General features: G+C 40.6%; 4 protein-coding genes across 9 annotated transcripts in view; 1 reads left to right on the top strand and 3 right to left on the bottom strand.

Moving 5' to 3' along the window:
* Window positions 1-384: 384 nt before the first annotated feature.
* LOC140276650 (SWI/SNF-related matrix-associated actin-dependent regulator of chromatin subfamily B member 1-like) lies at window positions 385-24,306 on the bottom strand. Of its 2 annotated transcripts, none has more exons than XM_072371433.1 (9): window positions 23,826-24,306; window positions 22,905-23,016; window positions 19,752-19,860; window positions 17,797-17,934; window positions 16,959-17,086; window positions 16,719-16,885; window positions 4,985-5,175; window positions 4,675-4,806; window positions 385-1,415 (listed from the first exon to the last, which is right to left on the bottom strand). In XM_072371433.1, the coding sequence occupies exons 1-9, from the start codon at window positions 23,916-23,918 to the stop codon at window positions 1,376-1,378; spliced, it is 1,110 nt and encodes a 369-aa protein (XP_072227534.1). In that variant the 5' UTR covers window positions 23,919-24,306; the 3' UTR covers window positions 385-1,375. The 2 variants fall into 2 exon arrangements, with proteins under 2 accessions (XP_072227534.1, XP_072227535.1); XM_072371434.1 differs by lacking the exon at window positions 23,826-24,306 and adding an exon at window positions 23,596-23,767.
* Window positions 24,307-24,881: 575 nt separating this feature from the next.
* Window positions 24,882-32,141, bottom strand: derl2 (derlin 2). Its single transcript, XM_072371436.1, has 7 exons — window positions 32,014-32,141; window positions 31,208-31,273; window positions 30,370-30,443; window positions 28,548-28,641; window positions 25,920-26,115; window positions 25,696-25,786; window positions 24,882-25,401 (listed from the first exon to the last, which is right to left on the bottom strand). The coding sequence occupies exons 1-7, from the start codon at window positions 32,104-32,106 to the stop codon at window positions 25,296-25,298; spliced, it is 720 nt and encodes a 239-aa protein (XP_072227537.1). The 5' UTR covers window positions 32,107-32,141; the 3' UTR covers window positions 24,882-25,295.
* A 23,430-nt stretch (window positions 32,142-55,571) lies between these two features.
* Window positions 55,572-66,260, top strand: dync2i2 (dynein 2 intermediate chain 2). The gene is made up of 9 exons (XM_072371586.1): window positions 55,572-55,743; window positions 57,190-57,459; window positions 57,536-57,645; window positions 57,816-57,973; window positions 64,134-64,243; window positions 64,424-64,594; window positions 65,102-65,334; window positions 65,414-65,571; window positions 65,908-66,260. Exons 1-9 carry the CDS (start codon window positions 55,666-55,668, stop codon window positions 66,141-66,143), a joined length of 1,524 nt encoding a protein of 507 aa, XP_072227687.1. The 5' UTR covers window positions 55,572-55,665; the 3' UTR covers window positions 66,144-66,260.
* An 8-nt stretch (window positions 66,261-66,268) lies between these two features.
* The window catches only part of sptan1 (spectrin alpha, non-erythrocytic 1), a 56,521-nt gene continuing 50,700 nt past the window's right edge, over window positions 66,269-72,089 (bottom strand). For all 5 annotated transcript variants that reach the window (XM_072371591.1, XM_072371590.1, XM_072371589.1 and 2 more), the window contains 10 exons: window positions 72,030-72,089; window positions 71,554-71,850; window positions 71,338-71,450; window positions 71,134-71,151; window positions 70,590-70,644; window positions 68,092-68,288; window positions 67,919-67,972; window positions 67,690-67,836; window positions 66,722-66,869; window positions 66,269-66,637 (listed from right to left, as the gene is read on the bottom strand). The exon at window positions 72,030-72,089 is cut by the window's right edge and continues 150 nt beyond it. In XM_072371591.1, coding sequence (XP_072227692.1) covers window positions 66,512-66,637; window positions 66,722-66,869; window positions 67,690-67,836; window positions 67,919-67,972; window positions 68,092-68,288; window positions 70,590-70,644; window positions 71,134-71,151; window positions 71,338-71,450; window positions 71,554-71,850; window positions 72,030-72,089 — 1,215 coding nt within the window. In that variant the 3' untranslated portion in view covers window positions 66,269-66,511. The remainder of the gene's footprint in view (window positions 66,638-66,721; window positions 66,870-67,689; window positions 67,837-67,918; window positions 67,973-68,091; window positions 68,289-70,589; window positions 70,645-71,133; window positions 71,152-71,337; window positions 71,451-71,553; window positions 71,851-72,029) is intronic.

Below are 72,089 nucleotides of genomic sequence, written 5' to 3' on the forward strand. Positions count from 1 at the left end.
TGTAGGTGACGCTACAGAGCCATTTTGCAAATGTTGCCAAGCAACGTGTCATCTGGGCCGCAACTGGGCCATTTTGCACAATTGCAATATGGTCATGCCATTTCTTAGCATGCCCATAATAATAATAACGCCTTCAGGAACAATAGGGCCTTCGCCGTTCACTGCTACGGTCCTAATAATAACACCTTGAGGAACAATAGGGCCTTCACAGTTCACTGCTTGGGCCCTAATAATAACACCTGGAAGAACAATAAAAATACCAAACTTGTCTTTTAAACTTAACTAAAACATTTCTAAAAAAAAACTTTTGAATGAAGCAGAACATTAATGTCAAAAATTGTTTTTCAGTTCATGAATGGATAATCTGCACACCATTACCACCAGTTATGCAAGTTAAACAGTGCTTTATTTATAAAGATAGATAATCATAGACAAATGTATGATCTCTGCATCCCTTAACATTGAGTTCACCTTCTCTTTAAAATAACAAAAACAGCTTCAAGGTATTTGTTTAAAATTTTCATTACAAAACATTTTCCAGTAATGCAGTCTAAATAATATGAATGCATTGCCTTAAATATTGATGGACCAAGATTAAGTGAAAATCAACCTCTTTTAACAACTAGACCTCAATGTGGCGCATTAAAGTAGAGAAAGGCAATCTCCCTTCACAAGCAGTTGGATGCACCTGTCTTTGTAATACTGTTGTTGTGCTTTACAAGTGTTTTGTATTAAAGTCTGTGATAGAATCAGCAAACCTGTTGGGCCACATGAAAAGCACTGCATGAAAAACATGGTGTTAACTTTCTTTACCATAAATTTACCTTATATGCTGCATGACCATTTTTTGCAGGGAGGACAAAACAATGTTCCTTGTCCCACCTCATCAGGAATTTGGGACTGCAATGTCACATGAGGGTCTTGATGATCTTTTATTATGAAAACTTAATAGGTATATCTAAGGAGCCAGTGGGAATGACCACTGAGAGGCCAGCTTGTGGAATGTTATTACCATTACTGTGATAATGAGAGTCTCATGATGCACAAGAAGCACTAATGCAGTTAGTTTAAAATGTTGTTGTACTTTCTCAAAATTGCGTAAAAAAATTACGTAAATAAATGGTCACAGTCTGAAAGCCCTGGCAATGACTGCCAAAATACAGAAAGACATATGGTGAGTGCAGAGTGATGTCTGAATGTGCGTACTGTGTTCAGTTTGTGAGGTATCCATGGAGACTGTGTTCATGCTTGTCCAGGTTATTTGTGTATGATTTCAGGGTGTCCTTTGGTAGCTGTGACTAAGAGTATTTCCTTGACTGTTTCAAAGTAAAAAGAGTCTCCAGGGGACTTGTTGCCTGAAGCAGCTTGTCTCTTTCTACCAGGAAGGGGCGGTATTGGCCAGTCGTCTCATACGCCTACACAAACACACACCAATAAAAGGTTAAATTCATGTTAATTCAATAACTTTGTTCAATTTTCTATTATACTGCCAAAAAGAATACTGACATGACTATTTATCAGCTGACTGTTGGTAGTCGAGTGAAATTTGTGTTGCAATACCCCTATCACATACAGGCTCATTAAAGCCTGATCTTCCCTGTTAGTTGTGATTTGCCTACTTTTTCAGGAGCTTTCCACATCCAAAGATTTGCAGATATGTAATTTTTTTCCCATAACTGCAAAAGTACCTAATCAGAGGCAGAAGGTAAAATAATCAGAACAGACATAGTTTTACGAACTATGATTCAAGTTCCTGTGGCGTGAACACAAAAAATGCGATACTAAAACCTACTAAAACGGAGATAGGAGCAGAACTCATTTTCACCTAATCTCAAAGAACACAAACCTTGTAAAAAGGTCTGTGTGAACCAAGGAGTTTGAATTTTTCAGCACTTTGACTTCAGACTAGTATTAACAATAACACTATATCTTTTTGCTGAAAAATGTTCTTGTTGCACTGGTAAGTTTTAGCTACAGCACAGTAATCTTTGTCTGATAACTGCACATTACATGCGAGACACAGAGGTTCTGAGGCCATAGTGAAGGGATGGAAAATCATAGTGGAATATTCCCTGATTGTAGAGAGTGGCAGCATGCTGTCAAATGTCATAAGTTCTAATAGTTACATTAAACTAAAATTGATTTATAATTCACAATAATAAAACTGAATTTTTATAGCTTTCTTTGACCTAATTAATTTAATCTTATGATTTCATTCAGCACTGCCTCACAAAACCTTCTTGAAAAGAGGAAATATTACAAATAACACAAAAGGCTTTGGTACAAGTCAGACATACATCTTGAGTAAATACAGTGTGTTTAGCCATTTCATGCATGCAGCAGATACCTGAATGATCTAGAGGCTTCACTTCACTACATGTAGCTGTGAAGCTTAAAACACGTTAAAAAGCAGAAAACTTTGTTTTACCTAAGTGAAGATATGGACTGTTAAATAGTTTCATTTCAACTTTTTTCTTCAACATTTTCAAGGCTGGTCTAAAAATCCCATTTTCATGATGTAGGGGGATTGAGTATTTAAGACTGGATTGTGACAGTGACGTGTTACTTTAGCGCCACACTCAACAACAAAACAAAACCCGCGAAAAGTAAGGAGAGAAGAAAACAACAGCACCAAGAAGCTAATATGGAGATCGAGGAGGCCACCGTGTTCATGGTCTGCATGACGGTGATATTAATCATGGAAGGTCACATCAGGCAAGAGAAGATATTTCTTCGTTTCATGGAGGAAAGAAGGAGAGCAGAGCGCCGCAGACAAAGGAGACGACGTGTAAGTTTAACTTATTAAACAGGCGCTGGTTGTGTCCGTGTCGTATGAGTAAACATTTCAGACAAGGGGCGGAGCTACCAGCAACCAAACATCTACGTCATGTTCCTGTGGAACCCAGAAAAGACCCTGAAGGAGCTAAAATGATTATAGGAACTCAAGGCAGTGGTCCCTAGTTCCTGTATGTCCGAATGCACGAAAAAAACGACCCTATTCCTGAAAAGGTTATGGGAACTGCAAAAGGTTCCTAGAGTGGGAATGCACCTACTGTCATATCATGAATAGGCCTACCACATTACATAGCCTCAGACTAACATTTGCTAGCTTAATGTCCTGCATTTATCACGGAGATGCATCTTCCCTGGAGATGTCTACTCCACTGTCTACTTAATTTGCATAGAATTAATTAAAACAACAAAAGCTGGACAAAATTTATAAAGAGTGATACTCTGCAGACCTGGCATCACATAAGCTCACAGCACCAGATATGTGCTCTTAAGATTGTGAGGCCATCTTAATCTAGGATAGCACTGTTACAGGACTGTATGTTCACATATTTACTTTAGTTACTATACAGTGTGGATTAATTTTGTGAAGAGCCAGCATTGCTTCATGAGAATTTTAGGGCTACTTAGAGAACCAAAGCTTCAGGAACAATATGGTCAATTGAATCTTAGTGGGTTGAATTTGTGCAGTGTCAAGGTGGAAACTTAGTCCAAAGCTGAAAGGTGATGAAAATATTTAATATCTGCATTTTACGTTTGCAATTCCACATCTTGGCAGTTTTGCAGTAACACAGTAAGACACGCCCCACCATCTAACAACGGAGAACCCTGCACACCTTCTTGTGGCAATTACGCTATATTTGATCTATCCAGATTGTTTTAATCATTCATGTCTGACCGAGTGTTCAAAAACGCATTTGTCTTTTCATGTGACAAAGTCAGAATGTAGATTTGTGTCTGCTTTACTCAGACAATGTTATATCAATCAGTGGGTCTACATGATGAGATTAACTCGATTATAGCTATAGTTGCGTTATAGTCCTTATCTGAGTAAGGGTAATTATTCTTGGATATATGGCGGAGAATGAATCATAAGTGAGTCATAAAGGATGCAATACCGCAGTACGATAAGTAGCACTGTACCCATTTCAGCTATCGCTAATAGAGCCACTTCCGGTTGACGTCTTCACCACCAACAACAACAAACTCAGGCATTCAGAAAGATGAAGCTGCGTCCCTCTACATCTGTGATGAGCTGGTTATGGCACAAACGCAATGCACAACGACGCATTCTTCATCGCGTTGTTTCTTTCTTTCTGACGGTGGCGAAAACAACAGGAATATCGTCTCGAGCATGCGCAGAACTCTTGATCCGATCCACTGTCGTCTACATGCACGTTCAGTGGGCATTTGGATCGAGGGGGTCTTAATTCGATCACAAGTAACCCGATCCGTTTCTTGTCAGATTAAGGTGTCTACATGAGCTGAATAACTCAATCTTATTGTAATTTAGCCATTAATCCCATCCGATGGCACGCATGTAACTGCACTGAGTGAAATGATCCAGTTAGGATACATCCCCTCATCATTGTGTAATTTATATTGTAGCTACTCCCATTTCAAATGTTCTTACAAAGTTGAGAGATGAAAATCAGAAATTTGCTTGTTGCAACACTGTATATAATTAATGTGTAGGTTGTGATATGTAGACTGATATTCCTGCTTTAATTTTCATCCATCCATCCATTTTTGTCTGCTTATCCGCTTTACTTTTCAGCAATACTGATTTAAATTTGTGTTAACACAGCATTACCAGTGTCAGTGGAATCGATAAGTACATTTATCCAATTGTAAAACCATCTGTCTGTATGAGACTTATCTCACCTTGTGTTCCTGTCCTGGTCTCGTATCTTCTTTTCCATTTCAGCGTCTGTGAGTGTCTCCAGCAGGGGGCACCACTGGTCTGCATCGCCTGTGTTGCGGATGGCAATCTCAACTGTGGGCAATGGGTTCTCACTGGACAAATTAAAAGCATTGTGATCGTTAATCAGTCGACCATAATTAACTCTATACAACTAGCACATTAGAAATCTATATAAATTACAATGTTTAAAAACAAGTTTGACTTGTTTTAGACTTTATTGATACAGTTTACATAATTTCTATGTTTCTATATGGTAAGTAAAGAAGTTACCTGAAAGCGTATGTTCTCTGGTGCCAGCTGAGCTGACCACGAATGCTGTAAGCAACAGTGGTGACAAACTCTCCACCCAGACCCAGCTCAGAGCAAAGCTTCAGGGCAAATGACTCTGGAGAGTTCTCCCTCTCTGACATATCCCACTCAAACTGGTCCACCAGAGAGATGTTCCCCACATGAATGTTCAGCTGAGATTGAAATAAAATCATCAGATACGTGCCAATGTATTTTTACAACCTCATTCTAAGTTTTATGTTATGGAGGCCTGTAGGGGTCTATAATACTGTGCTAAAGTCCAGAGCCATCCCTCATATCTTTACATACTGCCAGGAACAGGAACTAGGTGCAGACATTTATTGAATCATGTCAGAACATAAATTGAAACAGAGTTTATACAATTTAAAGTTCAAATTTGAACATCAATATTTTGTATGCCCACGTTTATTTGTCAGCATAACCTGAACCCTCTGGGGGTCTTTTCATCCAAGGCGGTTCCAGTGCTGGTTCAGAGCCAAACTTTTTTTCATATTTCGACCACTGAAGTTCTGTCTCCAGCACCAAAAAAAACACAAAAAAACCCAAAACAAACTAGCACTAAGTCTTTGCTGTGCCAGAGCAATAAACCGCCTCCGTCGGTTGCTGGAGGCGGAGTTATGGAGCCCAATCAAGAAAAAATATCGTATATCTCCAGGACACCTCAGTGACTTTCTAGATCAGTGTTTCTCAATTCCGGTCCTCATGACCCACTGCCCTGCATGTTTTCGATGTTTCCCTCCTCCACCACACCTGATTCAAATGATCAGCTCGTCATCAAGCTCTGCAGCGGCCTGATAAGGAGCCATTCATTTGATTCACTAGAGCACGACTCCAGTCGTCATCTAGCGGTGTCTACACCACACTTAAGACAATCCAGACTCTTTTCATGTCTCGTTCCATGATGGTGGAATGACCTACCAAATGCCTCAAGAACTGGGGTGTCCCTGTCTATCTTTGAGAAACTCTTGAAGACCCAGCTCTTCAGAGAGCATCTCCTATCCTAGCACTTACCCTGTACTTCCCTACCCCTTCTACAGCACTTTCTCTTTCTGTACTTCCCACTATGCCGGCACTCCATTTCTACACTGTCACCCCTGTCACCTCTGACAGAGTCTGACTAGTGGTTTCTTTCTACGTAGCTTATTATTAGCTTTGATGTTAGTTGTAATGTTATATCTTCATTTGTAAGTCGCTTTGGATAAAGTGTCTGCTAAATCCATAAACATAAAGAAAGGTAAGAGAAAACAATGAAAAAAAAAGGGAAAAGAACATGAGCAGCAACATGGAAATTAAGTTGAATTGGTAGCGTAAGCACATGAGCTCAGTGTTTATCTTAATTTCCTGTTGTTTAATGTATTATATCTGAAGTCAATTGTGTCAACGCTTCCAAATGCGCTGCACTGAATTGCATGATCGCCATTTACAGCTGAATTTTTTAAATTGTAAACAGTGTAGCAACATTTACTAACATTGTTGGGTGCTTTAATAAAGTCAACTGGAGTTCACAGAACCTGCTTGTAACAGAGTGCATAAATCCCATTTGTAACGCTGTTCATAAATAACATTACAGACAGAAACAGCAAATGTTTAAAACAGCGTTTTAATAGTCTTGTGATGTAAAAAAAAAATAAAATAAAAATGCTCCATGCATTTGTTACTTCAAGATTGGACTACTGTAATTCCTTATTATTGGGCTGTCCCACATATTCTCTGAAAAGCCTCCAGCTGATCCAAAATGCTGCAGCCAGAGTTCTGATGAGATCTAACAGAAGAGATACATATTTTCCCAGTTTTAGCTTCTTTTCATTGGCTCCCTGTTAAATTCAGAATAGAATTTAAAATTCTTCTCTTCACATATAAAGCTCTTAATGACCGAGCTCCATCTTATCTTATAGTTGGATATTTTCAACTATGAGAGTTAGGGAGCAAAGTGGTATATATATATATATATATACACATATATATGTATATATATATACATATATATATACACATATATATGTATATATATACATATATATATACACATATATATGTATATATATACATATATATATACACATATATACACGCACACACACACACACACATACATACACAAGGTGTGATTTGTGAAAAAAAAACAAAGGGGGGATAATTTTGAGAAGCATTTTATTCAGAAAAATTACCAAACAGTGTGAAAACATGAAAACTGTTGATTCCTGTGTAGATATAAACCTTACACTTAGGCTACATAACGTAGCAGAAATATTTTCTCATAATATTGTTTTTAAATTTGCCAAATAAAAATAAAATTTTAATTCTTTCCCGATATCAGTTCAACAGAAAACATGAAATACCACAATGTGCTGTCAAGATGTTTCTTTTTGTTTTGTTTTTTTTCCAATGGTTAATCGGGTAGACTATACGTCAGGCTATAGCTGTATTATTATAGACTATTTATAGTTTTTTTTGCTGTCTTTGCTTTTACACCATTAATGAATGCAGGGTCGATGTGGAGCTTCTCTTTAGTATAGGAACCCAGATCTTTAATTTCAGAGCAGGCTGTGTACTGGACTGACCTGTCTGAGGTGACTGTAAGCCACTCTCGACCCTCTTGCCATTTAGCAAAGCAACCCGGACCATAGTTTCGGGGGTTGAGGGATTAGCAAGTGACCCCTCGGCCTTAGAGCTCTTCTCAGCCAGGGAGATGCTGTTGTCCACCATCCGATCAGCAATGTCAGATCTTGTTTCATCTTCCGTTATATTTTTTCTCTGAATTTTTTGTTGTGGTCCTGTAGAATAGACGATATGCTGCTCTGGATTCTTTAAATTTTTTCTCCATTTGATTTAAGCTTTTGTTTTGGCGCAGATGACACAGACAGGAAGACTTGTGAAATGCAAGAAAATCCGCTTGGTTTTCAAAATAAATTTGCTTTCAACTAGCACAACGCCTCTGACTCGCTCCTGGTAGATCAAAATCACAGCACAATAAAAAAGGAACACTGACCCTTTGTATTTTGGTTGTTAATAATTATGATGTAATGGTGAAAATACTTTGAGTGGGGAGGTAAATTTTGTCCCCACTGAGGATAAAAATAAGTCAGAGGGTAGGAGGGAGTTTCCCGCCGGCAAATCGCACCCTGTATATATCTATCTATATATGTATGTGCACATGCATCACAAAACCATTGACATGTCTGCATGGTGCGCACTTGGTTCTGAACACCACAAAAACAGAGGCGATCATCCTGGATTTCAGGAAGCACAGGGCAGATCTGTCTCCCCTCTCCATCATTGGCGACTCAGTGGAAAGAGTCCACACCTTCACCTTCCTGGGCACCACAATCTCTGCCGACTTGTCCTGGTCTGCTAACACCACGGCCTTCGTCAAGAAGGCACAGCAGCGTTTTCGCTTCCTGAGATTGCTCAGGAAGAATAACATCAACCAGAAGCTGCTGATAACCTTCTACTAATCCTCCATACAAACAGACAGGACAAACAGACTCAGGGACAGTTTCTTCCCACAAACCATCCTGACTGACAACATACAGTCTTATAACGCAATAACAATGCAACCAAACACAACACTTTACATACAATAATCTTACATGTGCAATAAATTTACCCACACTGGGTATTATCATGTTATGTCTTGGGTTTTTTTGTCATAAAAACACCTTGAAGATGTTAGTATTTTTATTTTGTATTGTTTTTTGTTTATATTACTTTTATTAAGGACCAAACAGCACCTTGATGTAGCCCTCGTAATTTTGTTGTACTTCCAGCATGGCTTGTTGTTGTACAATGACAATAAAACCTTTATATTCTACACAGGTCGTAAAGTACACTGAGGAGCTCAAAATAGCACATTCCCTGTATTCCAACTGTCTTCATCAGCACTCCAAGCTCTTCCATTTTATGTGCCAATGATTTCAAATTCCCCAAGACAATTGAGGGAATAAATGGTTTAAACTTTTGCCTTCTTTCTCTGTATTATACTCTGCTGTTTTAACAGAAGAAAAAAATAGCACAGTTCCATGGACATTAGCGTTTTCTATCCATTGCATCCCTAATTTTAGGGATATATAAAATATAACTGAAAATTTATATACCATGTCTTCACTAGTCCTCATCACTAATGAGGACGACAAGGAGTACATGGAACTAATGCAGGACTTTGTGGACCGGTCCCAGCAGAACTGCCTCCAGATCAATGAAGGGCAAACTAAAGAACTGGTGATGGATGATACCACAGTATCATCCATCACTGTGGTACTGATCTTTATAGAGTGGTAAGCTGGGGGAGCAGCAATCATGACGGCTGACAGGAAGAGACTTGATAAACTGATCAAGAAGGCCAGCTCTGTCCTGGGATGCCCTGTCGACTCAGTGAAGGTGGTAGGAAAGACAAGGATGATGGCTAAGTTGTCATCCAAGATGGAGAATGACTGCAACCATGCAGAAGACTGTAACAGTTCTGGAGAGCTCCTTCAGCGACAGACTACTTCATCCGAAGTGTGTGAAGGAGCGCTATCACAGGTCCTTCCTTCCTGCAGCTGTCAGACTTCACAACCAGCAGTGCTTCTAGTACACCACACAGTCACTAAGACTGAAACAGTTTAACTATGTTCTTTCTGCTCTCAACGAAGACGGACGCATCTCATCTCTCCCCTATCTTCCCTGCTTGTTTCTCACATCTTGTCCTGTCTTGTCTCAAACTTTTGGTGCCTCTCTCCGCATTGCTCTCAAAATTAAAATCATGGAATTGGTCAACTGGTCTCTCAACGCAATTGACAGAATATTCTTGACGAGAAGCTCAGGTTCGGGGGAACCTGTCTGCCCTGACGGAGCGTTCGCCGCTGTTTATATGAGGGACTCTTGGGAGAAGTGGAGGGTAGTGTGCCTGGCAATTCTTTCCGTTGAGGACATTGAGGATCTTTAAATATTCTGTACCATGATAACGGGCTATCTGCTGATTGGATTAGGCATTGCCCTGGTGAATCAAAAAATTCGGAAGACGGAGACAGCTGTCCAAAGCCCAGTTAAGCTGCCCGACATGATCGAAGCAGTGGGAAGAGCTGTTGGCACTCAGACTGTGGTCATTAACTGCAACATGGAAACCATCTTGGAGATGCTTTTGGCTTTGCAAAGGCGAGTGGATCATTTTTGTGATTGGAATGGAGTTGTTTCCACAGTGGCCTTGACCAAGGCAGCACACCCCCCTACCTCCATCCCACGCCTTCAAGTTTGTTTGAGTTCTTATGTGTAAAGCGAGCAAATGTTTGCTTATGTTTTGAGTTCTGAGTTGGATAGCGTGCAAATGTTTGCTGTTGCTGCTGAGGTTTTTTCCCAGCCCCCACATGGTACCCACTAAGGTAATAGAGCAGGGGTCGGGAACCTTTTTGACTAAGAGAGCCATGAAAGCAAAAAATTTGGCAATGAGAGCCATATAATATATTTTAGTAGCTCTTGGCACGCTTTCATTCTGCTGTCTCCTGCCGGGTATTTTGATGCAAAGGTAGCATGGCGCGTGTCGAAGTGCCGCTTTACATTCGACCGTTTCATCGATGTAATTTTGTCATTGCAAATTAGACACACCGCAGAATTTGCTCTCTCCACAAAGGCGAATTCTTCAGTCCATTCGGCCTGAAATGTACGATACTCGTCATCTTTTTTTCTTTTCGCCAACTTCTTCGTCGAAGGGTTAGCTTTGAGCTAATGACCGAGCAGACTGATTCAAAAGGGGGCGTTTACCTGTTTTACGCTGCAACGGCCAACGTAGTCCAGTATCATCCAATTAAAATAATGGACAATTGCTCCTGCAGCCCTGAACAGGACATGAGCAGTGAAAAATCGATGGATGGATTAAAACAAGTGAGAATATTTTGTTTTATCTGCGAGCCAGATGCAATCATCAAAAGAGCCACACCTGGCTCGCGAGCCATAGGTTCCCGACCCCTGTAATAGAGGGTACAATGTACCCCTGTGATGGTAAATTTTATGTCTCAGGACTGACAGACCCTCCAATCCACATTAACCATTTGTATCACCCAGACACGCTAAATGTTTTAAATCATTTACTTCTTAATTGACACTCAGACAAGATAATTGTTTTAACCTCCTGTTTCTTAAACATCAAGACTGCATCCTACCCCCCTGGAGGTGTGGTTACACACCTAAAGAACAAAGCCCCCCTCCTCAGGTATAAATCCTCTGTGTTCCTTTTGTTTGTATCTTTTCATACCATTGCCGCTGAATGGTGTGGACTGATCTTTTTCCTTGCAACGAAGAATAAAAACTTAGCCGGCCGGTAGAAAAAGTAAAGTTCTCTATTTCATTGCTCAGAGGTATTAGGAAGGAAGTGATTGAAAACTTCCATAACAATTTGGTGTTGTCGGGCAGGACCCCGTGAGCAGCCGTTCAGGACGAGACACGGAAAGTGACAGGCCATCCTGGAGAAATAGATCATTTCCAGCCTCCAAACCTCAATTAATTTGTGAGACGGGAGGGCTAACCGGTAACACGTCCTGAGTCGCTGCCACTGGGTTTCCAAGAACAGAGTTCAGCGAAGCTCGTCTGGTGAGTGTTGAAATATTGACTTAATGCATTTTCTTTCAAATTTGGATTTTAATTAGACAACAATTGCATTTCTCATAGTCTTCACAGTTGGCCAGCTTTTTAGCTGTTTGTAGCTTATCGAAACAGCTAGCTTTGTTCGTCATTTGGAGCTTAATTCGAAATGTCGCTTTTGCCATTTGTAGCTCAACGAAATGGTCCAGCTTTGTTCGTCATTTGGAGCTTAATTCGAAATGTCGCTTTTGCCATTTGTAGCTTAACTAAGTGGTTCTCGTCGTACGACCTCTTCATTCAGAATGGGGAGTAAACTTTCCATGGAAGCGGTTCAGTCTGCGGAGGGGCCAATTGTGGAAATCATGAAAAAGAAATTTGGGGATAAAAGTCTAAATTATTTAAATTTATGGACAAATGAGCTCAGATTCCCATTAGTGGGGGTCCCTTAGTTTAAAAGAAAAAAAAAAAAAAACAGAAAAAACTAGAAGAGAAACTGGAAAAAAAAAATGTTGCTCTCTAAAATCTGTCCCAGTAACCTGACAGGCAGGAACTGGATGTGCAAATTAAGCCTTTGTCTAATCCCAACCCCAGAAGGTCCCACAGCTCTGACAACCAGACCTGGCACCAAAGTCCTTTGTCTTCCACACCTCGAACATGATATATGCATATCAATGGCAACTGCAACCACTAATAAACCTTTCCTGAGTTTGTTTCAGACTTCATGGCCAACAAGGAACTGCAGTGTACCTCTCACCTGTTACCGGAATCTGACGAATCATACGAGGAAGGCTGGTTAAGGGAGAGGTTTGACAAATTCACATTAACACACACTTCTTGGACAAAACATAAATGCTCTGTGTCAGTCTCTCTTACACCAGCTCAATGGAACATCATGGACTATTCAGTCCCACACATCCCACTAGCAAAACACACATCGGATAGCTGGGAAGATTTGAGCCCAGTTATGAAATTGTGTAAGCCTGCGGCCGAAAGGCAACAAACATCTGATAGATATTATTTTTTCACCTTCACTGCAATGTTACTCAAAAAGGGTGACATCTTTTGTGCACACACAAAGAACAGTCAACAGAAAGTATGATGTTAACCTTGTCAAAGATTGTGAAAATGTCATCATTCCAAAATCAGACTTTAAACCTTGCAAGGCTCAATATTCACTTAAACAAAAAGCCATTGATAATATACCACCAGTCTTTGAGTCTCTTAAGGCAGCAGGAGTAATTGTTCCATGTAACGATTCTCCAATACGCACGCCTTTGTTTCCTGTCATAAAATCAGAGGCAAAGCTCAACCAACAGACTGCCGTTTTAGTCAGGATCTGCAAGCAGGTGATGCAACCAACTAATGCAAAATTCTTTTCAGTGGTCAACCTTTCAGACACCTTCAGTGTTCCAGGTCACCCAGGAAGCTAATTCTGGTTTGCTTTCAACTTCAATAGGAGGGACTACCCATTCACACGTCTGTGCCAAAGATACTGTGAAAGTCCCACCATTTGCATTGAAGCTCTCAGACAGTCTTGAACCCTTTGTTCTCTCCCCAGACACTGCTTTGTTACAGTATGTTGATGACCTCATGATCTGCAGTCCGACCAATGAGCAGCCAGCACAGTCAAACCCTTGAAACATCTGGCTAAAACTGGTCACAAAGCCAGCTTGTCTAAACTTCAGTTTGTCTTCTTAGGTCATGTCATCACTTCTGAAAGGAAGACTCTTTCATGCAATTCAGAACCTTCCAAAACCCATCACAATTTTCTTGGTATGTGCTCTTACTGTAGACAGTTCATTTCTCACTATGCCATTCTTGAAGCTCCACTCGCCTCCCTCATTCATGGCAAAGGTCCACACGCAAAACATAAGATCAAATGGACTCCTGAAGCGGAACAATCTTTCACTGAACTAAAACTTGCCTTACAAAGCACTCAAACTTTGGGCCCGTCTGACCCTTCCAGACCATTCACTCAAACAGTAGTTGAAAAAGATGGATGTATGACTTCTGTTTTGTTGCAGGACCATGGAAATAAGCTGCGCCATGTAGCTTATTTTTCTTCAAAACTGGACCCCGTGGCTGCAGGTCTCCCAAGATATATTCAGATATGTGGCGGCAGCTGGAAAGGCAGTTATGGCCTCCAGAGATATTGTGGCCTATTCTGATGTAACTCTCCTGGTCCCACAGGCTGTGTCCATGATTTTACTTGAACAAAAGACTTTTCACGATACGACACAATACTTTTAGAAATGTCTAACATCACTGTCAAGCACTCTGTGTTAAAACCTGCCACCCTCCTTCCCACACCAGATGACGGAACACAACATGTGTTGCTGTCCCCCAACCGGTTTGCTTGCCAAGAACCACCATTTACAAACCCAGATTTGGTTCTCTTTGCAGATGGATCAGCTTCACGTGACCTACAAACGGGTCACAACAGAGTTGGTTTTACTGTTGTCACTAATCATGAAACTCTTCTCTCCAGCTCACTCCCTCCTCACCATTCTGCACAGGTGGCAGAACTGATAGCAATGACAGAGGCATGCAGACTAGCTAACAACAAAGCAGTAACCATCTAATCTGATTCCAGATACGCTTTTGGGTTGTCCAGGATTTTGACACTCTGTGGAAACACAGACAATTCCTAAAATCTAACGGCAAACCCATTCTACATCATGACAAAGTCGCAGCTCTTCTTGATGCCATTTTACTCCAAAAAGTCACACTAACAACACAGGTCCTGTCTCTCAAGGAAATGCAAGAGCGGATGCCGGTGAAAAAGAAGCTACACTCCAACCCACTATAATTGATCCCTGTCACTATTTCCACCTCTCTCACAACGGTGCAATCTATTGCCACACCACAGGAAGATGTGTGGCGAGGAACCGATAATAAGCCTCGTCTACCTAAACATTGTTTCCCTCATTTTGCGAAATTGACACATGTATTGGACCATGTGTCTAAAGGGGGGATAATGGATGCCATAACCCAGCACTGGTTCACCAAAGGATTTTCAGTTCATGCAGCAGAAGATCAGTCAACCGCGTATGGTTTGTGCAACGCATAACAGGTAAAACCAAAGCAGTCACACACATCGCTCACCCATCACCAGACAGACCATTCGAACACTTAATGATGGATTTCATAGAACTGTCACCAGCAGAAGGAAAGAAATGCTGCTTAGTAATAGTTGACGTGGTAAAAATAGATTGAAGTATTTCCAGCAAAACACCAGAGTAGCCAAGTGGTAGCAAAGGCTCTGCTAACAGAGATTACTCCCCATCTGGGAACTACAACTTCACCAAAATTGAGCAGCGATAATGGCTTTCATTTTGTCAATTCTGCAATAACCCAAATTAGTGAATTTCTTACCATTAACCTCAGACAACATTGTGTATAACACCCTGCCAGTAGAGACGTTGTCGAACGAGAAAATGGTACTCTGAAATCAAAATTAATTTTGGCAGACCTCCATCTCTGGGAGTAAAACCTGTAACCAGGCCACTCCCCTCCACTGGCCTATGTGAGGATATATGCTACAATATTGCAAAAACGTATTCTCTCTCTCTCTGCAGACTTCCAACCTGGGCGGCGAGAAACGACTTCAGGAGGAAGCACTGGAATTCCAAACAGTGACGAGGTCCATTCTGACAACGCATACCATTGCGAAGATAGCCGAGTGGGCATCGTGGGTTCACGCCATCCACTGCAGGAAGATCCCCGAGGAAACGGAGGAGGACGGACGAGGACAGACGGTGACAGACGACACGAGGACGAGCAGAGGCCAAAGACGACGGACGGTGCAAGGACGCACAGACGCCAAAGAGGTCGACCCGTGGAATTGGCCCTGTGGATTCAACAAACACCAACTAGACGTGTTCCACCAAACTCCACCATGCATCACCTGCTTCTGATGCTGTCATGTTTGGCACAGCTGATGGAGGCTTACACCTACAAACCTGCCAGGACTGTCACTTTGACAGAAGGTCAAAGTGCAACATTCACCTGCATCGTTTACCCTGAAATTTGGCGATCAGGACGGGTTCAGGCATATTATGCCAAGTATGACAAATACCTATGCAGAGACCCCTGCGGCCCACACGATTGGCATTTGATCGTTGCCACCACTGACAAAACCATTGCTCCAAAGAGAAATCCCCGCTTCACAATAACAAAACTTCCAACGGAGCCCAGATTACCATTTCTGATGTCAAACTCACTGATGCAGGCACGTATTGGTGTGGAATTGAATATCCAAGCTCGGATATGTACAGACAACTCACAGTCATAGTCAATGGGCCACCAGACCCACATGACGCCCTACTTAACATGCTGTCAGATGTTAACACGGTCACGTTGACCTCTGGAATTGAAGACAACCACTCTGACGAATATGAGAACATTATCAAACATATGAAAGATGCCATTCAACTCCCTCCTGTAATAAATGACTCATGGTTCTCTTGGCTGAAATCTTTGGGCCAAGGATGGCCAGCATGGTTTTTAACAATAATAATCCCATATGTAATAATTTTTTCCTTTTGCTCTGCACCTTAATTCCATGTGTATTGAAATGCCTGTCTAACGTGCTAACGAAAAAGATGCCTCATTCCTCCACATGTTCAGGTGAACGCCAATAATGCTGATCAAAATTCAACCTCTCTTCATATTCCTGACCCCGATATTTTACCCCAGCTCAGCCTCTGACTCTGATAACATTTTGTAAAATTTTATTTTATTTTATTTTGAGTTGTAATGTTTTGTTAGTATTTTCTCTGCTCTAATCAACTACCACGATGATACATTTTCAAATCTGCTTGAAATAGCGTACCGGATACTTAAGTTGAATACTTCACTACTTTTTCTTCCCCTTCCCTTGCATTTAGTTTTCATCCATTTTATTTTTCTTAGGGACAGGAAGCGATTGAAAACTTCCATATATTTATTTACTATTTATTTATATATTTTCCATTTATATGTTCTATATTGTTTATATTGTTATTCTAATTTTTTTTTACGATTTTGGCATTTTCATCTTTATCTCTTGCTGCTGCTGCTGTAATGTGAAAATTTCCCCACTTTGGGACGAATAAAGGAATTCTTATTCTTAAAACAGTTACTACTTTGGTTCAAGACCTACCTTGATGATGACTCTTTGATCTGCCTGCCCATCAAATATGCTATCCGTGGGGTAAGACTCAATCTGCTGACGGATGGCTGAGGCAATAGCCGGGACAAAAGCCAGAGGATTAAGGTCTAAATCATCACACAGTATCTCTGCAAACATCTCTGGGGTCATCAGTTTCTCTGCGGAGAAGGCAAAAACAAAATAAAGAGACACAACTTGATGTTTTTCGGTTGCTAGTAGACTTATATTTACCATTCATGTTCCATGTGAAGGTATCTCGCAGTTTCTGTCCGTCTATTTCCATGTCAAGACGAATGGGAACCAGCACTTCTATCTGCGCTGCATTTTCATGGATGACGGCAGGGTCATGATCATCAAAACTGAGTGACAGGTACACAACATTTAGTTGGATTATTTTTGTTTAACCACATATATATTAATTCAATTCTAACCTAACAAAATACTGTGATTAACATCCTTTATCAACATCTATGCTGCTTAAAGGGGGGTTCCACATTTTTTCAGCATTCAAATATGAACTCTCCAACCACAATTGTGAACATCTGTGTGATATAATGCCATCCCATACAAAAATTCCACCAAAATTCTACTTTTATGTAGCTACTTCTCACATTTTGAATAAAAAAAACTCCACTTTATGTATCATTTATTATTGAGAGCATATTGGGTAATGCACTGGATTTCATTCAATAGTGTGGATACATCTATGGTTATACGGTTGACAAAATATAATGCAGTCCAATACTATGACATTTCTTTACATTGATGGTGATAAATGAGTGGATATGTGCAATAGGTTTACTAGCAGGGTTATCAACAGCTCTATATCTCTCCTGTATTTTGTAGAGCAGCTGTTTCTGAAAATGTCTAAATAAAGCTTATAAGCTGATTTACTGAAGACACACTTGTTGTTGACCATCACTCAACTCACAAAGGATATGATTCAACTGCATCATGCCGTTTGGTTTTAAACACAGACGGTGAAAATTGTGTTATTCAATAAAAAATCCAAAAGTAAAATATGTAAATAACTGGACGTTAAAGTGAGGGGAAAAAACAGCTTTCCCACCACAGGGGGAAAGTCCTCTTCTTGTCCCGACCCATTCGGTTTCGGTTAATGGTAGTGGAGGAGGGCACAGCGTCAAGATGGTGAGAGCTGCTCGGCAATGCAGGAACCCACTGACTGCTCTTCTTTGCTTTTTGCTCCCTGAGTAGAAAGAACAAAAAGACAACGATGCTAAGAGGCTCGTTACAGGAGTATGCTAACACATAAGTGTGTTACTTCCATAAAGCTGATTCTCATGAGGCAGATGGGTACAAATAGAATCAATGTAGTAGAAACAAGTGACTTTATGTTTGGAGTGGGTGGGGCCTAAAAATAAATAAAATTAAAGTAAAAATAAAATCTCCCTAAAATACACCAAGAGTTACTAGTAAATGTATTGGACTAAATGCAGATACCCATCTGCAAATTACTATGATGAAAATTAATTAACTAATTGAAAAAAAGCTTTATTAATCCAAGAGATAATTTCAAATTTTGCCGTGTCCCCCCCAATCGATCATAAGCCATCATTTGACATGGTTATTGCTGCTGGCAGATTTGTAAAAGCCTAATACTTATCACACTCTGTTGTTTGAAGGTGATGTTATGTAGAAGGTGGTCAATGGAGCTTTATATAGTCATCAGCTTGTAAAGCATTCTAGTTTGCACAATCAGCTCCAGAGCAGTTCTTTATCAGTTTGTTCAGTTTCTTTGAATCAGGCTATCGTGCTTCTGTCCCAGCAGATGGCTGCAAAGCTGACTGTAAGTGTGTGTATATATATATATATATATATATATATATATATATACACACATATATACACACACACACACACGTTTTATGTTCCCTGTGCGGATTATCGCACAGGGAACATAAAAAGAGCCATGGGCATTCTCGCCAAAGCTCCACCAACTTCGAATTACTTTCCAAGTAATTCGTCCAAGTAGAGTGCATTGTTTCTGCCACGCTCACCACCATGTTGATGGTTTGTGTGCTCAACTTCTCCTCTTCCAGGTTCCATCCATCCATTTTCTGGAGCCTATCCCAGCAGTCAGAGGCAGGGTACACCCTGGACAGGTTGCCAGTTCATCACAGGACCACACAGAGACCAACAAAAACACACAACTCACACGAACAATTTTAGAGTCACCAATTAACCTCACATGCATGTTTTTGGACGGTGGGAGGAAGCCGGAGTACCCAGAGAGAACCCACACATACAAAGGGAGAACATGCAAACTCCACACAGAAAGGCCCCCGCTGGAAGTTGAACCTGGAACCCTCTTGCTGTGAGGCGATGGTGCAACCACCACACCACCGTGCACCGTCCTCGTTCCTTCTTTTGGGTTCTGCTTAACTTTAGCTCCATGCCAACGTGTCTCATCAACACCTCCCCCGCCAAATGCCTCAGAATATGAAGCGTGGTCAGTCCACAACTGGGAAGCATTTGTGAGTCTCATTGGTCAAATTCAGCCAATTTGCCTTAGATCTGGGGCATTTTGTTTGTGACCCTCAACATTTCTCTGGAACATGAAAATCAAGTATTTGGTGCTGAATGCAATTTCTTTGCAGCCATCTGTTGGGGCAGCAGTATTGTAGCCAGTGACTCAAAGAAACTGAACATAGTCATGAAGAGGGCTGCCTATGTGCTGGGGACCGCTGGAGCCCCTCGAGCTGAATTGGCAAAAAATAATGCTACACATCATCCAGATAAAATAGTGATCAAACAACAAACTTTGATTCAATAACAGGCTTCTCCAGCTTTGCTGCAACAAAGGATGGTACAGAGTTTTATCTATTTCAATTCAGTAACATCATCAGGATTATTTCTTCAGACTTTGTCTGTCTTTAGTAAATTCCTACTGATATTTAATAATAGCAGTCACAAACGCCAACATTTTGCTGCTTGTAATACATGTTTTAACAACATTCTGGACCCCACCAATACGGAATCAGTCAAAAGCAGACAGAATTTTACCTGAGGTAAGCTGGGGGCTCTGTGCTGATGGACACCGCCTTATATTTCTCATCATTACCTTCAAAGATCTCTTCACATTCTGAAGCCTTTAACAGAGTAACACTGGTGGCTGTACATAGGCAATGGGCAAGAAAACAAGACACATGTCAAGCTTTTCTAAAAACTTACAAGTTACAAAACATATTTACAAGTCAGAAGATACAAGTCAATTCTACAAGTACAAACCTTTTCTCACACTTTTTACTCACCTTGCCGTGTAACCAATGGCGATGCTCGGTTTAACTCAATCACATTTATCTAATTGCTAACCAATTGGGAAGAGAGAGGGATAAGGGTTCATAAATTAAAAGCAGTTTATTTATTTGCGGTCAGCATTGGTTTCTACGTTATGCTGACTATGTTCATTTTTTTTTAAACTCCAACTATAGTAAGGAAGTTTAGGAGTGAAGTTTGACACCAAAAAGTTATCAGGACTCCCACTTTTGAGAACTTTGGGTGAAAAAAAACAGCAGTTTTTTAACACTTCAAGAGAAGAAAGATCAAGAAATAATACTCATAATACTTAGGAACAAACATTACAAACATATCTTCAGGAATAGTCCTTCAGGCATCTTGAGGGACATTCCAAAGCTCTTCTTTGGATGCTGACTGCCTTTTGCTCTGTTCTCTGTTAAAATGATCTCACAGAATCCATCACTCTCAGAACAGTTGCCACTCGACAGTCCAGTTCTTGTGAAATTTGACAAACCTCAGCCTTTTTTCTTCTTTAAGACTGGAGACCATTTCTTTGTAAAAAAAAAAACGTAGATATATGAACCAAAAGGCCAGTTGCACCTCTCAGGTCCAGTGTTTTTCCAACTTCTTTTAATGACACTGTTTTTAGATACTTTTCATCTGCTGTAGAGACAGAGGCTTACATCAGCATTCACCCTTCTTGGTGTTTTTCCAGTTTTCTTTGCGTTACAACCTATAACTTCTACGTAACTTCATTTTTGTTTAACAGCACTAGTTGAAACTGGTGAAGTGAAAGACAGAAAGATTGTGTTTTAATTTCTAAAACAAATACAACAACAAAAAGTGGTGCAAGCACATGTATTCACCTCCTTTAATATAAAGCTCCTTCATATGACCACGGAGTACCATCAAATACATCATCAAAAAATGCTAAGACAATGGCATCAAAACAGATCTGCCCTTCATCGAAACTTACAGACCAGGTAAGAAGGGACCAAGGGTAACTCTGAAGGAGGTTTAACGCTCGGCAGAGGAGCCTGGTGTACGCCCCCTGCTGGCGGCGCTGCTGCACCCCAAAAATGTATTTACCCAAAAATATCAACTGGGATCAACTGCTCGGTTTTAGCAGGCCTGCCGTTTCTGTCACACAATACTATGCAATATCATTGCAATACTATACCCAGAAAAATGGAGCTACGAATCATGAACTGGTTTTGCTGGTCTTTATTCTTCATCTTGAACACAGGTTACTGTGGGCCTGAGCCAAAACAATAAGGCTATGTTCAGATTTTTTTCAGGCCACTTTTAAATGTGGTACTGAATCGGATACGTATCCGATTTTATTTTTATTTTTTTCTTGAATGCGATCTGAACAGCCAGGTCGCATTTAATGCGACTTTGACGTCATTCTGACCCACGCTGCACTGCTCCGGTCGATGGCCCCAGCACACTGGGGGAAACCCCACCTCTGCCTGAAGCCTCACAGCACCTCCTGGAGATCGTCTCCTTGTGGTAGATTAATATAGTCAGGCATGAGGACCTGGTGCACAGCTTTGCAGAACGCATGCACAATAGCGCTAATGGAGGACTTTGCGATGCCAAACAGGTTGGCTACCCAATATAGCCCCACTCCCACTCGCTTTCTTAAAGAGATGGATCTCCTGAACGACGTGTCTCTTGAAAGTCTCAGGGAGAGGCACTGACAAATGTGATGAAAGGTATTCCTCCATATTCTAAAGTTCTGGAAGAAATCCTGCTCCGTGTAACCAGCCACATCCTGATCCCGCCACTCCTGGCTCCACATGGCGCCGCATCCAAATACTTCTCTATGCGGATGTTGCCGTTATTGCTCCGCATAGAGCCTTCATTAACATCTTCATTTTCTTCCTCCTTTGTAATCTCACAGGTTTCCCAGCTGCCACCACACATTATTTTTAGCAGGGTTCTCAAGTTTTGAATGAAGGCAAGAGTGAGAATCCCACCGGGGGGTCTTTTATTACTTAGATTATTATTAGTGTTGCTCTGCTCAGACTCATGGAAGACGTGCTTGTTTCCTGCCATTTCCATAGCGATAGTTCCAGTGAAATTCCAGCGACATTTATAATATACTTTTTTTTCAGCACAAGAACTATGATGTGTGGCGTGCTCAAACTTGAGAGTCCTTATTTTTAGCATTTAACCATACAGTCCTGCAGTACCGGTTGCCATGTAATCAATGATCAAGTGTGCATGCGGGTCACTTCAGGAACATGAGCTGTTCACACAGCAATCCGAAGACAGGCCACATTTAAAGAGGTAATGTGAACAGCAAAACAAAATAAATAAATAAATAAAATAAATAAATATATAAATAAATAAATCGGATTTGAGCAGTAAGTCGGAATTGTGCATTCTGCAGTGTGAACGTAGCCTAAAACACGCAATCAAAGCGGCATATAGCGTTATCGACATTAGCTCTGTCATGTCTCTCCCAACACACACACGGTGTGACATACCCCAGACCCCCCAGATGTTCAATGCACTACAAGCGGAAAAAAAAAAAAAAGTAATGGATATCCTCCAGTATTTCCCTGCCCTGGTAATTTTGGGAGGTAAAATTTCTTCCAAAAATCTACATTTCGGCCCTGGCTACTGTCCAGTCCATAAAAGAGTTGTGTATATATTATCAGCTGAATCAATGCCATCATTCACATCTAAATTTGATGGTAGTTTTAAAGCTTAATTTCTTTCCATTATTTTCTTTGAAATAGTTCCTAATCAGATGGATCATTCGATTAAAAACTATCAAACAATTAGACTAACTAATAACAATCAAAACAGAAATATTCAGTCTTATACGTGTGCCATGGACTTTCCAGACATTAAGCAGCCCAAACTCCATTTATGTTGATGCCCTAAGTACAAACCAAAGACACTCACCATGCGATGATGCCACAATTTTCTTTCTCTCCTCAACAGAGGCGAGCCTCCTCCACAAAGACGGATATCTTTTATAGAGTGAGCCTCTGAACATCCGTAGATAGTTTCCAACCTGGACAGCAAAAGGCACATCTTTCAAGTCATAAATAAAAAACAAAGAACCACACAAAACCTACAACGATAACAAGAAAACGTCAGGTTGGCGGGATTTCCCTCATATTAAGGTTACTTATTGATTTTCGGGACACTCTGCTTCTGTGATTTTACCGTCGTCCCTAAAAATCTAATGGTGTGGTTCTACCACTATCATGGCCCACCACATAACCTACTATTTATCTGCATCAGAAGAAACAATAAGAACATTTTACATTTTCTGCTCAACAAATGTCAATGATTGTGTTCAAACTGGCTATTGTGTTGAATCTATAGACTGTGTGTGAGAATCTAAGATTGAATCATGCTTGAATTACTCTAAATATAGGAGGTTCAAAACTGGTTAAGTTACAGTGGTAACACAAAGTGAATAGCTTACGTATTTTCCAAATACAATAAAAGCAAATGTAATTTTTTTTTATTTTTTTTAAAAAACTCGTTTTCACATAACCCAATATGTTTTTACAGCGAACTACAGTTAAACGAGCATTACTCTACAGTGTGTGTGTGGGGGGGGGTTACAATGAAATATAAGGACCTGGAAAGTTGGCTTTCAATTGGTTTGGAGCAACATTGTTAACGTTTCATTTGCCAGTTGTTGGGGGTCATCGTATACTTGAACCCTGCATTATGCTTTCTGGTATTTCTTTGTTTATAATGCTAGTAGCGGGACGCATTAGCATGCTATCGTTACCTAACGACAACGGAAGCCTAGAGCAAGCATGAGGGAACCAAGCACTGGAAGTCAGTGACTATATGTTGACATACCTCTGATCCCACCATGTAAAAATCCCCATCTTGTTCCAGTTGAAATTTAACTGGCTTCTGGCCAAATGTTTTACTCAGAGCCAACTGCATCATAGCCTACTTGTTATCTAGCTAAGTAGCCTTATATTCTTCAATTGCATTCGTAGCATACGGTTTAGGTGGGAAATAAGAATGTCCTTCTGTGAAACTATATACCAGCTTAAAGGAAAAAAATACCACCTTCGTCCATATCTGCTCTGTAAGTGTAAAACGAATGACAAAGGAATCAAGTTAAATTACAATTTATGACAGGTGCTATACAAAGTTGCAGTAGGCCAAGTACTAGAAATCAAAGCATACGATTTTATTAGGGATTTTTCCGAAATATCCTGAACGTCACATCAGACACAACTCTCTGTTCCTTTGAAGCAGTGGGAGAACCTACAAAGCTCATTACCGCCTCTACTGATCAAAAGTTGTTGGGTTTTTGTATTCGCCCCGCTTGGAATTACTCTCAATGGCTTCTTATGTTGTGATTTAACAAAGAAAAGTATATTAAATATAATAATAAATGTGATGTGTATGCATACAGATGTGTATGCATAAATAAGGTTAAAACACACAGTGCAGTACAGAACTGAATAGTTTGGGTATGACTGCACAGGATGGATTCATGAGCTAGTCTGTAAAGCCATTTCAGCTCTTTTAAAAAAAAGATTGAGCTCATCACACTCAGTTCTTAATCTCAGCCTGTTAGTAATACCCACATTAACCCTATGATATATTTTTCTGATTATGTAAGAGAAGAAAAAACATTGGATTAAATGTTTGGGGTACAAATCTAGTACAGCAAAATTATTGCTACAAACAAATAACAGGCTGGACTCCAATTCCTTTTATGAAAGTGGATTGTGTATTACAAGATTGATTTAAGCCTTTTTTGTATAAAATGAGGTGAAACTCTGGATTATGACAACATGACAAATTCTTCTTCTGCAATTTACAATGACACAAGTCTTTCTGCCGACGTGTTGTTTGTTGGAATGCTATCATAATGCAAGAGATTAAACCAAAACATAATTTACAATATACATTTATTATTTTAAAAAGTGAAATGAAAACAAAAAAAGATGCAGTCGCCATCTGAATAAATTCATTTTTATATTTAAATGCTGTCATTTTTCTCTTTCATATTGTTGTATGGCAAATTGTTTTTATGAAACATCACCCGAGCCCAAAGTCTCATTGTCCAAAGTTTGTCTGAAGCCTCAGAGTGATGATCTGGCATCAAGAAGAGTTTCTGAGGATGACTAAAGCCCACATACATAGACAACAGACCATTATCTCCAAACCAGTTCTGGTTTTTTGGCAATCTTTATCCAGAACTAAACAAACATGTCTAAAACAAAGACCATGTTTGACCCCTCCATCCCTTTGAGGGAAGGTCTTCAGAAGTGATCAAACAATCAGGGATTGATCTCGGGGGTACAGTTAACCTCCCAGGCGCTGTCCTTCTCCCCAGGCAAACCCTCCTGGCCGCTCCTCAGGCAGGGGATTGTAGTTGGCATCTTCTTCTGGAGTGTCAAACAGCATTTTTCTATGAGAGGTACAACAGCAAGAATATAAGGGATTCTGAAGAAGCCAAGAACTGCTCAGTAAACAAAAATAACCTTAAATTCTCTGCAAGACTGGTGATGTGTAGATTGGCTGTCCATGAGAATCATCACTAAGGCAGTCAGACAAACATTCTGTGTATAAAAATCTAAAAGTAGATGTCAATATTTACATTTCAAAATATTGTCGTTGGGAGTTCCTTAATCTTTGCATGCCTATGCATGTTCAAAACCAATACCAGATTTTTGTCCAAGGAAAACAAAAGCTTAAGACCTACATGATAGATGGGGTCTTAAGCCACCTTCCACCACCTGGCTGGTTGGGAAAAACGTCCTCCAGGAAGAAGTACACATGACCAACAGCAATACCTAAATTATTTAAATAAACAAAAAAAAGTTACAAAAATTATTTAACTACAATTACTCTTCATAATGAACACCACCAACTTCACCAGTTTCTTTTCACTAATATAATAGTTCTAAATAAAACCACAATAGGCACCTAAAAGATCCACAATGATGGAATTGCCCAGCAGAAGTGAGAATCCCATTAGCACCCAGGGCAGGAACGGAGCCTGAAAATTGAGCAGGCCAAAGAAATTCATGCGAACATTTGGGTTTCTTCGACTCCACACATACACAAGCATGATGGTGAATGCTTGACCCAGAAATACAAGATTCACAAACATGCCAAATATCTGAAACCTTGTTAAAGATACAAAGTAAAAGTCTCATCATCAACAGAAGTGTTGCCATTTGACTACTGATCTAAGAGTAATTCAGATTGCTATTTGTTATTTTCTGCTGATAAAAGATATGTTCCACTGTCCCCTTCCAAGAGAAAAACCACAACAGTAACAGTATTTATGAGAATGACCATACTTTCAACATTGAACTGAAAAAATGACACTTTTATCCCATTTGTACAAAGCCAGTGTTAATGGTTTCACTTTGTTCCAGCCAATACTTGGTATGCTAAACATGTAGTTTAACAGTGTATTGTCTTAAAGGTGAAGAAAAAACCATCTTCTCAATTTCATCTTCAAGTCATGCTGTATTGTTTGTATCTCAGAACTGGGGAGTTTAAACACTCGCTATTTGTAAACACAAACATCAGTGAGATTTAGCTCATATTAGCTAAATCTGTGGAATTCTATCATTTGATTTACACAAATTACCAACAACCATGAAGATGTAAAGTGTTTGTTACTCTGAGGCAAAACAAGAAATACATATAAATAAAAACAAGATATAATACCAAAAAACTAAACTTGAGTATACATAACTATAGAGACACCTTTTGTAACAAGTATAGCTGCATGTCTCTTAGGGTATCTGTCTACGAGATTGCCACACCTAGCTACTGGCAATTTTTGCTCATTCTTTAAGCCAAAACTGATCCAGCTCCTTCAAGCTCGATGGGTTTCGCTGGTGTACAACAATCTTTAAAAAATGCCACATATTCTCATTTGGACTGAGGTCTTGACTTTGACCAGGTTATTCCAACACATTTAAATGTTTCTCCCTAAACCACTCCAATGTTGCTTTTGCAGTATGCTTGGGGTCATTGTCCTGCTGAAAGATAAATCTCCATCCTAGCTTTAATTAGACTCAATCCCATAGCTGATGCAAAGGCCTATTATATTTCTGGCATCATCTTTCCTCTCCTAAATTAATCACTTTTTTGAGGGCTTGAACGTTCCCCAAAAGTCATGAAATTTGGCGCACATTCAGAAGGAAATGGTTCATTAGTGACATCTAATGAGACAGCCCAAAACTGTGGAACATTTTTAAATTTATGTGCAATTTTGTCTTTTTTAATTTAATTTAATTTATTTTTACAATTCATCCCATTTTAATGAATTCCTTCAGATTTGATCTTATCAGCCTGAAATTTGGTCAGTATAGCAACCTTTCAGATGGTGAACGCGACATCATGATGGCAGAGTATCTGAACATGTTCTATGTCACTTCGAGGTGAAGTCACCAGAAGCTGCTGCATCACACCTCCAGAAGCTACATTCCCCCAATGGTGGAAGGTGAGGTGAAGCTAAGACTCGACGAATAACTTTTCCTCTATAGAGATATGAAACATAGTTGATATAATTTTCGATAGATTACATTCGCCCATCTTATGACAGACAATACGAATAGCCAATGACAACGAGAGTTGCGCCGCACTAAACCAATCACGTGGCTGGAGTAGAGCCATGCCAGCAGTTCGTCATGGCGTTTGTTTGTGCTGCTGCAGTCGTATAAAAAAAGAAAAAGAAAATGAATGCTCCCTCGGAAGAAACGACAGAAGACACAGCCCAAGGCGAAAGGGATGACCCGAAATGTTCGGTGGTGTGGAGGGATTTTGGTTTTTTGAAGTCCAACACGACACAGAGTAGTGTGCACTGCAAATTATGTTGAGCACATGTTCCAAAAAAGACCTGAAGCAGCGCCACCTGTTTGAACACAGAGAATGCAAACTTTTACAAACACAGCCCGGAACCAGTGTTAATCTTCCCTTAACAACGCCCGTGCAGCAGCAACAGAAGACCATAGAGTCTGCTTTATCCAGCGCCATGCCGTGTGACAAAAACTCAGAGACACCATGATATTACAAATGCAGCAGCTTATTGTATTGCAAAAGACATGCTACCAATAAGCACAGTGGAAAATAAGGGATTCAAGTGGATGCTAAAAGTTATGGACCCGATATATATCGATATCAACTGATATGAAAAAAATATGATATGACTTTTTCCCCATAATCGCCCAGCCCTAGGTGAGGTGCACACTAAAGACGGTAAACTTGAGGAAAATAATGGAACACTATCATATTGCAGGATGTGTGACTGCGCGGATCAGCTGGCTGAAGTCTTTCACAGGATCTTCAAACATTACCTATGTCAGTCAACTGATCTACTCTGCCTAAAGTAATCTATTATTGTCTCACTGTCAGAAAAGTCCAAAATCAGACCACGATACCTCCTCAACTCTTAGCCTCATTACTGGGTCCCCACAAGGAGATATAAATGATGGTTTTATTATAAGTAATGTATAATTTCTTGGTCAAAGTTTACTTAAAAGCTCATAATCTGTAAATCAAAATGCTTTTTTGAATCATTCATGAGAAGGATACAGTCATCAAAAGCCCACCAAAGAGGAACATGAAGACAAAGTCAGCCGTGCGTCCCCTGAAAGAGCCCTCCTCTAACATACGACAGTATCTGTACCTGAAAGTAGAGGGTTAAGGAAACCTAGGTACAAAGTCTGTACAGTCATCAATTTGTAAGAAACAAAGAAAAGCTCATTTTGTTTTAAATAAATTCATCTGACAATAAGTACATTGTTTACAATGGATCGGAAAGATATTCATCCCCCGTTGGCTATTTTCCAATCTTTTTTTAAACTTACAAGCTTTTATTAAAAATTTGTGTAAAGAAAAGTAATGCATGCATCTTGTTATGTTTATGTATTTAGCAGACACTTTTATTCAAAGCGACTTACAGGTAGGCAGATAGGATAAGGGGGTCTTACCTAAGGACCCCTATTGGAGACAATACCTTTCATGCAGGGGATTTGAACCCAGATCTCACACACGAAAGGTGGCAATCATACCACTACACCATCCAGTCCATCTTAATCCACCCCCTTTTCTATGAAGCCCCTAAATAAGATCTGGTGCTACAGATTACATTCAGAAGTCCCCTTGGACTTGTGTAAATGTCTTTTGATTTCAGTATATTTTAACATCTGTTCTGAAAGGACCATGAGTCTGCAACAACACTTATCGAAAGATACCAACAAGCAAGCAGCCTCATGTAGCTCCTCAAACAGGAAAGGGACAAAGTTGTGGATAAGGACAAATCAGAGTTGGGTTATATTAAATACCAGGAACTTTGAAAATTCCACAGAGCAAAATTAAACCCATAATCAAAAAATGGAAATTATATGGCACCACAAGAAACCTAAAGAGGGTCAAAGAGGGTCATCCTCCAAAACTCCAATTCAGGCAAGAAGGGCATTAATCAGAGAGGCAACAAAGAGACCAACAGTATCCTTGAAAGAGCTGGAAAGCTCTACAGCAGAGACTCGCGTATCTGTTCATAGGACAACCATAAGCTGTACACTCCAAAGAGCTGGTCTTCACTAAGGTTTGGGCGGAAAAAAAGCCACAAGAACACAAAATAAGAGTTTCCTAAAAAGCATGTCAGAGATGCCCAAACATATAAAAGAATGTGCTTTGGTCAGATAAGACTAGACTGGAATTTTTTAGTCATAAAGGAAAACGGTTGGTCTGAAGCAAACTCAATACTTCGCATCTCCCCAAAAACAACATCCCAACAGTGATGCATGGTAGTTGCATCATCATGCTGTGGGGATGTTCATTAGCAGGGACAGGGAAACTGGTCAGAATAAAGGGAATGATGGATAGCCCTAAATACAGAGACATTCTAGAGGAAAACTTGTTTTAGTTGTCCCAAGGTTTTAAACTGGAACAGAGGTTTTACAATGACTATAATCCATCCAACTTGAAGGAGATGGAGCAGTTTTGCTTTGAAGAATGGACAAAGTGACTAGATGTGGTAAGCTCATAGAGCCATGCCCTCAGAGACAAACAAAGTACCAACTTTTGGAGTTGAGTACCCATGCACACCTTTTTGCTTTTTAATTAAAAAAATTAATTGTTGGGTTTTTTATTCTATCCATTTCACTACACTTTTGGAGTTTACATTTAAAAGCCCCAACAAAAATTAATTTACATTCCAAGCTGTAACCCAAAAAATAAGAAAAAAAGAACACATTGCAAGCCACCATATCTGTACATGTAGGCTCTTTTCATTGTTACTTCATTGCTAAAGCCACACTCAGTGTGAGCTTCTCCATTGAACCTGAAAGTGAAATATGCAAACTCACTTCATATTCAAAGTACAAAAAAAAAAAAGAATTAAAAAGGATACAGAAAAATCATATTGAACAGGAAATTGAAGCCAACAGGACCAAAAAACAGAAAGTTGGTTATAAGTCGCCATACCTAGGGAGAGAGAGATAAAAACAAAAGAGAACATTCAGATGTGGATATCATGAAACTAATTCAATTTCATTTTCAAAAACAGAAATTCAACTAACTGTCAGATAAATCTTTCGTCTCTCTTAATCAATTATTAGGATTTGACTTCATAGGACTTTTTAGGTAACTTAGTCAAGAGAGTTGAAAGAAATGTAAATGTGCCCAGTATTAGTAGCTGCTTTTACACATGCACTGCAGTTGAAATGTTGACATGGGGGATGTGTGATAGCATAAGTGGCTGCAACATTTGCTCTGGACTTCTTGCAAAACTATTTTACCCAGCTCACTAGAAAAGTTCCTGGAATATCAGCAGATCAGACAATGTATGAACGTGTCCGATTATTTGCTATTGCTGTGTGAGTGAGTTTGTGTGTGTGCTGGGAGCGTCCTTTCTGCCCTGCTGTTGTCCATTCACTTCTCGCTGTTGTAGATATGCACAGATAAATGCATCACTCACACAATAAGGAGCCTCAACTGCTATTCTAAACATTTAAATAAATCCCAGCAGTCTCCACAGCGTCATTTCTGCATCATGTGCGGCCTCCTGTGCCCTGTGTACACCTTTTCCCCCACACCCTCTCCCTCACATTTTCACCTAGGAGACCACACCTCCAGCAGAAAGCTTCCTGCAATAATGTGCTTGAGTGAACAACATCCGCAAATGTCTGCTCAGTACACAGCACCTCCCCAGGTTTCATGCGTAAAAACAACTGAGTGAGATTACTCACCTGGTAATTTCTTAGAATCAAATCTGGATTGAAGTACAGCTGAAATGGAGTGATGATTTCTAGTTGCTACAAGAAAAGACAGATACAAATATAATGTTAAAAGCAATACAACAATCAAGACATTTCAAACAATCAATCAAAACATACACACACACACACATATATATATATATACATCTCATGATGTAGACTGTGAAGTTACTGTGAAAGAGTAAGCATATCATTTTTACAGCAATATTTGTGAGCCTACAGGTACACATTAGACATATGTCTAGCAATCATCAGACAACTATGTATTATATTTCATAGAGATAACATTTTTGGTTTGCAAGCTACAATTAAGAAAGGAATAGTAAATAAATAATGAAGTAATAAATATTTGATTTGAAATAATAATTCCCAGACCCACTTAAATGCTACCTTACCAGCATTCACAGTAAATAACAATGACGGACAGAGACGCGCACACACGCACGCACACACGCAGACACGCAGACACACACACACACACACACTTACATACGGAGAGAGAGCTAAGCAACAGAAAGACAGTTTGGCAGACACGGGTAACGTTCTTTCACCGTTTAAATATTAGCCATGTTTTTTTGTCACGGCTATTATGGCTCTGTAACTAGCTTGTATTGGCATGAACAACAAAGCTAACTTTCTAGATAACCAGTTTCCGACACGTATCCCTTACGTTGCAGCTGCAGCCAAACCGTCAAGCTAGTGGAAAAGAAACGTACGTGCTCTTAAGCAGCACAATATGTCCAATCGGCCACAATGAGCACTTGAATTTGTCTTACCACTGCAGCAGTTGTGAGGACGCAGGCTGTTGTATAAGCCCTAGTAACAATAGGAATTTGTAAATACTCCTGCTGTAGAGTTTGATAAGCCATTTTGGATAGAATGAGAGCTTCCGGCACTTTCAAGACGCGTCATTCCACAATGCAACGAGTGTTGCGTTCATTTACGTAAGACAAATTTCTAAGCATGCACAGCATCCACCACTGCATTTCAGAAGATATTTTATTTTAAAAGAAATCTATAAAAATTAATCGTTATTTCAAATTATCGCAATAACGAGCCTACGAATTGAACTTTTGTATTTGAGTCAAATGATGATACTCGAGTGTCAAGTACCGAAATTTCATCAGTCATTCCAGCGTTTAAGAATCGTTTGAAGTCGCGTTGCTATTGAACGTTACTACACCATTTATTGATCTTTTGAGAGTAGGGCTAGAATAAATTTGGTGTTGTTTTGTAAACCCACTGCTATTTTCTACTTGTCTTCATGGTTTTACTGGCAAAGAACAAAAAGTTTTTGTTTAAAGAACAAAAATTAACAACTTTACACTTTGAAAAAAAAATTAAAATTAGAAACGTTAAGACGCCTAACCCTTTACATAGCGCACCTTACGATTAACGATAAGGACCCATGGGGACACAGGTGACAAACAAATGATTGAAACTAAAATAAATTTACCAAAATAATGGACAATATAACAATACTAGATTATTGTTTTTTTAGAAATGTGATCTATGTACGTCAGGTCTGTTATATCCATTTTCTATACCCGCTTAATCCGTCGGTCGGGTAACGGGGAGGCAAGAGCCTAGTAATCGAGGTACAGGTCCATCACAGGGCCACGCGGAGACAAACAACCACACACACACTCACTCACTCCAAAGGATAATTTTTTTTTAGAGACACCAATTAACCTAACATGCATGTTTTTGGAGGGTGGGAGGAAGCCTGGAGAGAACATGCAAACTCCACACAGAAAGACCCCAGCCGGGAGTTGAACCTGGAACCCACTCGCTTTGAGGCGACGGTGCAACCACCACACCACCGTGCAGTCCGACAGCAAATATATTCCTATTACTCCACGTCAGAAAAAAGACTCATAAAACTGACAATAACTGACATCAACTGACATAACTCACATTTAATTTGTCATGTGTGGCGACACTGATGAATTAGAACGCACACACAAATAACGTTCTATTTCTGGTCAACGGTCAACAACATGGACAACGGTTGTTGTCATGAAAACGAAATGTATGTTCTGTCAGTTTTAATAGTTTCTCTTTTAAGTGGAGTAAGGAGATGAATAAATAAGAGACGTCTCTTTCTCTTCAAACTCTACACACGACAACAACTGATGTTATGGAGACTAGTAATATAACGGAATTTGTGTGTGCGTTCTAAATCATAAGTGTCACCACACCATACCATTACCGTCTAATTTTAGGATTTTTATGGCCAGTTTGGTCCAATTCCATCCTATTATCGAATATATGTCCACAAAGTGTGGCCCCTACTGTACGTAGATACTATACTAAAAGCATTATAGCACCAAGATTACAGGCAACATAGGTGTTTACAATCCATTACAGTACATAAGCAGATTAAACTGGTTCATAACAAGAGATATTATAGCATCAAAGATTACAGTATCAAAGGTTGTAACTAAATCAAAGCAAAATCTGAAGTAATAGAAAAATAGCAATGCAGAAAAATATGACTGCATTTTCCGTGGAGTAGACGTGCAACTTAATTTCCGTCTATTGGTATCCCAAATCAGTTTTTCATTATTGTATTGTCCTGTCTAGGGGCCCACATTGTCCATGCTCAAATCTCTAAATCTATTCCAAGCGTGGGGGTCCCTGGTGAAAAAGGTTGAGATGGATGGAATATGCTGCACCAAAGCGTCATCTGTGGCTTCTTTTTCTTTCCTTTGTTTTCTTTTAGCTGATCCACTGAACGCCCGCTTCTCCATTAAAAAAACACACTATGTTTAACCCCCAGCCTAGTCATTGTGTCATCACACATTACTGATTAATCTTAGAATTTCTAAAACATTCAAATTATTTTATTAATAATACTACATTTTCAAAACCACATTCATTCCAATATTTCTTTAAATTGTACCAAAAAAAAAACAAAACAACAACTCTGAAGGCCAAGGGCCCCTATTGGTTCCAGGGCCCTGGGCATACACACACTTTTCCCATGTGGTAATCCATCTATGGGCAACGCCACTGCAATAGTAGTTTTTTCAACAAAACAGCTGATTAAAACTTCAGGAACTGTACTAAAGTGAAAGTAACCCAAATCAAGCTAAATCAATTATAAGAACAAACCATCACACACACAGTCAAATCAAACCATAGAATGTAGACAATGTAAACTACTATACTCTCCTTGATCTCTTATCTGTAGCCCCCTTTTTCTTTTTTCCTTTTTAGCAACTTGGCAATCTACCATGTGCTTGGTCACAAAGCTGCTTATTTGTGGTAAATAGCTTTTCAGAAAGGCATTCTTCAATTCCATTCACTAATTTTGTGTATCCTTCTACACTGAGATTTCCTTCAAAACCAAACTTCTTTTCCCATCTTGTCTAAGTAGCCTATTTAATATTATCTGGGTCCCATTAAAACATGTATTTGACATTCCCATCTAATTCCATGTTTGCTTTAAAACAAGTATTCCCCATTTTCTATCCCTTCAGTAGCCAACCAGTTTGAATGGAGTGGACTCGAGCAACTGGTCCGATCAATGCTTTTGTTGTCACGTTTAGGTTTCCCCCATCTGTTGTTTCACTTACATACTACTGAATGTCTACCACCCAACACATTTTATATACACATAATATTCATATACATACAAACAAACAATTATTTATCACGATTTGTCATCTCTGTTTTTAACATACACACAGAGTTATTTATTCCTGTAGTCTTCACACACCGACTATGGACTCATTAACATTTTAACCTGTTTTGCAGATCTTAGTTGAATATTACACATTAATATTGAACTTTATTGGATGAGCAGGTCTTCATTGCATTCAATGGCCTATATGCAAGCATCTATGTAAGCTGTTCTTCTTTGCATTTATCAGCAGCAAACAAACCTTCATTGCACATGCATATGGAAAAATCCATCCATCCATCCATCATCTACTGCTTCTCCGGGGATTGGGTCGTGGGGGCAGCAGCTTGAGCAGAGAAGCGCAGACGTCCCTGTCCCCGGCCACTTCCTCCAGCTCTTCCAGGGGGACCCCAAGGCATTCCGAGGTCAGCCGAGAGACATAGTTGTGGATGCACCTAGAAATTCTGTCCATAAAAAAAGGTGTGGCGCTACAGTAACACGTCACTGTTGCAGACGGTTGTGTCACATCAGTCCTGACCAAGGTCCCCCGATTTATGTGCGAATGCAAAATGAAACAGTTCCCTTGGGGAATGGCAGTTCTTATAACTAAATTCGAGGTGGATAGTTCTTAGAACTGCGTTCTTAAAACTCTCTGTCTGAATGCGCCTATTCCCAACCCGGATAGGGCATTCCACCCTTTTCTGGCTGAAGACCTGGTCTTGGATTTAGAGGTGCTGATTCTCATCCCAGCCACTTCACACTCGACTGCGAACTGCTCCAGTTGAGACGCTAACAGAACCACATCATCAACCACAAAAAGCAGCGACCCGATTCTGAGGTCGCCTAAAAGTTGTGGATGCACCTAGAAATTCTGTCCATAAAAAAGTTGTTTTCTTCTCTCCTTACCTTTCGCGGGTTTTATTGTTGAGTGTGGCGCTACAGTAACACGTCACTGTCGCAGACGGTTGTGTCACATCAGTCCTGACCAAGGTCCCCGACTTATGTGCGAATGCAAAATGAAACAGTTCCCCTGGGGCAGTTCTTATAACTAAATTCGAGGTGGACAGTTCTTAGAACTGCGTTCTTAGAACTCTCTGTCTGAATGCGCCTATTCCCAACCCGGATAGGGCATTCCACCCTTTTCCAGCTGAAGACCAGTCTTGGATTTAGAGGTGCTGATTCTCATCCCAGCCACTTCACACTCGACTGCGAACTGCTCCAGTTGAGACGCTAACAGAACCACATCATCAACCACAAAAAGCAGCGACCCGATTCTGAGGTCGCCTAAAAGTTGTGGATGGACCTAGAAATTCTGTCCATAAAAATTATGAACAGATATTCCTCCACAGGTTCACCTGGAACAGACTAGAAGGAAGAGATCTCTCTACTTTTTAACATTTGTATTCTTATAAGGTTTCTTCTCTTTCTTCATCCATCCATCCATTTTCTATACCGACAGTCTGTTAATCGGGTAGCGGGGGGGCTGGAGCCTATCCCAGCAGTCATCGGGCGAAAGGCGGGGTACACCCTGGACAGGTCGCCAGTCCATCACAGGGCCACATAGAGACAAACGAGACAAACAACCATGCACGCTCACACTCACTCCTACGGACAATTTGGAGTCACCTCTTTCTTCATCATGTCTGGTAAATGGTTTTAACTGTGGGAGTACAAATGGTCATGCATTATCTCAAATGGCGTTAATCCTGTGCTAGTTGGAGTAATATGCAGGTTGAGGACTGTGGTAAACAGAAAACACAAATTTTTCCTGTTTCTTCCATGATTTTCTTCAATCTTGACTCAGTTATTCTATATCCTCAAAGTTTACTTACACTTTCTACCCATCCTGCTGATTGTGGGTAATATGAACAGTGGATTCTAAGGTCTATTTTTAAGTTCTTTGTCATCAGGGAGATGACATTGTTTACAAAGTGTGTCCAATGCTCACTGTAGATGTTTCCGTTATTCCAAATCTAGGAAATATTTCTTTTACCCATGCTTTTTCTACTGAGAGTGCATCTCCTTATGCGCATGGAAATAATTCAACCCATTTGGTAAAGACCTTTACCAAATGGGTTGAAAGACCTCACTTGGCAGAATTGTTTTCCTTCACATTCACATTCATTTAGTTTTGGATTTATGAAATCCATACAATAATGAAATAATGAAATCCATACAAATGTGTTGAAAAGGGTACACTGGCTTAGGGAATTATCCTTATATTCTTACTTACATTACCCTGTGGATTGTGTTTTGCACATATTTGACCTGTTAGACAAAAATGTATTTATTTATTTATTGTTTATTTATCTATTTATTTTTTGAGGAATTAGTACAGCCATATGTTGTAAAAACCTTATTTGTTATTATTGCTACCATACCTCCTGTTGAGACATGACATAGTCCATGACTCAATACTGCAGCATATTTAAACAAGCTTTTTGTATGAGCAGCACATTTACAAATTGCTACTTTAGCTAGACATTGAATAGCATTTAATAATGCTAAAATCAAGTCTTTATGGTTTATAGATTTACCTGTTGATGTCATCATACCTCTGTTTTTCCATTGCTGTGCAAACACATGTATAGTTGATAAAGCATACTGACTGTCAGTGTAAATATCAACGACCTTTTTGTTTCCTAATTTACAAGCTTCAGTTAAAGCTACCAATTCAGCTGCTTGAGGAGAGTAATTTTTTGATAATGGTCTTTTTAAGAGAACTTCAGCTTCGGTTACAACAGCAAATTTTGTAACGTTTGTGTCATTATGGTTTTCCCTGCTTGACCTGTCAACAAACATAGTTATTTCTGCGTTTTCATAAGGTATATTATTCAAGTCTGGCCTGGGTAAAACACTGATAGTTATTTCTGATATGCCTCTGACTCTTTGGACTTTCATATACATTCTGTAGCGAATTCAGGTTGGGCCTGGTTGTCTCTTCATTCTGAAGAAACTCTTAAACTTTAGTCAGCAGTTTGCTGAGCATATAAAAATGAGGAAAGTCCACTTTTTCACAAAGTTTTCAAACTGTTTTCATCTTCTAAAAAAAAAGAAAAACGCTGTACCAAACTAGGTTGGGCCTTGACACATTCACATTGGTATGAGCGCAGCACATTGAGAACAAGATTTCAGCAAGCCTGTGCTTCTTTCACCCTATAGATGCAGTGGAGCTGGAGGGGGAACGGATCTCGACATGTAAACAGACCTCGACACAGCATCTGTCTATTTTGTCATGTCACATTCAGATATTGCTTCAGAGTTCACATTAACAAGACCTTTTTTCTGTTCAGTCGCATTGTCAACTTATTCCTTTGTACATACATAATAATTCATAATAATTCTGGATTAATCGCATACATCACAAATGCAACATAAACACTGAAATACAGTATGCTAAGTGAACTTGGCTAATGCTTTGCTGCAGACTTATGATGGCTAGAATCAACAGCAAACCAGCCTCTATGTTTGGTCAGAAATAGTAGCTATGGGTCTGAAATATGAAGGAATGCTAGTCTTATGCATGATTGCTATTACTGAAAAATAAAATGTGGACCATGATGAGCTCCTCCCCAGGTTGTGTGGGGTGACTATATAAAGGCTCAAAATGGCTCCATTCAGCCTCTTGCGGAGCTGGTGTGGTTACCTGATCAAGGTGGTGAGTAGGGTCCCCATCCTGTGTGTGAAATCTGGCTTCTCACTAACATGTGTTGTGTTGTTTTGTCTTTTAGGTTTACTTGCTGTTGTGCTGTTTTGTTAGTTTGTTTTGTGCAGTTCTGCTATACAGTTTTGGTTTGTTTCACTTTGTTCTGTTCTGTTTTGTGTAGTTATTTGTGTATTCAGTTTGGTTGGTTTAAGTATATTTTTGTCCCATTTACATTTGTAATATTGTTTTATGGATTAAGTTGCCGGTTTTGTTAACCCTCTTTGTTTGTTGTTCCTTTGAGCTTCAGTGTGGCCTGATTGTCATCAGGTGGGAGGCTGGGCACCGTGGGGGGGGCCTCACTTCCCATTTTACATGCAAGTAGACACTGGGGCACTTCTAGTGTGGTTGTAGTGGTTTCTTTTGTTTGTAGTGTTGCATCCCAGGATAAGGAGGGACACCCACACCCAGTAGTATGCCTCCCACTGAGGCTCCAGCCCACTGATTTTAGTTTTCTGTTGTTATTTGGATTTTAGCATTGTTGTAGTTGACCTTTTAGCTTCCTTTTAGTTAATAAAAATAATTGTGTTTAACCCTCTTTCTTTCTCTGCAGCAGCAGTTTTACTTTTGCTTTGTTCATCAGCATTTTCAATAAATAGATTTGTCTTATTTACTCTACTGTCGCTGCCTCCTCAGTCACGACCCTGTGTCCTTATAAGTATTTGTACTCCAGTTGTTATATCTCGGAGTGCAAGTCCCCAGGTGGCGTTGTTGGCCCTACAACTCCTTCTACTACCCCGCTCCTTGCCACATAAAGTAACTAGCAAGCTCGGACCAGTTACTTACTAATAACATAACTCTAAAGTCTGAAGATAGCTAGGAGCTAACATAACATTTTTATTTTACTAACGGTCGCGAATGTTACCTGGTTATGTGGGCATAGGCATTCATGGAAGAGAACTGCTAGTGAGCGAACTGTTTCAAATTTACCCGTATTTAACAACTGACATTTTAAACAAGGGCTCACCTGCAAGCGATTTGTGAGCATCATCTTGCTGTCTCTTCTTTGTCTTTTCCTCCTGAGATTCTTGATCACTTTCTTGAGGCCATGTCCAAACACAGTTGTCCATCAATCTTGAGCTTGAGGCATAATTAAACAGACAACTGGGAGCTGGGAGTGAGGGGCACCACAGGGTAAATTGGAGAGAGGCATATTTTTTGTGTTTCTGTAAATATGTTAATTCTGTATTACTGATATCTATTAACATACTTCATATGTCTACATTTCTAAATGTTGTGATAATTATGATCATGCTGAGTTTTTGCTTTGAGTTTTCATTAGCACCATGTTTGGTGCCCTACGTGTAGTGCGTGATGCACATGCCGGAAAAAAATGGATTTCATTATAAAATTAATTTATTCAATTAAATTAACCTAAAACTGCCTTGTTCTTCATATTCATCATTGTTCACAAATTTCAGTGATAAAACTTCCTTGCATTAAAAAGGATAACAATAATTCTCCAGAAATGTGAGTAAGGTTTTCTTGACCAGTTATACACAAACTATGAAATCTATTCCTTCAATCAAAGTAACATGAAACTGCTCTCTCCTTTACATTTTTCACAAGTTAATTGATAAAAGTTATATTTCCTTGGATTTAAAATAACCTCTGTAATACTCCAGAAATCCTTACAAAAGCTTTTCTCTTCCACTTAAGCATAAAAACAAATTTAACTATGAAATTAATTTGTACAATATTACTGTAGGCATACTGTGAATATCTCTCTAATGCAGACCATATACCTTTAATTATAAGATTTATTTCATAACAAATTTAATGAAAAACCTATAAGAGCAGGGGGACACAGTGAGCAGACACACAGGCACAAGCTCTCCCCCTCAGCAACTGCAACGGGTCAGAAAATATGCAAATGAGGTCCAACTCGGACCAAACAAATAAAAACGTTTCTATAACGACTAAAACACACCAAAACCTTAAAGACAACCTGACGCTACAATTACAGGACGTTTTCAACTAAACAAACAACTTTTAAACACCCCAGCTTAATTTAATGACAGAGAGCATCCCTCCACATCTTAACATCACACCCACGCACCAAGAAATGCTGTATATGATCATACACTGTGCGTCGTAAATTAAGACCCCCCCTGCTACAACAAGTAAACCGGAACTATGTGCAATATCAATAAATAAAAATGTTTAAATAAAACCGAAATACAGACACTATCACATAGTTTTGAGAATGTTCACCTTGCTAATAACAAAATAAACATTTATAATATGATCAAAATATTGGCACAGTCTGACACTTTCCAATGGGCACACCACAATCCTAACAGTGGTTGACCGGTTTAGCAAGATGGCTCACTTTGTGCCCCTGTCCAAACTCCCTTCAGCAGAACTGGTCCTCCAGCACATCTTCCAGCTCCATGGTCTCCCTACTGATGTGGTCTCTGTGGTCTCTGACCACATCAGTGAATTGGGGCCCCAATTCACATCCGTTTTATGGAGGGAGTTTTGCACCCTCATCTGGGCAGCCTGTCGTATGGTTTCCATCCCCAGTCTAATGGCCAAACTGAGAGGGTGAACCAGGAGATGCAGACGACTCTACGTTGTGCCGTATCCAGGCCCCAATCATCCTGGTGTCAGCAGTTACTGTGGGTGGAATATGCCCATAACACCCTTAATAGTTCAGCCACTGGTTTGTCCCCATTCCAGTGCGCTTATTTCAGCCTTTTCTCTCGTCTCGGAACCAATGACAAACCTGAAACACATGAATGACGGTGAGGAAGTGCATGGGAAAACCTGGCAACTAAATACTGATAAGTGATGGAGTGCAGCTGAGAAAAAAACACAGGTGACGTGGATGAAGTTAATGACAGGGCAAGGGAAACCAAAGGAGAAACCGACTCAACCATGAACTAAAAACATAACAAAACTAACAGATGTGACAGCATGCATGGGAGTCTACCACTGCAAACTGTCCTTGATAACCAATGAAGGCACATGTTCTGCCACTCAGTGTCAGAAAGCAGGTTTCATATTTTGTGTACATCTTTTTCAATTAATTTCGGAGAGTGGTGTGCACACCCACATCAGTGAACTCTCCCTGAGCCACGACCAACTTTTCCTGCTACAGAATCTCCATACTGGAACTCAAATCTACATCCATCAATGACTCTCTGGTTGAGCAAGTCGGGAACACAAAGTTGTTCCTCCTCTGCACTGATCAAATTACTGTCCCTCAAATCAGTGTAGAGCTAATCACATAAAAATACAACCCTATCTAGTGTGTCTGACTGTCATGAAAACACACTCTCTGTTGTATGTACTGCTAATGCTACAAAACTAACAGCTGCACACTGAAACCCATCGTATTTAGACCGACCATCGCCCTGACGAAACATGCCCCTAACTGATCTCATATTACTGACTATACTGTTGTCCTGACATTCATCTGCAAACCCTGCAGCACTGCACTCATACAGATCCATTTTGTAGCAGAAATTCTACAGACAGCATAGCACTGTGCATCTTATGACTTCCACAGGTTTGTTTTGGTCCGCTCCCTTATAACTTTCATAGGGCTTATCCTGTACTGTGGTGTACTGTCAGAGTTCTGTGTATTCATGCATGTGTGTGTTTGTGGACTGCTGGCTCCTGATTAGTCCAATAGCCCCCAACTGTGACCCTGCTGCCTAGCAAATACTCCTGCAGCTTTTCGTTCACCTCAATCTCCTCTTCAAACCCAAAGTCACTGTACATTGCCTGACCAAAATCCACTTTCCACTTCCTACCAAACACACTATGCTGCCCCATCACCTTGCATAACTCCTGCTGTCTGTCTCTTTCCTGCCTTCGCTTTGCTGCATGTTCAGCCAACTTCCTCCCTTCTACATAAATCTTATCTATATCTGATGCTCACTAGGTACAAATGGGATCAATGTGATCCCCCACCCTGGATGGGTTCACATCTCTCTCTGCTTTCGCCTGTGGAAGCCCAGACGGGCTCGCTGCTGTCCTCGCCTTCGCCAGTGGGAACCCGGGCGGATTCACCACTGCCTTTACTAGTGGGAGCCCGGGCGGGCTCACGACCCTCGCCAGACAGGTCCCACCATGTAGCCGGAAGTCTGGCCGTGTTCTGCCAGACGGGATCCGGCCCTAGGCCCTTCAGAGCCCCTCCCTCCCACCCTTTTTGGATGTCTGGAAGCCATTTTTGAGGGGGGTTGAGTTTTGTTTTGTTATGTTTTCAGGTTCTTGGTTTATTTGGTCCTTGTCATGTTTTTTTCCCCTGTCACTTATTTTCACTCAAGTCACCAGTTTCTGTTCCACAGCTGCACCTTGTCACCAATCACCTCCCCACAGTATTTAGTTTCCAGGTTTACTCACAGTCACTGCGAAATCATCACCTTACCTTTCCTGTTTGATGCCACGTTTAGCCATAGTCTTGTCAGGTCAGGTTTTTGCCTCTTGCTTGTGTATTCATAGTCTTGTCTTGTTTGTTTTTTCATAGTCTTGTTATTTTTGCCACAGTTAGTTTTTTTTATAATCCGGCTCAATCGTGTCCTTGGTTCTTGCCTTATGTTTTTTTTTTTGTAAATAAATCAAGTTTTACTTTGAAGTCCGCATCTGGGTCCTCCCTTCTCCCACCACGAACCGTGACATAAACCAATAAACTAAACAATGTTTTTTTCCACGCTGCTTGTACCATCAAACTGCACTACAAATTGATTGGATTACAGAAATTACAAACCTGTTGCCTAACTGGACACTTCTTCATGACAGCAGGTTTCCGCCGATGTTCCACAGACGTAGTCCAAAAACACAAAAATGAAATAAAATGTTCGAATATCTGTAAATAGCTCCTTATGACAAGGTTGGATTAAAGCTAACCAGTGCATAAGATAGAGGGTGGAGACGATGTCTTGCTGGAGTTGCTGGCAAGATGTGAAACAGTGTTTAAGGAGGAGCTAGGGATGTTGAAAGGCTTCACAGCAAAGATACATGTAGCTAGTGATGCAAAACCCTGCTTCTATAAGCCACGATCAGTCCCTTTTGCTATGAAAAAGGAAGTAGAGCACCCTTTCCACTTTTAAGATTAGGTTTAAAACTTTCCTTTTTGATAAAGCTTATAGTTAGGGATGGCTCAGGTAATCCTGAAACATCCCATAGTTAAGCTGCTATAGGCTTAGACTGCTGGGGGACCTCATCTGTCACACCTTTCCTCACTTTGCTCTCTTTTTCCCCCTGTTTAATTTCTCAAATGATATTATGTACATGTGACATTATTGTGGTTATTAACTTGTGTTTCCCTCTTCCAACAGATATCCTTTGAATGGTGTTATGGTGTTTTTTCCCCTTCTTGGCCACCCTTCTCGAGTCTGGTTCTGTTTCTACAAGTTTCTTCCTGTTAAAAGGGAGTCGTTCCTTTCCACAGTGCTGTGGCCACTGTGCATGCTCAGGACGGGAGATTGGACTGAGGACAAGTTTCAATGCAATCTGTTGGTTTCCTTAGCTAGGATATTGTTTTTTAATTGGCTCTACATGAATTAATTGAATTATTTTGAAATTAATTAATTGGATTTCATTCGATTACGATTACAATGAAATTAAGTCCAAATGGCTTGAATTGGACTATATTATTTAAGTGCCTTGAGATGACAATTGTTGTAATTTGGCGCTATATAAATAAAACTGAATTGAATTGAATTGACTTGAACTAGAGAGGCTTTTGAAGGAAAATATTATTGAGCCGGTGAAATTTTCTGACTGGGCAGCACCTATTGTACCAGTACTAAAGCCAGACTCCAGCATGAGGATCTGTAGTGACTACAAGTTAACGGTGAACAAAGTGTCACCCATTGAACAATATCCCATTCCAAGAATGGAGGACATGATAGCTTGTTTATCAGGAGGAGAGAAATACACAAAGTTAGACATGAGCCATGCATATGAACAGATTGTGCTGGATAGAGAATCCAGAAAGTATGTCACAGTGAACAAACACAAAGGACTGTTCACATACACCCGGTTACCATTTGGTGTGAGTTCCAGTCCAGCTATCTTTCAGCGCACCATGGAAAGTGTGCTGCAAGGAATCTCAAACATTGCAGTTTATCTTGATGACATCATTCTGACTGGGAAGGATGACAAAGATCACCTCCACACACTGGATCAAGGGCTGCAACGGCTAGAGAATGCAGGACTGCGCCTAAGAAGGCGCAAGTGCCAGTTCACCGTGTCGACAAGACAGGACTGCATCCTTTACCAGCAAAAGTGAAAGCGGTACAGGATGCTCCATATCCAAAATCGGTGACAGAGCTCAAAGCTTATTTGGGGTTGTTAAACTTATATAATAAGTTCCTGCCAAACTTGTCTACCCTGTTGGCCCCACTGCACAAACTGCTGAAGAAAGATTAACCATGGTGCTGGGGACCTGAACAAGAGAAGGTGTTTCAAAAGTCAAAAGAACTGTTGCAATCAAGCAATGTGTTAGTACACTATGATGAAAAGAAAGAACTGATACTTGCCTCTGATACATCTCTTTATGGAGTGGGAGCCGTGTTAGCTCACCGCATGCCAGATGGTCAGGAGAAACCTATTGGTTTTGCATCCCGCACACTGACTGTGTCAGAAAAGAACGACTCTCAGCTTGATAAAGAGGGGTTAACTGTTATTTTTGGTGTACAGTATTTTCATAAGTATGTGTATGGAAGAAAGTTTATGATAATCACAGATCATAAGCCATTGTGACACGCTTATTTCATGAGATGAAGGCTGTGCCTCAGATGGCCTCACAGAGGATAATGAGATGGACTGTGCTACTAAGAGCATATGAGAATGCTATCAAGTATCGAGAGGGTAAGAACAATGCTAATGCTGATGGTTTGAGTCGTCTCCCCCTGCCAGAGAAACCCACCGATTCATTATCAATAGAAGAACATGTGTTAATGTTGGATCAGGAGCAGGGCCCCTTGATGACATCAGAACAGCTACAAAAGTGGACCACTAAAGTTCCCATACTCCCCAGAGTATGTGAGTATATTCTGAGAGGTTGTCCCAGCAACCAAGACAGTGACTTTAGCCCTTACAGACAGAGACAGCGTGAGCTGAGTGTACAGGTTGGCTGTGTGCTGTGGAGAGCTCGCATCGTGATACCAGAAAGAGGACGACATCCTATGTTGGAACAGCTACATCAGTCACATCCTGGAATAAGCCGCATGAAAGGCCTGGCAAGGTACATGTGGTAGCCTCACATGGACACGGACAATGAAAATAAGGTAAAGTCCTGCACCACATGCCAAGAATACAGAAGAATCCATCCCTGGGAGTAGCCTGAGAAGCCATGGAGAAGATTGCATATAGATTATACAGGTCCTTTTATGGGTAAAATGTTCCTGGTAATAGTGGATGCACACATGCATCCACTAGTGGATGTTTGTGAAACAGTTTCAGTACACATGGTATCCCTGAAATGGTTGTATCTGACAACACCCAGTGTTTTGTCAGTGAACAAACTGAAGAGTTTATGACAAGAAATGGAATTACACATGTCACATCAGCTCCATATCACCCCTCATCTAAAGGTTCAACATAAAGAGCCGTGCAGACTTTGAAGGAACTTTTAAAAAAGAGCACTGGAGACACATTGGAGTTAAACAGGGCTCTGTTTAGCTACTGCATCACACCACAATCAACAACTGGAAAGTCTCCAGCATTCAACAACGTGTCATTTATTTGGTAAACGCATTATGTAAAAATGCTAGTTTGTTTTTGAGTTCGATTTTATGGTGTTTGGTTATTTTTTAACTACAGGGTAGTTTCAGTTTAAGAGGAGAGGGATGTTATGAAGTGACACATGTAATGGTAGTTCATGCCCACAAGGGGGCTATAGTGTTTTAGTGAGCAAGTAGTTTTGGCAGCGTCAAGTGCAGAGGGCATTCGGCAGAGACAGACAGACATTAGGATGTATTTTATTCCATTGTAGGTACCAGATGTGCTCGGGTTACCAGATCTGCTCGGGGCCCTGCGCCTATTGGCTGGACGTTGGTACGATGACGTAAGGGAATGTGATTGGGAATGTGATTGGTCCGGACAACTTACTGAAGAGGTAAAAAAAACAACCTATTGAAGTCGTTTTCGCGGCTCTTCGTAGGAAACATGGACGGCTTTTACAAAGAAATCCAGCATTATCTTTCGAAAGGGACTTCACCCCGAGCACATCTGATTCTTATGAAATAGGACGCAATGTAGTTTGTAATAAAGTTGGAGTTTCTATTAAATAACCTCATATTGGCAAAAAATACTTCAATCATAAAATGTAAATAGTGGGGTAAACGTAAACCCAAACAGGCGCAGGGCCCCGAGCAGATCTGGTAACCCGAGCACATCTGGTACCTACACCGTGTCATGCAATAAAGTTGGCTTGCACGAGATGAAGCCGTCTCTCTATTCGTCATTATCTGCACGATATCACAGTAATCTAAGCCTGTGTTATGGAATATATGATTTATAAAGTCTCAGGTGGCCTAATAGCCGGGTGAACACCGGCTATAAATATAGCCTAGCTTAACGTTTGCTGGCTGCGATTTTGGTGGCGGAAATAAATACAGTACAATAATATTCTATTCACAAAATACAACCAATAATAATGTTGAATCTTACTTGTGAAAAGTAATCTCCCGACCCCTGATAGCAATCGTCCGCCGATTTGCACAGGAATATAGTGCTCTGGCATCTTGAATAGTCTGTTGTCAATGGGTAAAATGACCGGTCCAAGATGGCGGCCGTATTTCTCGCGCCCCAGCGGTCGATGCGGCGTCTACTCTTCATAATGTCTATGATTTTAACTGCCCATTAGTATTGGGAACTTCGACTCTTTTGGCTGAATCGGATCATTTACTCTCGAACAGTAAAATTGAACGAATCTTTGAACGAATCATTTCGTTCATTTTTCCAGCAGGTGGCGCTGTAGCCCTACTGTGGGTGTTGCACAAAATGGCCACGGTTCTAAACACTTAACACTGAAGGAAACATAGTTTGCTTCAGCTGAGCTGACAAAATACAATACACAAAATGCCACAAACAATTCAAACCATGTGAAAACCTGGGAAAGCAAATACACAATAAGGTGACTTGTGTCTGTATCCTCCCTGCCATTGTTGTTTAAAGGAGACACTGACTCAGTAGCTGACAGCTGGTCGAGAACAAGTGAATGTAAAACTCACATTGATTTTGACAATTAGTAACTAAAATGTTACATAGTGCATTTATTGTGTCTTATTATTATTATTATTATCATTATTATTATTATTATTTTATGGTAGAGTATAACACAAAATCAATATGTAATCAAAATCAAATATTTCAAAAGTATCTATTCACATTATTACATTATCATTTATCTATTTACACACAACACTATACATATCTACAAGAACCGAAGACCACTAATTAATTATGATTTCATGACAAATGAATGAACATCACAAATCAGACATCATTCATTTCCTCCTTCGTTTCTCAGTCCACAGTAGAGCCCTGTGCGGGACTGTTTTCTTCACCCCGCTCCTGCTGAATTTCTGACCATTACCACCGCAACGTGTGTGTTACACTCCCGGCCGCAGCCGCAAAACTTTGAGAATTTATGCCCGCACAATAAAAGAAATGCATTGATTTTGTGTCTTCTCCCGTCCCGCAGGAGAAAACACGTCATTTTATAGGCTATTACTAAAGAGATTGACGGACAATTGAGAAACTTCTCCAAATATCACACTTGCCTTGCTTTGTCTTTGTGCTGTAAAGACCTTTTTTGAGCTTCCTTTCCACATCATTTATTGACATCCTGTCGCTAGGATACATCCCAATCTCACAGTGTTTTTAGCCGTCAGCCGCCAGCAGTTGAGTTGTGAACGAATCAATACTGTTTCCTGTGCGAGGAGCCGTAACCCGAGGAGTTGACTCGTGAACGAATCAATACTGTTTCCTGTGCGAGGAGCCATAACCCGAGGAGTTGAGTCGTGAACGAATCAAAACTGTTTCCTGTGCGAGGAGCCGTAACCAAGGAGTTGACTCGTGAACGAATCAAAACTGTTTCCTGTGCGAGGAGCCGTAACCCGAGGAGTTGACTCGTGAACGAATCAAAACTGTTTCCTGTGCGAGGAGCCGTAACCCGAGGAGTTGAGTCGTGAACGAATCAAAACTGTTTCCTGTGCGAGGAGCCGTAACCAAGGAGTTGACTCGTGAACGAATCAAAACTGTTTCCTGTCCTGCTGACTGAGCTTATGAAGCTGCCGCCTGCCATGTGGCGAGAGAGGGTACTGCATGGGAATTAATTAATCATTTCTGTTTCCTGTCGTGCTGACTGAGTTTATGCAGCAGCCGCCTGTCATATGGGGAGGAAGGGTACTGCGTGAAAATGAACGAATCACTCACTGAGACTACTCGTTACTCCCGAGTCATATAAAAGATTACTTAATATCAAACGAATCGTTCGCGAACGACACATCACCACTGCCCGTGTCGTGGTTTTCTTTGTGCTTATCTCGTCCTTGTCTTTCTCTAATTTGTTAAATTCCTCCAGTGTCACCTTCTTGTGTTGCTTCTCCTTTTCTTTTCATATTCTCTTCTCTTCTTCTGCTTCTGCATCCCAGTCTTCAAAGTTATCATATTCACCAAATAAGTTAAAAGAAATGATAAAATCCGTCATGTTTTTGTCTGTCTTGCCGTTGTGAAAGATAAACTCGTTGAGTCTCCGTTGCAATGGTTACCAACTAGCATTTGCTAGCGTCATTAGGCACTAACCTACGCCCTCCAGCCAATCAGAATCGAGTATTCACCAGACCACGGTATAAGCTTAAATAATGCCCAAAACAAACTCCGTAGTTTGTGGTTTAAAATGTACATGTTAATGATGAAAATAAAAAAAACCCTGCTTAGCAAATGGTATCATCCTCTTCTCAACTACTTCTACTCTGTACCTGCACCGCTCCGGAGTGTGTGTGTGTGTGTGGCCAGTGACTAATGAACATACAACACTTTTTTAAAAGAAAAACTAGGGACAACCTTATGTTTAGTCCATAACAACTACTACAACCCGTTGTCCCCATCAAAACTGCTCCAATCCAAGGACGAACAACATGAGGAAATCCGCGTCAGCTGGAACTTCTCACTCAATGGGTCTACATGATGAGATTAACTCAATTATAGCTATCGTTGGGTTATGCTCCTTATCTGAGCAAGTGTAATTATCCTTGGATATATGGCGGTGAATGAATCGAATCACTGGCACAAAGCATGCAATACCGCAGTACGATAGGTGGCGCTGTACCCATTTCAACTATCGCTAATAGAGCCATTTCCGGTTGATGTCTTCACCACCAACAACAACAAAACTAAGGTATTCAAGAAAGATGGCAAACGAAGGGCAAGATGAAGCTACGTCCCTCTACATTTGTGTTGAGCACGGTTATGGCGCAAATGCGATGCACAACGGCGCATTCTCCATAGCGTCGTTTCTTTCTTTCTGACGGCGGCAACAACAACAGTAATATCGTCTCCTTCGACTTCCGGGTGACAATCGTGGGAAAAAATCTTGAGAATGCGCAGAACACTCAATCCTATCCACTGTCGTCTACATGCACGTTCAGTGGGCATTTGGATCGAGTTCTCAGGGTCTTAATTTGATCTCAAGTAACCTGATCGGATCTGTTTTTTTGTCAGATTAAGGTGTCTACATGAACTGAATAACTCAATCTTATTGTAATTTAGCCATTAATCCGATCCGATGGCACGAATGTAACCGCACTGACTGTAAGCCCTGCAATTACACCTCAGCTGCATAATGCATATCTGCAATTACATACACATCACATACATCACCTATCTACCTTTGTGTTTTTTTATCTCCACAGTACAAAAATGCTTTCCCCCAAAAAATAACAGAAAAAGAAAATGCAGCAACACAAAAGGACACCATCATAGCCACGTTACAGAGGGAGTACATGTCCAGGACGCAGCGGACACTCTTATAGCATTTAATAAAGACGGTAAGTCACGTTACGCCCTAATCATATGTGCACACAGCTGTTAACACTGCAAACACCCTTTGCATTTATACTGCTCTTCCTGTCATTACAGGGGACCTCCACAGTGCTGTCACAGACAACAGCAATGATGACTCCAGCTGAGCCACAAGCTTTATACACAGACTTGTGTGACTTTGAGTTTGAGTTTTATTGGTACATATTACACATACTTGTGTTGTGATATTTATAATGAATGTTTGCCTTGCTGTTCATATCGTCGCCTCTTTTCTGACACCACCTCACCACTTCTGCTGCCTCTGTCGCAACGCTCACCCACAGTTGGCACATCACAACTGGCTCTAACTACCTGTGACACAATCTGGCCATTCACACTTATACAAATCAGTGCCATGCGTCACCAACAATCATCTTTTTAAATGACACATACTGTCACCATAAATGTATTTGTGATCAGAAGGCAGAAAGAGATGCGTTTCGTCGCCATTTTTGCCTTTTTCCACACCTCGCATATGATCGAGTTCCTCCTACACATTCAACCCAGAACGCATACATATGCTCAAACTTACACATGCTTATAGCACCACCTACTGGTGGCAATAAACGTCACTTTTTACGTCTGCTTCGCTGCAGTGTCTTGTTGGGATGTCTTTATGTACATGCTATTCTCACACCCTGTTCTACACTTGACGGACGACTGTGCTGTGTGCTGTGCATTGGATGGCGCCCAGCGCATACCCCGACCTGCGCACGTGCGAGGGTCCGTTCATGGCTGCTTGCAGCTTTAATTAGCGCCCGAGCTGCAAGGCAGCGAAGCCTTACTGTTCTTCAAGACGTTATTATTACTATTATTAGGGCCCGAGGTGCAAGGCAGCGAAGCCCTATTGTTCTTCAAGGCATTATTATTCTATGTGCATTTTATGCAATTTTCTGTGCTTTCCTGTGCACCAAAACTCACCAATTTTGCCACGCGCGTCAGGCCTGGTGTACACTAGTACTAGTAGTGCAGTTGCTTCAAAATGATTCTGTAGCGCCCCCTACTCATTTACTAAATATCCGTGCCGTTGGGGTTAGTTTTGCGTAGCTGAACGAAATTCGCTACTTCCCTCAACTCTGCCCTGACTGCGTACATATGCGCATACTGATACTCACCTATAGCGCCACTTGCTGGTGGTTGGAAATGTCACTTTGTTTCCTATAACAGAGCTATTTGTGCTCTGTTTCTTGCGAATAGCTGTTATTTTTCTCATGACCAATAGAGAAACAAATTCTACCAACTGGAGTGTCAGTGACATTAAACAAAAGAGGAAGCTCAAAGTTTTTTCTACAATTCTGAAAAAGAGTACAGATCTGTATAGGAACAGCATCAAAGACAGTTGAATATTATTTAGGTGAAACAGCAAGACTGAAATTTGCATTAAACTCATCGTTTATAAACAGGAGGCCATCATGGTTAAACAGCTGATCTACCAGTAGTATGTGGTTATCAAACCAGTTTTGAAGGAACAGAGACTTGTTCCAGATATAAAATCTGTGAGAGGAAAACCTGTCCTCATAGATCAGTGACCAAGAAATGCCTGTTCATGAAATGCAGAGAGTTTTATCAGGATCTTATCAACATTATAATTACAGAGAAGTAAAAGGTGTTCAAAAAGTAAAAAGCCTACACATTTTGAAAAACAAGGAAAGCAAGGAAAGAAATTCCAAATAAACATAGGATTTTTTTAGGTAATATTTTAGCCAATTCATTTTCAAGGTGTTATTTAAGGTTGCAAAATCTAAAAAGTTTAGAATACCGTTCTCCTAAGTGTTCTTATCACTGTTTTTTTTAAATATAGTGAATACGATTCTTCCAAATAGAACTAAACAAAAGGCGATCAATTGTTTTAAGTGGCTGATTATTCGAGTATAATGATAAAGACGCATAAGTGTGCTTTTGACATCAAGACCCTCCCTTTACGAGTTAAGTCCCTTTGAAGTCGATTAAAGCGTTTTTTAGTTTAATCAATTATGAGCTCGAAATGTTGTGAACATCTATTGATTACACTGAACTGTGTCGCACTGTTTTTAACTGGAATTTTACAGATGAATGTAGGGGACAGATCAGCACTGTCTGCTTAAAGAACTCCCACAGCCTTGGCATACTATCTGCTCCCAGCAGGACAGAAGGGAATAACTCATGAATAACTCAAGCATCCATTGTCTCTGCCCGATAAAAGCTTCGTAAGAACTCTGTATCTTTGAATCACAACGTCTGTACGTAAATGTTTCCTTGCTACAAGATCACTAAATGTCCTGACATTGTTCCTGTACACAAAAATGAGTACACCCAATGACTGTCTTATACACTCTTCATATAGTCATACTGTTTAAGTAATACAATAAAACTAATTTAAAAAGTGGAATAGTAATACTTTCCAATCAGGCTTTAGGCTCCACCACAGCACTGAGACAGCTCTGATCAAGGTGACAAACGATATTCACTGAACACAGACGCAGGCAAAGTCTCAGTCTTAGTTCTGCTGGACCTGAGTGCTGCCTTTGACACAGCTGACCATGCAATCTTATTACAGAGGTTAGAAGACTGGGAGGGAATCTCTGGTAGTGCTTTAAACTGGTTAAAGTCCTATCTCGAGGACAGGAAATATTTTGTTGAAATTGGTAACTGTGTCTCAGACCAAATGGCTATGACCTGTGGGGTTCCCCAGGGGTCAATCCTGGGACCCCTATTGTTCAATATGTACATGCTTCCATTAGGTTAGCTAATATGCACCTATTATGTGTCCTACCACAACTATGCAGATGACACTCAGATCTACGTGTCACTGACGGCAGGAGAACATGGACCTGTAGGTACATTGTGTCACTGCATCCACACGACATGTGTGGATGCAAAACAATTTTCTCCGGCTAAACTTAAAATCAACAAGACAAAACTTAAATCCTTCTCTGTGGCCCACAGAAACAAAGTGTGAATGTGTTATCAGTCACCTTGAGACTCTCTTAAACCTAATAATAAAGTTAGAAATCTAGGGGTAATATTGGACTCAGACCTGAACTTAAACATCCACATTAAATCAATAACATCAGCAGCTTTCTACCATCTAAAAAACCTTGCCAGAATCAATTGAATAGTGTCTAAACCAGACTTAGAAAGACAAATCCATACTTTTGTCTCCAGCAGGTTAGAGTAGACAGAGATGACTTCCACAACCTGCACCACATCTGTACTGGATCGCTGAGTTTCCTGATTGTATTTCAAAATAATGCATCAATGAATAAAATGTACACCTTATATGATGACACTATATGCATTACACTTTTCAAACTTATTAGAAAAACTTTTGAATATTACAGGAATATCCAAGATTTAGGCTTTATGGAACCAACTTTGTTTATAATTAAAAAATAGAGACATCTAGAAACATCTCCTGATTTAAAAAGAAATGCTATAATACAAAATAAAATGAGCCTTCTAGCCTACATTAAATTCACACTATAACACCTTGATAACACTTTTCCATGCAGGTTGTGGAAGTTGCAACTTTGGCAGCCACTATATCTGAACCTCGTTTAGCCTGATTTTTGAAGTATCACTTGGTTCAAAAGTCATCCAGTGTACTTTGTAGTTTGTTTAAAAATTTAAAAAATGCTGTGTTAAATGGATAGTATGTTGCATTGTTCTGAAAGGGTATACAAGCAACAGCGAGCTCAATTTGTGGCAGTGGCACCCTCTGTGGCACCCTGTGGCAGGGTAGCAGCCAGCGTCTTTTTAATTCATTCATTTTTATTTTCTTTAAGTATTGACCGTCTCTAATGCTTTGTGCGCATGTGTGTCGGGTTACAACTGGTATGTGATTGGATGAGAAAGTTAGTGGGCGGGGTCGATTGTGAGGGACGGAAGCCTGTGAGTGTGTGGAGTTGTGAGAGCAGAGGGTCAAGCAAGTTAACATTTTTGTGTGTAGTTGTTTTTGGCGTGGTTACGGCCAACAGTAACCAAATTCGTCCACTTGTGGAATAGTTCTTCGAATAGTTCTTCGTCAGTCTTTCATCACGTCCTGCCGGACGCTAAAATATATACATAACGCTAAGACATAGTTTCCACCTCAAGTAAATGCAGTGAACTTGTATTATGGGTCTAACACTGTTTATCAAAGAACAACCAATAACTGCATCATCATTTTAAAGTAACTGATTACCGGCAATAGCTACTGACATCTTGTTCGCGGAAAAGCAGGACTGCCTTCCACAAACATCGGCAGCAGCCGTTGTGAGGCTGTGGCAGCATATCTGGCACTCTGTGGCAGCATATCTGGCACTCTGTGGCAGCATATCTGGCACTCTGTGGCAGCATATCTGGCACTGTGGCAGCATATCTGGCACTCTGTGGCAGCATATCTGGCACTCTGTGGCAGCATATCTGGCACTCTGTGGCAGCGTATCTGGCACTCTGTGGCAGCATATCTGGCACTCTGTGGCAGCATATCTGGCACTCTGTGGCAACATATCTGGCACTGTGGCAGCATATCTGGCACTCTGTGGCAACATATCTGGCACTCTGTGGCAGCATATCTGGCACTGTGGCAGCATATCTGGCACTCTGTGGCACCCCCATGGCACCCTCTGACACCCTGTGGCAGCTGGGTCATTTTGTCTGGGTCAAGTCAATTTTATACAGATAACCTGAAACTAAAAACAACTTGCCTGCAGTGATATTCATTCAGTTACATCAACATATTACTCGTGGAAAGTTTTAATCCAACATACATGTGTACTGGGGTGGTAGTAGACGCAGTAGGCTCCTTATATATGGCATATATGGAAGTGACCTACATGGATTAAATGTTAATTTATTAGTCTAAATTATTAATTATAATAGTTTCCAATAGTTTAATTTAATTGTATGACATGGAAACAAAATCTGGAAAGCTGTGTTTTTTTTCTGGAAATAGCGGAAATGAACAGGGGATTTCTCTCTTGCCCCGCGGCGTCGTCTCCGTAACCAGGTAACTGGCTTCGTGTAAAATGGCTGTAGCATGAAACACGTTTAGACTTTAGCTTCTTAATATATTTCATTATCATCTTTAGCATGTTTTCCGACGAAGCTCTTAACTTACCGAGCGTCCAATCACTGTGGAGGAAATGTCAGAAGTCGTCGCAAGAATCGGTACGTTTGAACAACAGCCTCAAATTTGCTTACCAAAGTGTTTGTTTAGCATGTAAAGTTATCCTGCTGTGCTTTGTAATACATTTCCAAAGATAATGTTGCGTTCCATCTGCTTTGAAAGCCATAACTCGAAGCGGGGAATAACGTCTCAACCGACTAAATCGTATTTTGGTTGAAAGTTGGAAATCTGAAGTATTCCATTATAGCGCTAACTAACCGGGGGCTTTCTATTATTAGCAAAACAAGCTAGTCAAGCTAATATCTCTCTGCAAATCAGTATCATATATATATATATATATATATATATATATATATATGATACTGATTTGCATACACACACACAAACACATCTGTGTGTGTGTATATACACACACACAGTGTTTGTGTTTGTGTGTGTGTATGCAAATCAGTATCATATATATATATATATATAAATCAGTATCATATATATGATACTGATTTGCATACACACACACAAACACATCTGTGTGTGTGTATATACACACACACAGTGTTTGTGTTTGTGTGTGTGTATGCAAATCAGTATCATATATATATATATATATAAATCAGTATCATATATATGATACTGATTTGCATACACACACACAAACACATCTGTGTGTGTGTATATACACACACACAGATGTGTTTGTGTGTGTGTATGCAAATCAGTATCATATATATATATATATATAAATCAGTATCATATATATGATACTGATTTGCATACACACACACAAACACTGTGTGTGTGTATATACACACACACAGTGTTTGTGTTTGTGTGTGTGTATGCAAATCAGTCAGAAAATCTAGTATTGTTATTGTCTGTTGCGAAGATGAAAAAATAGTTTAATAAGAATTCGTGTGTCCACGATATATACACAGACAATCTTATATACTTTATATATATGTATATATATCTACATTATATGGTATGTACGAAGAGGAGCAACCACTGGCTACCTCCTCTGCATAGATGGCATAGGTGTAAACGGGAAAAGTGACGTTCCAGCAGAGAATGCACTTACAAGTCGAACGATTTCAAGAAGCTCTTTTTTAAGGCCAAGATGCCAACCATCCATCCATCCATTTTCTATACCCGCTTAATCCGTCGGTCAGGTCGCTGGGGGGCTGGAGCCTGTCCCAGTGATCATCGGGCAAAAGGGTACACCCTGGACAGGTCACCAGTCCATCACAGGGCCACACAGAGACATATGAAACAAAAAAACCTCACACATCCTCACATTCGCTCCTAAGGACAATTTTAGAAACACCAATTAACCTAACATGCATGTTTTTGGACGGTGGGAGGAAACTGTAGTACCTGGAGAGACCAAGAGGACATATCAAGCCAAATTAATTTGTTAAATTCAGAACATTCTCTGCAGTGACAATGTGATTGATCTCTGTGTAAAATGGCCTTTATTTGATATGTTTTAGAGAAGCTGTCAGACCACACCTGTGCACAGTGCCGAGGTGGGAGTTCAAGCTGCGTCTCGTATCATTAGCTATACTCAGACAAAGCCAAAGGACCACATGAGCCACATAACGGAGCAGCAATGTCAACAAAATTGTACTGAATCAGAACCACCTGGCCTTGTGGACTTTCTGCAAGGAGTTGAGGAATTTATTGTTGGAGAATTGGAAAAAAATTTCAGGAGCCATGCTTTTGATGGGTTTCAGGCAAACTGGGAAGATCAAAGTGTTCTGGTAAGCAAAACAAGCACCTAATCAACCTACTTAATCCTTACATTAAGCTCTTTGTTTGAAGATGTTCATTTTGCAGGTTTCATGCTTCAACACCCTTCATCACCCCAGTGCTCAAGAAAAAGGTCTTCATGTCACCAGTGTGTGCTGGAGTTGCACAGGTTCCATTATTGCCTGCGCCTATGGTCGGTATGATAGTTTCATTTTATGTCTTCAAATCTGACACTCGCAAACCTCACTTCATTGTTCATAACTTTTTAAATATCATTCTTCACATATCCAGATCAGATTCAGTTAATGAAGCTTTCCTGGTATCACCATGTATTTGTGGTTAAAATTAACGTTTTTTTGTGGGACAGGATTGATAATGCAGACTGGAGCACTGAGAGTTCTTGTGTTTGCATGTGGAATCTGGACCGTAAATGCCTGCGCACCAACGAAGCTGACCTAGTTATAAATGTTCCTACTGCAGTCACAGCTCTGTGCTGTCATCCCAACCAGCCAGCTCTCATTGCAGGTACACTGTCAGCTTGTGCTCTCATATCATTGGAAATAATAGACTGTTTTCTCTCTTGTCAAAAGAGTCAGAATCACTATTTTCAAAAGCATTAAAATGTGCTGTTCGTGTGGCAATTCAAGAAAAAGAGTAGACTTCATTTGTCAGCAGATGACATTATAAGATGGTTTTTAACAGTTGAGACTCTTGTCTCTATCTTGGACCTGTTCCACAGAGATAGGTATATCTCAAGTGTTGACAATAATGTGACAAATCAGTAATGTCACTTGAATTTGAATATTGGTGTTGCTAATATTCATTTGCTATGGAGGCCCCTAAATGAGATATGGTGCTTGGTAAAGCAAGATAACCCCAATAGAGCTAGACTAAGTACAATTCTTTAATTGTCTACATTTATGCATTTTCAGTGCACATAGTCAAACTATTTTTTTAAATAAATATATATATTTTCATTTTCTTTGGGCAAATATTCTAGTGCGGAAGTTCTAGACCAGCAAAGCCAATTTGTCTGAAAGAAGTTAAGACTCGACACCACATACAACAAGCACTCAGTTCCTGAGGCACTCAGGTCAAAACCCAGGTATTTCTGTCCTTAAGACATGCTTGTAACAAACTGATTGTTTTTCATCGTTGTCATAGAAAAGTTTACTTGAGCTGCATCTGTGTAGCAGTGGAAATGTATGCTTTAATTCTTAATAATATTACCTCATAGAAGCATGGACAAATAGAAAATAATCTACCCCAGCTCAGAACCCTGTGGAACTCCATGACTAAATTCCGTATTTATATGAACAAACTGGAATCTGTTGGATAAATATTACTTAAACCAACCTAGTATGGTATCCAACAGGACAAGCACTGACAGAAGTCCACCATCAAGGGCTAAGATGACATCACAAGTAACTTTTACTAGTGCTGTTTCTGTGCTATAATGTGCTCTGATTCCTGACTGAAACTAAGATTAAGATTATTCCTGTGTAAATGATCTAAGTTGAGCTGCAGTCTTTATCTGTAGAAACCTTAAAAGGGAGATTGAATATACACTCACTGGCCACTTAAGTACACCTGTTCAATTGCTTGTTAACACAAATAGCTAATCAGCCAATCGCATGGCCACAACTCAATGCATTGAATCATATAGAAGAGGCCAAGACAACTTGCTGAAATTCAAACCGAGCATCAGAATGGGGAAGAAAGGGGATTTAAGTGACTTTGAACGTGGCATTTTTGCTGGTGCCAGACGGGCTGGTCTGAGTATTTCAGAAATTGCTGATCAACTGTGATTTTCACGCACAATCATCTCTAGGGTTTACAGAGAAGAGTCCGAAAAAAGAAAAATATCCAGTGACCGCTCACTGGATAGTTTCTCTTTCTGTTGTGTGGATGAAAATGTCTTCTTGATGTGAGACGTCAGAGGAGAATGGGCAGACGGGTTCAAGATGATAGGAAGGCAACAGTATCTTAAATAACCACTCATTACAACTCATTACAATGAGTTCCCTGTACTCCAGTGGCCTCCACAGTTACCAGATCTCAATCCAATAGGGCACCTTTGGGATGTGGTGGAACGGGATATTCGCATCATAGATGTGCAGTCGACAAATCTGCAGCAACTGCGTGCTGCTATCATGTTAATGTGGACCAAAATCTCTGAGGAACATCTTGTTGAAAGTACGCCACGGAGAATTAATGCAGTTCTGACGGCCTATTTCTCTTTTATCACGAATGAGTAATAAACAGTTCTAGCTTTGCAAAGGACTTTATTATATTAGTAAACTCTTTCTAGACTAAGTGAGATTCCTCTAAATTAGTAGAGTGCCATTATCTTTCAAGCTTTCTCAAAGTTTTTAAAGCATGCAGCCTCTTCTGACTGCTTCTTGACCCTTCTTTTTCAAATGGGCAACATTGTCCATGTTGTAAGCATTGAAAATGTAACTCTGTCTACGAGATATTAATTTGTGTAGGAGTACAATTTTGGTCACTGCATCTGTATTGATGTACAAACATTGAAAACATAGCATTGAAAACAGTATTAACCCCTTTAACGCTTTTACGTCCCGTTGGCAGTACGTTGCATACTTCAGGACAAATCTGGGGTTTTCCCAGATTTGTACCAGATTTGTACCGTTGGAAAGCTAAGGGTCTATATATACCAATCCAGGATACAATCAGAATTGTGGACACAGTAAAAACTTATGTAAAACCAATCGCAAATACAAAAATGTCACCTATAAAGCCTCACAGTATTCTAAGAAAAGATACAACTCCAACAAAAATGGTCCTGTTACGTCGGCAAGGGTCCAGTTAATGTACTCCAGTAAAATAGTTAGTCTACAACAAGTCTTACGCCCACAAAGACACATACTCTGCGGCGGAAAATTTTCAAAATTTCCGTCAGTTGCATATTTTTCCGCATATTCTTAATCATAACTTCAGTTAGCATGCATGTATTAGCCACACCGTGATACCGAAAAAGCTCTGGGGCCTCATGTACAAAGACTTGCGTGGATTTCCTACTGAAATATGGTGCACGCTCAAACCAAAATGCCCTGCAACGTATAAAAATATCCAGATGTATCAATGTGTGCGCACGCATGAATCCAAGCACATTTCGTTTGTACATCCCAATCAACGTGGAATTGAGCACACATGTCGGAGTACCCGACTCCTCCCTGTCCACGCCCCTACTTAAATATGCAAATCATTTAAATGAGCCCTGCACCTGCGATTTCTCTCTCTGCACGATCAGAAAATAAAGAAAAAAGAATGAGTAAGACGGGAAAAAGAATAACTTAACGGAAAGCGAGATGGAGGTGCTACTTTCTGAAGTGGAGGCCCGCAAAAATGTGCTCTTTGTCACGCTGTCCTACCATATAAGCAGCAAACGTAAGAGGAGTGGGTGGGAGAGCGTGAGCGAGGCCTTTAATGCTGTGGGGTCTAAGAAGCACACACAAGCAGAGGTGAAAAAGAAGTGGTCCGATATTAAAGGGGAACGCCGGTATTTTTAAACCTAGACCTTATTTCTGGCATGAAATACGTTTATCTACTCACTGAGAAGTGGTCCCAGTAGAGTGCCTGTGTAGAAATCCCTCCGTTAGCTCTCCTATAGCCGCAAGTAGCCACATAACAGCACCTATGAGCTAACAGCGCTATAGTTTCACGTTCGTTCATTCATTTGTCTTAAAGTATTGGTGAAATAAAGACAGATAATGCCTTATTTAGAGGCTGCATCGTCATTGCCCCGTTCACTCCGTTATATGAATGTACACCGATCGCGAGTTATCTAAATAGCTTCCGAAGGACACCGACTTTCGCCAAACTGTTCTCGGTGAGTAGATAAACGTATTTCATGCCAGAAATAAGGTCTAGGTTTAAAAATACCGGAGTTCCCCTTTAAGGTGGATGTGAAGCGGAGTCTGGCTACACACCACCGAAGTGTGGCCAAAACAGGCAGGGCGGGGGGGCGCTGTTTGGACAGAGAGTCGGCACAACTATGGGTGACACTGCGCTCTCAGGGGGGGTGGGTGTGGGAGTGTGGGTGACTCTGATTACCCCCAAAGTAAATACCTGTATTTGTGTAACTCACAACAAACGTGTTCATACAGTAACCTAGAGGAGAAGTGCGCCGGGGAAAAGGTGAAGCTAATTATGACACTTCACACTTTACGTACGGGGTTATTAACATGTGCACACAGAGACGATCAGGGGCTTGCTAGAAAGATCTTAAGCTGTAGTTTAACCAGCAAAAAACAGCAAGTTTCTAACTTTAACCACCAACTATGATGCTGTAAAGACGGGGTAGAAATTGGGGGCGCACATGCTCAATGCACGTCACATGACAATTATATTAGGACAATTACACGAATAAAGTTACTCACCAAGAAGCCACCCATCGCGCACAGTGCCAGCTTGTAGTCTGTTCCCAACAATTCTGTTACTAAATGTATGAATCGTGCGTTGAATCAGGCCCCCCCCCCCCCCCCCCCCACAAAGCATTTGCACATCGCATACGATCTGTACATTGATGGAATTAAAATGTTTCCTGTTGTTATACAAATTCATCATGTGATGGGCTTTCATAGCACTGTGTGTGCAGTCGATAGCTCCGATTACATTAGGAAAACCAGCTCTCGCTTCAAATTGCGCTTCAATGTTGACTTGTTCGACTGCATTGTGGGAATTTGATATACCTGCTGAGATGCAGATAATTCTGTTCCACTCGGCTGGCGTGGCTCAGCTCAGGGTCGACTGGTACAGCCCCAATCGGTTGGCCAGCTCCCTCTGGAATGCCCCGGTTGCTTAAACCCCAGTGTGCACAGCACCTGTGGCACAAAGCAGTGCATGGCTCCTTGTTGTTGCGCTCAAACACCGGCCACAGCTCTGCGCACAGTTCCAGGAGGATTGCCCTCAAAACGGCTGATGAGCCAGTTGTCATCATGTGCCAGAAAATCCTCTCTGTCTCTGAACACACGCTCTCTTCCAATTGCACCATTTACAAAGTCTTCCAATATCGCTAAAGCAGCCATTGTTTTTAATGGTATGCATTGCAACACTTTGCGCACGCTTTTATATCCACTCGTGTAATTGCAGACACATGGGTGTGTTAATTGTTCATCAGTGTTAATTGTTCACGTGTCTCAGATGTGCACATCACTCAGTCTGAGGACAAATTGTGTTCACATTTACTTATTATAACAGTTTGCCAACATCACCTCTAAGTGTCGCCAAAGAATCAGCAGCTGTAGAAAAGTGCGTATGACAGCCCTGAAGTTGACGTGAGGCACCACACATTTCCATGGTCATTTTGCTCTTGATACGTCTGATTGTTGATGTGAAAAAGTGCGTACGCCACTTTTTTGTGCGTACGCACCCTTTGTACATGAGGCCCCTGGTCTTAAAACTTTTGATTGACATCTGACTTATTCCAATAGATGACTGTTTACCCTGTCTGCTGGGGCACAATAGTCAATTACTCACTGATTCATCAAAAGTATCTGCACCTATTCTTATGTGTGAGGCTCGTTAATCAGTGACAGACCACTTTACTACTCTACGACTACTGAGCCAAAGAGTAGATATTCACAAAATAAATATATATAGGCCACATTATATTAAACAAGATTAAAAAATAATTTGTGCTTCATCGTTATATTGAGTGGAATTCGTTCTAATGGCATATTCTGTCATAACGGAAATTCTCCTGTAAATTACATCTCCACTCTAATTCAAAGGTGTTCTATCGGGTTGAGGTCAGGACTCAGTTGTGCAGGCCAGTCAAGTTATTCCACACCATATTTGCTCATCCATGTCTTGAGTCAGTTGCTGTCGTTCCCAATCGCTTCCACTATGTTATAATACCACTGACAGTTGACTGTGGAATATTTAGTCCCCCGTTCACTTAAACTGGCTGCTGTCACCCCCATCCTCAAATAACCTGGACTTAACCCTGACATCATGTCAAACCTCAGCATCACTGGCACTGCACTCTCCTGGCTCAAATCATACCTCACAGACCGACAACAATTCACCCATATCAACAACTGCACCTCCTCCACTGTTCCTCTGTCCCAAGGCGTCCTCCAGGGTTTGGTACATGGTCCTCTCCTCTTCATTCTTTATCTGCTCCCCCTTGGCAACATCATTCGCCACCATGGTCTCCATTTCCACTGTTATGCTGATGACGTCCAGCTTTACATCTTCACCAATTCCATCACCCCCGCCACTCACTCCTCTCTCGCCGTTATCGGCCCCAAATCCCTCATCAAAACCACAGACAGTTTCCGCCTCATCATCAACAATTCCATCCTGTTTCCATCCCCCCATAGTCTGCAGTTTGGATTATAATTACAATGAACTGAATTCCAATTGGCTTGAATTGGACTATATTATTTAAGTGCCTTGAGATGACATGTATTGTAATTTGGCGCTATATGAATAAAACTGAATTGAATTGAATTTTTTTGAAGCTTTCAATCATATATTCATGTCGCTCCAATTAGTTTAACTCTGGCCGTTGTTTGTGCCTTCAGCGTAGTTACTCAATTCCACTTGATGTTTCACAGCTATTGAATTTGTAATTGTAGTATTGAGAAAATAAAAGACATAGCCTGTCACTGATTAACTGTATTAAGAGTGTGTGTGTTCAACACTGTGGCTGCAGGGGGTCTATACAGTGGAGATGTAGTTGTCTGGGACATCAGTCGGACTCAGGATCCTGTGCTGGCTCAGACTGTAATGTCTTCAGACAGCCACAGAGAGCCTGTTAATCAGGTAAATGGGTTCAGTTTTTTTTACTTTCTGTCTGTGTATGTCTGTCATTTCACATAACATTTTGATGGACTTGGTAATATGCTCACTACGAATGAGCTGGGTATAGAAACCAGCACAGTGGTCTGCAGTTTGTCTAATAAGAAGGTTTTACAAAAACAAACATGTTGCTTGTGTTTCCAGGTAGCCTGGGTGTCCCTGCAGAAGAAAGGGGAATATGGGGTGCTGAGTGCTAGTTCAGGAGGAAGAGTACTTCTGTGGATGGTGGTCTCTGTCCAGGGAAAGTTGGTCCTAAATGCTGCATATGCCTTAATACAACAGCAAGTTCCCCACAGCGGCAGTTCTAGCTTCAAGGCAAGTCCCAGAATTAAACTAAACTGAACTTGTAGAACTGTTTTCTGCACTATGTTTTTTGTTTTCTACACTGTATCTCGTGCCAGACGAGATACCAGAGTTCCTGAACAGAATTATCAGAGGCCAGTAGAGTACGAATATATCATACTGTATCAGTTTAAGTACGTAACAGATTTAATGGATTAAACAAGTTTCGCTGTAGCCCATAAGCTATATGATTTAGTCATGTTCATCTAAATCTCCTGGGAACGTTCAGGATCAGTGCAGGCGTGAATTACAGTGTCCCATCATTGAGAGGGAAATAAATTAGGCTTAACAAGATTTACATACTTAATTGCATCCATGGTATTTATTTAAATACTGTGTGCTCTTTCAGTTCCTGAAGTACAAGAGTGATATTTAAAAAAAGCCCCAAACAGCAAGCAATTTAGTTTAAGTGATATGCGGTGTGGTCCTGTATTTGTAAAGAGATAAATAACTTTTTTTTTTTAAACTGTCATTCCATAGGTCTGCAGCAGCAAAAGTGTGGGTGTCACTTCCTTGGCTTTGTCTCCATGGGACCCTGACACTTTCCTGGTAGGTTCTGAGGATGGCCTGCTGCTCAGATGCTCTTTCTCCTCCAAAATACTGGCTGCAGTGCCTTCCGAGGGCAAGAGTGTGGTAATGAAAGCCCCAGCAGTGTTCTCATTCACGCCTTGCAGTGGCCCTGTGTACTCAATACACTGCTCACCTTTCCACAGGTGATGGCTCTTCTCTCATAGCAAACACAGGATCAATGGAAATATCATGTGGAGTTGACTTTTTGACTCATGTTTGCAGGAACCTGTTTGTGAGTGCAGGGACTGATGGTCTGGCCCACATCTACTCTTTGCTGCAGTCAGACCCACTGCTCTCTCTCAGAGTTTCAGATTCGTATGTGTTTCAGGTGCAGTGGTCTCCAACTAGGCCACTAGTTTTTGCTGCAGCCACTGGACAAGGTGCAGCATTAAAGCCATGTACACAATCTCTACATTTTTGTTAAGCTTGTTTTTTTATATATATATATATATACACATGTAGGTATTTAAATATATACAGTACCATTTTGGACACCTTCTCATTCAATGTTTTTTCTCGTTTTCTTTTCTACATTGTAGATTAATGCTGAATTAATCAAATCAGCTTCATTAGGTAGTCACCTGGAATGGTTTTCAGTTACCAGCTGTGCCTTGTGAAGAGTACATGTTTGGAATTTGTTGCCTTCTTAATTTATTCAAGACCATCAGTTGTGATGCACATATAATCCTGACTCATACTGAAAATCTCTTCCCCAGGTGAGGTGCAGATTTTTGACCTGGGCTGCAGGTCCCCCAGACCAGCAGCCACCATTGAGGGAGGTGCGGGTCAAGCAGCTACTTGTTTGGCCTTCAGTTGTAACAACCCTGACCTCTTGGCAGTTGGAAAAGCAGATGGGACAGTTGGCATTTGGCGGCTGAGTGATGATTTATTTGAGCAGAATCCCAGAGAAAGCAGCCAGCTTGACTATATAGCCAATCAAGTGGCAGAATGAGAAACTTTGACCAGGAGAAACGAAGACTCCTGATTGGACTGGCTCATCACACTAATCATTTTTGTAACAATTGTTTTTTGGTGTTGCAATTTTGAAATGAAATAAACACAAAAGACATTTCCAGTTCTAACCAGTGTTTATTAAAGCTTACTGCAGTTGTTAAGGTGTTGTCACAATATTAGTTCTTGAATTTATTAAAAGCACAAGCTAAAAGCAGTCACATTCAAATGCAGATAGAGCCACTATGCAACGAGAACCACAGATAGTTCAAGGTACAACAAGATAAATAATACATATTAGTGAGTACTTCTAGTGCCACAATCATGCAGTTTCAGCAGTGTGGAAAGTGGTCACTGGTTGGTGCAGGATCAGTTGACAAACAGGGAGCGAGTGAATTCAACAAAGTCAAAAGCTGATGGTAGCTCACGGCCCTTGCTGTCAAGGTAGGGCTTCATATGTGAGAGGCAGTAGTCTGCCTGCTCCTTGGTCAGGTTCTAAAAGTAAAAAAAAACAACAGTGAGAACTAAATCTAGATCGTACTGAAAGTGATAAAGTGGCATACAATGAACAAGTCCTACCTGGTAAAGCTCTTCTTTAGTAACATAAGGTTTGTTCTCGGAGCTGAGAGCTCGGAAAGCGCTTTCAATCTCTTCACTGGACTTGACATTCTCCGTCTCACGACTGATCATGAATGCCATGTACTCCTGCAGCGACACGTTGCCATCCCTGCAAAGTTTGGTCATGTTTAGACAACAGATATTTAATCCCTCATTAAATCTGCCACTCCTATTATCTGTTAGGTCTATAGCAGGTTTTAAACAAACACCAGAGATGTTCTCTAGACTGTAGACAAGTCGATCGAGTCTTTTTTCACAGCAGGAGGCTTTCTGCTGGAGATATGCTAGAAATGAGAAGGGGTAGGGGTGCAGGGAAATGAGTGTGTAGAACATGGAGGAGTCAGCTCTTGATGCAGAAAGGTCTGAAAAAAATATAAATCACTCTTTTTTTTGCTTTTTTTCTCTCATTGTGTTGATGAGCATGGATCGGTTCATATCCACAATAATGAGGAGTGAGCAGAAAGCTGCATACATCATCCCAGCAGAAAATACAAACCCTCAGCCCACACAGATGCACGTGTGTGTTCTCAAGCCAACTCACACAGCAACAGTGTATGAACATCTTGGCTGCTCACTCACTGATATTCAGCAGATTTTACCATGAAGCTGGGGGTGAAATTGATGTCCAAAGTGAATGTTGTAGACATTTTCGTTCAATGGAACATTGCGATTGCATGGACCCCGGGAAGACTAGTGGTCGCCAAGGCGGCAGCTAATGGGGATCCATCCAAAATGTTAAAGCTTATTTGTTGGAACTCCAGTGCATGTGTGAAAGTAACTCAGCTTTAGGCATAAGCAGATTCTGTGAACTGAAGTAGTTGTGTGAAAGTCATAGATGTACTATACCATTTAGAACATTAGCAGTTTGTTACATTTATATTGGCTAAATTGTAGAGCAATGTAAAACATAGTTTAAAAATGTGTTTGACCTGTTTGGATCCACAGTGTCAAGTATGGCTTCAAACTCAGGATCAGGTTCTCCTTCTTCCACCATGGGTAGGTCATAGCCCAGTGAGCGCAGACATGACTTGAACTCCTGGTGATTCAGACGTCCAGACTTCTCCTTATCAAAGTGCCTATATAATCCAGGTAAGGATTATGGTTAGATTACAGCATAGACAACATAAATCCTGAATAAGTCCAGAAAAAGCTACTTACTTGAACATCATGCTAAACTCCTTAAGAGCCTCCTCTGTCACACCAGTGGTGTTCCTAAATTGAGGAAATTAAATACAAGCTTATAGCTGCATCAAGTTTTCTTTATACACTTTAATATTGTGTTTGAATTCATAATTCATTTAGTTGTAAACTGTTGGTCTTGTGGTGTGTACCTAGCCTGTATCTGTTGCTCAAGGTTGTGCTGCATTCTCATTCCTAGTTGGTCCAGCTGGTCCCACTGCTGGGCCAGGCCCACTGTGCTATGCTCTGTGTACTTGTTGTCCAAGATCAGTGCTTCCTCCATGGCTGCACCTAGGTCTTCAATCTTCTTCAGCTGGCTACGCATGGCACGGATCTCCTGGTGCTTACGCTACACATGTGAGCCCAAAATCAATCATCACTGCCACAAAGTGTCTCACAGCCAGTTCCATTTGTATGCATCCAAATTCACAATCATTATCATTTCACATCATTTTGAAAACAATGAAAACTATATATATATACAAGACCTGACAAAAATAGTTGAAGTAACACTCTTGGATGATTTTCATACATCTGTATCCCTGTACTTTGTGATTTAATACAGAATGTCATTCAGATTAAATTCTGCATAGATCTGCAGGAGAGTCTGCTAGACGTCACTTTTCTTTGTTGCAGGTCTAGTAACACAAAGATTACTGCCTGAAGAAAACGAATGAACACTTCACCACTCCTTTAAAGTATGCTTGCTGATGATAAAATTGTTCTCAATCCAATTGAAAACAAACTTGCATGTAAAACAGAATTGTAGGACAACCTTATCTCCCCTTCACAGTGTTGCCACAGTTAGGAACCTCCTGTTTAAGAACGATGCAGATGCAAATCTACTGCATGCATTTGGTACTTCAAGATTGAACAACTGTAATTCTTAATTATTGAGTTGTACTAAAAGGTTTCCGAGAAGCCTCCAGCTGATCAAAAACGTTACAGTAATTTCTGATAAGAAACTAGCAGAAGAGATCATTTTTGTCCAGTTTTAGCTGGTCTTCATTCTTAAATCAAGAACAGAATTTCAAATTCTTCGCCTCACATACAAAGCTCTTAATGACTAAGCCCCATCATATCTTGCAAATCTCAGTTAAATGTATTTTCTCATGAGAGCACTTTATTGCTTTAAAAGAGCACTTTAATTTTACAAACCCTCGGTATCCCAAGTCAGCCTCCAATCATCAGGCACCTCTCTTCTGGAACCAACTGCCAGTTTGGCTTCCTTTGAGATCATATCTAAAAAGCTTAGTTGGGATTGCTCAAAAGCCTGAAACATGAGAGCTCGAGCACCTGTCATGATGCATCTTCTCATTCTCTTCTTTCACACGGCATTATTTTTGTCATCAACTTGTTTCTCTTCTCTGCAGATGGCTATCCCCAGCCTTGTGTTAAGGTGCTTGCTAACCCTTTTGTCTTGTTATTGCAACCCCCAACCGGTTGAGGAAGATGTCTGGTTCTTTCTGGAGGAAGCTTTCCTTTCCACTGTCGCCTCCTGCATACTCAGGACAGGAGATTAAATCAAATAGAAGTTCTGATGTGATCTGTTGGGGTTTTTTTTGTTGCATTTGTTGTATTTTTCGGACCATAAGGCGCACTTAAAATCCTTTCATTTTCTCAAAAATCGACCGTGCGGTGCACCTAATATATGAATTCATTCCGGTTGTGCTTTCTGACCTGGAACCGATTTTATGCGGTACACAAACCATCAAGCAGTGCAGCTTTGTAACTTACCAAGGCCATCCTAAAACATTTTGACAGATGTTTGAACGTTGAGCATTACGGGCCACCGTAGTCACGAGCCTCGCGGAGTAATACTATCTGTGCCTCAATATTAAGGAGTGTGCGTTCATTCATTCATTTTCTATACTAGCAGCATGGCAGGCAAACCTATGGCTGCTCAGGAAGGCGTCATGAGTCCACACACCAGGTTGCATCGATGCATCATATCACAGATTTGGCATACGGGCAAACGGAAATTAAAAATTCCACATGACAACTTTTGTGCGGCTTGATGTGTTGGTGGCGCTAGAGAGTTCACTTTTTTGGCACGAAAATTCTCGACTTTGCTCATGGGACTGTTATGAATACGTGTGCCAAATTTCAGAACTTTTTACCACAGCGTTCATGGGGCTGCCATAGATTTCAATTGCAGCAGAAAGTAGAATAATTCCTGTTTGACGTGTCGGTGTTGAGTTTGATTGGCTGCTACGGGCTAATGGAAGCGAAATTAAAAAAAGCCACACGATAACTTTTGTGAGGCTTGGTCTGAAGATTCTGTGTGTCAAGTCCCGTGGAAATCAGACGATCTGTGTGACCTGAAATGCTTTTTGAAAGTTTTTGATATAATTCAAAATGGCGGAAAATCCAAGATGGAGCAAATGAGGTCAAAGCATGCCTTGACCTCATCTACATCCAGGGATTCCAACGGTACCTCATTTCTGCAATTTGGACCAATGGGTCCAAAGATATGAGCAACTGTTTTGCTAAATATAGCGCCCCCTATAGGTCAAAGGTCACCAAAACTCTTGGGCCTCTTAAAGAAGTTTGGCCCCCCAATAATAGGAAAAGCTACTAACACAATTAACTCGCTGTTAGGTACAGAGTCATTAATGTAATGATTTTCAACAGTGAAAATTATATTTACCTTAGTAGCCTCCAGCTGGGACTCCAAGGTACCAGACTCTTCCACCATGCATGACCTGAGACCAACAATTGATATTTAAAACAAAGCAGCAGCAGACTATAGAAAAGCACAACACTCATTCTGATAAACACACTTAATAGGATTGCACAAATTCTCTCCTAGTTTCCATCCCTAAAGTACTTTAAGTGCTCGGTGCTTATAGTTTGAGTACTGGATGAGAAGTGTCAGTACAATAAGAAGGTGCTGAGGACAATGGGGATAGTGTGTTTTTGGACTCAAAGGTGGGAGGTCATAAAGGTTTGAAACTGCAATTCACAGCTTAGGTTTCCAGCAGACACCATTTTGCTTTACAGTTTTGGCCTCTTTAACGCCACTAAGTATTTGTGTTTGGCTGTAAATTGGCACGGCTCACGCAGACATTTGTTTTCATTATTTCAATGAATCCCCAAACTGTAAGAGTCAAGGTCTCGTGTTACTTTAAAACAGCCACATTGTTTCACCATCAAATCATCCAACTTCAAACAAGAAAAAAAGCGATATTAACCCATCCAGAAGATACGTCCTGAGAAGCACATCAATCCAAAGCACCAGCAAGGAAGCAGCCCCAAGTGTAGGGATGGGGGAGAAGGTATGGTGAGAAAAAGAGAAACACAAAAACATTAACAAGTTTATGTCAGAACACAACAGAGGACAAACAAGAAAGAACTACAAAATGTTAAAGACCCTAAGAGAAGAATACATCCTTTACCTGGTCTCCTGTAGCCACTGGTGGAAAGCATTAGCGTGCTGTGCAAACTCTTGGCGTAACTTGTCATTTTCCTCCTGCCTCCTCTGCTCCTTTTGCAGCTCCAGCTCCCGCTCCTAAACTCATTTAAGAAGAACAAAGACACCAGCAAGATAAGGTTGAATTATTTGGAAATCTTTTAAAAACACTCCTAAATGAGCAGAATTTCCATGTAGAGACCTTGATGATCTTCTGCAGGTTCCTCCAGGTCTCCTCCAGGGCCTCCATGGTGAACCAGGTGTAGGGATTAGACACTACCTGGTAATTCTTAATCTGCTGGTCCAGCTCTGCCAGCTGGTTGAAGTCAGCCTGAGCTGAGCTTAGTGAGGAACGGAAAGCCTCATGAGCTTCACGCAGTGCTCGAATCTCCTCCAGAGAGTTGCACCTCACCGGATCAGTCAGGTCCTCCTCTGCATTCTCAAACCAACTGTTGAAGGCAGATGCCTTCTTGGCAAATGTCAAGAACAAGTCTTCAACCTGCGATCGAAGTCAAGAGGACATAAGAGTCCTGAAAATTAGTCAAACTGACCAGTTTTTATTATTATTTTATTTATTTTTTTAACCACCCTGGGAGACCTTAAAATGCTCCAATTGAAACAGATTTCAATGAACATTTTTTGAAGGCAATGAAAACAATATCCTCAGTTTGTCTTTACCTTTCTGAAGTGCTCCTGAGCCTCGAGAAGTTTCTTCTTACGAGCAGTAGAGTTTGACAG

This window comes from Leuresthes tenuis, unplaced genomic scaffold (genome assembly GCF_036924035.1).
Source record: "Leuresthes tenuis unplaced genomic scaffold, fLeuTen1.0.hap1 SCAF_19, whole genome shotgun sequence".
In the NCBI taxonomy this organism is placed as follows: Eukaryota; Metazoa; Chordata; class Actinopteri; order Atheriniformes; family Atherinopsidae; genus Leuresthes; species Leuresthes tenuis.

Excerpts from the sequence above, each read along its gene's own strand:
- LOC140276650 (XM_072371433.1), bottom strand. The coding sequence starts at position 23,918 with ATGATGCAGTTGGCTCTGAGTAAAACATTTGGCCAGAAGCCAGTTAAA. Across the intron at positions 17,935-19,751 it reads GAGCCCCCAGCTTACCTCAG|GGAGCAAAAAGCAAAGAAGA; the intron begins GTAAAATTCTGT and ends CTTTCTACTCAG. Across the intron at positions 4,807-4,984 it reads CAGAGAACATACGCTTTCAG|TGAGAACCCATTGCCCACAG; the intron begins GTAACTTCTTTA and ends TAATTTGTCCAG.
- dync2i2 (XM_072371586.1), top strand. The coding sequence starts at position 55,666 with ATGTTTTCCGACGAAGCTCTTAACTTACCGAGCGTCCAATCACTGTGG. Across the intron at positions 57,460-57,535 it reads GGGAAGATCAAAGTGTTCTG|GTTTCATGCTTCAACACCCT; the intron begins GTAAGCAAAACA and ends TTCATTTTGCAG. Across the intron at positions 65,335-65,413 it reads CACTGCTCACCTTTCCACAG|GAACCTGTTTGTGAGTGCAG; the intron begins GTGATGGCTCTT and ends TCATGTTTGCAG.
- derl2 (XM_072371436.1), bottom strand. The coding sequence starts at position 32,106 with ATGGCTTATCAAACTCTACAGCAGGAGTATTTACAAATTCCTATTGTT. Across the intron at positions 31,274-32,013 it reads TCCTCACAACTGCTGCAGTG|CAACTAGAAATCATCACTCC; the intron begins GTAAGACAAATT and ends CTTTTCTTGTAG. Across the intron at positions 26,116-28,547 it reads TTGGTGGGCTTTTGATGACT|ATATTTGGCATGTTTGTGAA; the intron begins GTATCCTTCTCA and ends ACAAGGTTTCAG.